The sequence below is a fragment of the Gymnogyps californianus genome, chromosome 2, assembly GCF_018139145.2.
Source record: "Gymnogyps californianus isolate 813 chromosome 2, ASM1813914v2, whole genome shotgun sequence".
Classification (NCBI taxonomy): Eukaryota; Metazoa; Chordata; class Aves; order Accipitriformes; family Cathartidae; genus Gymnogyps; species Gymnogyps californianus.
This window is the reverse complement of record NC_059472.1, coordinates 159191266-159252516: the sequence shown is the minus strand read 5'-3', so window position 1 is coordinate 159252516 and position 61251 is coordinate 159191266. Positions and strand designations below refer to the sequence as shown.

Here is a 61251-nt window from a genome sequence, read left to right as displayed (position 1 = left end):
TAAAGCTGCACAACCTTCCTAAACACATCCATTCTAGTGCTTATCTGCTCCACTCTCAGATGTTTTACACATCTTGAACTGCGCAGTTGATTTTTTATTCAGGAGTAGCTCAGCCTGAGTTGAAACTAGCAAGAGATGTGAAAGGCAGCAAGAAAAGCATCTGTAAATACATCAGCGGCAAAAAGGAAAGGAAAAGAAAGAAAAAGGAAAGTCTGCTGCTCAACGTGGCACGGGACCTAGTGATGAAAGACATGACAAAGGCCAAGGTACCCAGTACCTTTTTTCTCTTTTCAGTTTGGGCTCCCTCATACAGTAAGACAATGACCTACTGGAGCAAGTCCAGCAGAAGACCATCAAGATGATTAGGGGGTGTAAGTATGCAATGCACAAGGAAAGGCTGAGAGCTGAGTGTGCTCAGCCTTAAGAACAGAAGTCTTCCTGCTGTTTACGACTACCTACTAGGAGGGTAGAAAGAAGACAAGAGCTAGACGCTTCTTGGAGGTGCATGGGGATGAAATAAGAGTCAACAGCCACTTGTGGAACAATAGACATTCTGATTAGATATAAGGATGGTTTATTTACTACCTTGAGGGTAGCAAAATACAGAAACAGGATGCCCACAGAGGTTGTACTATCTCCATCCTTCAAGATACTGAAAACTTGACTGGACCTCCAGAGGTCTCTTCCAGCTGTACTTCCACAATTCTGTTCTACAATTCTACTTTATGACTTATGCCAAAGAAAGCTGCAGGGTAACGAGCGGAGACCATGTCTCCCTGACTTCCAGCAGATCCCTAACTGATGGAATGTCTTTGCTATTATAGACACATTCTATATTTATCTTTAAATAACTGCTATATCAGGACAGATTTTCTACAAAGAACACAACCTTATGTTATGGACCTAATGCTTCTGCAAGCAACTAAACAACAACATGGAAGGTACTTATTTCTTCCTGAGTACAGGAGATGGGATCAAATAGACACTTAAGTATTATAACCTTCCACTGAAGGAAAAACACCTTCATAACAGCAATCTAGTATCAGAATACTTCATCAAACCCTTTATCACTAATCACAGGCACAGTAACATCTCTGCACTCCAGTTGGCTCTGGACAGCTCCTGTGGTTCTTGAAAGACTATTTCTTGGCAGGTTCTGTTTTTAACTCTAATTGAAAGGTTAATCAAATCAGTCATACTTGTATGTTGGCTAAATAAACACTCTGTCTCCACTGATGATGAAACAGATGCATTACTACTCACATTTTCCCACGGGGTTCATTTGTTCCATGACTGCATTTGGTTTTCTGCAAGCTTCTCCACGCAGTATCTGACAGCATTTTGGATAGTTCTCATAAGGAAATTTACCTTTCAGATGCTATTGCATTCACATGTCTCTTAACTCTAGTAGTCTTTGGCAAAGGTATTATATATCCTCAACACCACTTCGTTGTGGAAAACGTGGAAGAAGTTAATCCTAAAAAAGGTGAGAACTCTTATTGAGGCATAAATGCATTATTGAGTCTAGCAGTTTATGTTGCTGACGCAGAAACTGTTAACACATTCAAACCTGGATTCTCTCTGCCTCTCCTCCCTCAGTGCCAAGTCTCATTTTGCAGAAAGCTGTTTTAGCACATCTTGTTAGCTTCTAGAACCCAGTCCTGCAAATTCATATGCCTTATGTTTGATTTCATGCAGTTACACAGTGCTGCTGACTCATTACACATGTGTATCTCTTTTTGAAACCAGCATTTACATTTGATATGGCAATTCATCATTTGTAAGGCATACAGAAGATATGCTGAATGCATGACAGGTAGAAAGTATTTATTCAAGTTAAGAAGTTTTGTGTATCACAACATTTTCAAAAGTCCAAAATCTACAACAGCTGACATCTGCTTTAAAGGAAAAGGCATCCAAAAACTTTCTGCAACCTGGTAACTAGTACAAACGTGCTGGTTTTGGCTGGGATAGAGTTAGTTTTCTTCATAGCAGCTAGTATGGAGCTATGTTTTGGATTTGTGCTGAAAACAGTGTTGATAATACACAGATTTTTTAGGTATTGCTGAGCAGTGCTTACACAGCATCAAGGCCTTTTCTGCTTCTCACACCATCTTCTTCTTCTTCCCCCAGGATTGTATGCTGAGCATGACGTCCTATGGTCTGGAATATCCCTTTGGTCAGTTGGGGTCAGCTGTCCCAGCTGTGTCCCCTCCCAGCTTCTTGTGCACCCCCAGCCTCCTCGCTGGTGGGGTGGGGTGAGGAGCAGAAAAGGCCTTGACTCTGTGTAAGCACTGCTCAGCAATAACAAAAACATCCACATATTATCAACACTGTTTTCAGCACAAATCCAAAAATATAGCTCCATACTAGCTACTATGAAGAAAACTAACTCTATCCCAGTCAAAACCAGCACAATAATGAAGAAAGTCTCAAGCCATACAGAGATTAACACAGATTTAGATAATTTTAATACGACACATTCTGAAGTGTATTTGAAGGGGGGGGGGGGGGAAGGTACCCTTTTTTCTCCATTAAAAAAATTGTATTTATGCAATGCATTACTGAAGTTCTTCAGGGTGGGATTCTTCTCACCTATTTTCTGCATTCTAGAAGATGTAGATAACTGAACTAGTTTGCTAAACTGTTAGGAGATGTGCTCTCTGCAGGGGTCTTTAACTAAGTCAGGTTTTAGAGATGTTCTCTCCCTCCATTGACAGTAAAGGGAGACCAGACTTGCCAGGTCTACATGTCTGAACAATTTAAGTCATTTGCTCAACAACTCATCAGCCAACAATTAACTCCCACTGCAGTCCCTCCTTTTTTCACTATTTTTAAAAATTAAAAGCATAAAATCACATCATCAACTTCCAACCTTAGGTCTCAATGTTAAGGACTTTTTCTTAATCTATCTTGTAATGAAGAGGAAACTGTATTACGGAGAGCTGAACATCACACTAAGAAAAAGCACATAACTCTGCCGTTAGAAGTAAACGGCATTGGGGAAAAAGTACCGTTTTCTCCCACCCTGTACCATACCTTTTGAACTTCCAATTCACCTAAAACCATCCTGAGCCAAAGTATAACATTCTTCTTCACTACATTTTGTCACCTTACCGAAAGTCATGCTGATAGAAATTTTACCATTCTTGTTATCATCACGTAGCCCCTTACTGCTTACAATAGAAACGCCAAATACAGGAGTAAATCAACACAGCTGAGGAACCCAGAGCCAGCAATAACAGGCAACAGGCACAGTACTGACCTCCGTGGGGCTTCACTCATCTTGAAATTTACTCCCACTGTGTTCTTACAGCTCGAATTTGTCATTCACTTAGGCACTTTGTAGAACTGAGGTATGGGAAGAAAGGCAACAACTAGTGGTCAAGTATCAGGTGGATTTATATTTTAAGCCATAGCACAAAAGAGAGATTTGAAATTAGTAATTTCTCTGTAGACAGCTTTGCATAAGCTAAAAATAGCAGCTTACCTCAGTTTAATGATACTGTATTTGTAAAAGCTTCTCTATAAAATGGTTCTGCATAAAAATACAAGATGTTTGAAAAAAAATAGCACGAGAAGCTATTGTTTAAAGTATTTTTTTATCTTGTATTTTGAATTGTTCTGTGAATGGTTCACAAGGTGCTATAATACACTTGATGCTGTACACGTAAGTGAATCTCTCCAATCCCCAACCAGAGTTTAATCGCTTGCTGATCAAAGAACAAATGCTTTTAGGATGACTTTTTCATCTACTAGCATCTAAACTGATAAAAATGGTAAAGTCAGATTATTAGAACCGTGTGTGTATTAGGAAATACAACTGAATATAGATTCGGGAGACTGGTTTTTAATATTTATTTAGTAAAACTCACTATACAAACAAAAGTTATCACAACAGCGTAATATGCAGGGTTAGAGTTTCTCCTTCCTTCAAGCTGCTTCTTTGTTTCAGTAAAAACACATATATACATTTACAACGATTTCCCTTTAAAGCACTGGGACTTCATATATTAAAACATACCTGGTAAAATAAGCTTAAAATAATTTTACATTGCTTGGAAAAAGATTTGAGTAATTTACTCTTACCAGAGTGCCATTGTTGCACAGTATTCAAAAAAATGAACCACCACTAAAATATAGAGTAAAACATTTAAAAGTACATTTATTTAAAATGTGGGCAAAATATCAATATAAAAGAAAATAGAGTATAAGAAATAAAAATAAAGTACAAAACATTTTCATCTTCAACATCCATAATTTAATAGATAGCAAGCCCTTTTATTTTTACATCCAAATTACACTTTTGGCTGAAGTATCATCATTTACTTTAAAATGTTTAAAAACGGGCTAATCATGATACCTAAAGTGGGCTCTTTTAAAATGGTAGTATAATACAAAACATAGTAAATTATGTTTCAGCATAATAAAATTACACATCCTAAAAAAGATGCAGTTTATTTTTGCTTTCCTGCTTTAAACTGCTCATCATCCCTAGGAAAACAGCTGGAAAACAGCATCCACAGGAAGTTTTAGTTGCTTTGTACAATGGCTGAACAGCTAGATTTAATGCTCCAAGGATTCCGAAGCAGTAAGGCATTTTACTATCCATCAAGTAAATTTATATGTATGTTCGTTAAGAAAGAACAACTTTAAGAAATGACTGCAAAATAGAACTTATATAAAAAACATGCATAAAGACATAGAACCCTTACTGGTCCCTCCACTGCATTTATCAAACAGGGTTTATAATCTTCTTCAGTAAAAAGCTATTTCCCTCATCTGCAAGTAACTTGTGACAAGTATTTTCCTTAGTGACAAGTTTTTTTCCTGTTGCTTAATATTCTACTACTATTACTTTCTAACAACCCTGCCTCCCACCTCCACTGAAGTATTTCCTATCAAAAACTAATTCCACTTTGAATTTAGGCTAGGTTTCTGGGTCTTAAACTACCCTCCTATCAAGCAAACATTACACATCCTAAGAAATTATAAATAATTAGTTCCTAATTCAGAAAAAACTTTTAGTACCACACTTCCCTAAGCAGCGGACAGCCTTTACACAAAAAGGATATGATTCATAATCCAGTGTTTGAGTAAGTACTCCAGTCAGGACAAACTCAGCATTGTGGACATCTGGAAATATCGAAAACATGCATACAATTTACACCCTACAAAGACATTCTTCCTCATTCTGCATGTGCGTCAGGAGGGGCCGTTCTGTACCTTTCTGCTCTTCACACAAAGGCGTAAGGGAGTATCGCCCCACCGCTACCAGGGCCCTACTGTTAGCCATCACACACTTCACACCACAAAAACTAGACCTCCCTCTGCACACCTTTGTTAATAAATACAGCATGTCTTGGGGTTCTATGCTGAATTAAAAATAGCTAAAGTGAAAAACTCCAAATCTTTAACTAACTTGATGAATACTAAGACAGTCATCTTGCCTCACGCAGGACTGAAGCCCCAAGTTCGAGCCTACCTTTCCAGAGATTCATGGTGACCTGGCTATAAAATACCTCTATTAGAAATACCTAGCAAACAGCTGGCTCAGATTTCTCCATGGTTTGCAGGACAGACCATGTATTCCTCTATTATTATCTGAAAGCTTCAAAAGATGTCTGTACTTGTAAAATAATAATAATTTAAAAAAAAAAAGCAAAATAACAGCTACACTGTTCAAATTACATTGATAGCTTATACATACCTATGCCTCTTGCGAAATATTCTCGACATAAATGAAGGTCATTTTCACAGGAAATCAAGATTATCTCTGGCAAACTCTAAACAAAAGAAACTAATCATAAGCTCAGAATAACACAGTAAGATACTACAAGTAAATTTTAGAAAGCAACACTCTACCCACTTTATTCTGCTTATGCTCCATGAGTTTTCGAAAAGAAGGTTGTTTTGATAATACTTTTCCTCCTGCGCATTCCACAATAGCTTTCATGGTGGAAAGACTGGGACAAATTCCAGGTGTAATGTAAAAATATTTTCCCTAAAAAGAGAAAAGAAAGAATAAGAAAAATCATTATTTTGTTAACTGATTTCTGCAACGCATTAAGTTTTATTATCACGTGACTCTTCTCTTGTACAACCACGGGGCAGGCTTTGTAAGCTGGTGTTAGATATCACAGCTTATGGCAACAAATCCATCAGCTGATGAGTTGTCCTTAATTACCACTGACGTTTTCCCTGGAGGGACAAACCCACAGTTCTGATAAATTTGAACAGCTTAGGTGTGCCTATTTCAACACCTGTAAAATAACAACCAGGAAACCTTCAAATGACCACTGGTTAAACTATCTTTAGGGGGGGAAGTAACTGCAGCTTGGTAAGACATGTAAGAACAACAATGCTCCTTGCTTCTTCAAGCACAGGGACGTCTCAAATGCTGCAAAAGAACTTTCAGCTTTTAATTAATAGCCAATGTATTACTTTCTGACAAAAATTATCCTACTACTTGACTGAGACTGATACAGGTGATCAGATCACAAAGTAGATTATCTTTGTTTACCAGCTAGGAATAAAAAATAACCTTGCTATTTAGACTGCAAAATTGCGTGAAATGTAGTATTTAGACTTAATAAAAGACATAGATTCTTATTCATTACAAGTTGTAAAAATACCCTTTTTAGGTGGTTTGCCTCAAGAAAAAGTCTCACATTCAGTTACACTGAAGAATCTCTAGCAACTTGATCTTCAACAAGATCTTCAGATACCTCTCTGCACTGTAACGTAATTTTAACCAGAGGCATGAAAACCATCTTGCACCATCCTCGCAAACAACCTGGTGGTAAGTGCAGTCTTCAAGGAGAATCAGACTAGAACTCCCTTAAGCTGAAGTGCAAACTCACTCTCAGACCCTCATTTTTATGGGTAAGTGCTTTGACTACCAGGCTGGGGTTAAAAAAAAAGTCCCTTCCGTAAGTGGCATTTTACAAATAATGGAGCAATGTTCTAAATTTTGTAAGGGAACAAATACTGTTAAGTATACTGAGCACGTTTTGTTCATATCTACAGGATCCAGTCACTCAGAGGGCTTAGATCCATCCCAACAACGCTTAGGCAGGAAATAGGCATAAAGTAAAAAATAAAACTTGAAACAAATGCTTCACATTATATGCTAGTCTGTTTTATTGCCCTTGGCTACAAAAGCTGTGGTCCCAATGCTGAAAAAATTAGGTTGAAAAGCTCAAAGTATTTAAATGTCCTTTTAAACTGCATACCTTGAACAGTGGAGCTACTTGTGCTCTCTTTAGAGACTCCTCTAAACTAAAGCAGAATAGCACCTCAGCTTCAGCATCTCTGAGCACAAAGTTCTGCTCATCTGAAAAAGAAAGACTGATGATGTAATGCACAAAAGACAAAAACATCCATGTAACCCAGGATCTAATCTGATCAGAAAATGTTGGTGGGAGGGTGACTCTAAATGGTAAACACTCACAAATTGTAACATGATTATAATACTGCCTTTTGTTAGGCGTCTTACAAGGATGACCCACAATTACTTGGAGAATAAAACTGTGTGTGTATTTTACACCTGTGTATCTAGCAACAACCACTGTCCTATAAAGTCCCTTCTTCTAACTTATTGGAGGAACTTGCAAACTTTTATTTGTTAATTCTCTACAAACAAAGGAGCAGAATGATTAGGTGCAAATCACTGTGACAACCTATGTGAGCCCAGAAACTGTCTTCAACTCACGCAGCCTTAACAGAGCAAACTTTCCATCTGTTTCCCTTGTCATGTTATTCAGCTGATTTTTCATTTTTTTTTATTAGGGATGGAATTTCAGTCTTAGCTTCATCTTTCCACAAAAAGCTATGTCACATTTCTAAATCACATTTAATTCAAAACACCTAAGTTTAAAGAAAAAAAGAATTTTATATGGAGAACAAATTGGTCTTTCCAAAGACAATTCTGATAACCTGCAAGAGATGGTGTTAATACTCTTCCATAAGACAAAGAAAACCAGTAGGACAATTTTTCTAAACAATTGCCATATTTTCCATCATTGTGCTACATACAAAAGTGAAGGCAGCCCATTAGCTACAAATCGACTACATTTCAGTAGACAAGTAAAGTACTTCAAGTACTAAATCAAAACAGTCATCCTTCTAAATCCCCAGACTTTCTTTATCTTCTAATAGCTTTCAAATGGATTGATTTCTCAGTTCACTGATGCTGAACCAAGCAAGTTGCCTTCTCCAGATTTATAAAACTGTTTGCTGGTTTATTGGTTAATTATCCATAGATTTAAGTCTTTGTGACGGTTAGGCAGCAATGTTATATATTTGCTCCTTACAAACAAATTATATAAAAAGCATAAAACAATCATAAAACAAATAATCAGCCTTTAAGAAGATTTCATTCAGATCCAACATCCTTCTCAAACAGACCAAAACCTACTTTGTTCTTTCCAGTTGTCAACAGAAAAGCAGTGTAAACACAAAGTTGGTACCGTCCAACACCGTTACGGTACTAGACTAATAAACTTTAATAATTTAAATGCATTTTCATATGTATTTCCAACAGTGGCTTAGTTCCTTACAACTTATATTTTAGAAAAATTATTGAAACCAAAAGTATTTGGGGCTTAAAAAGTAATGTAACCATAGGTAAAAATCTGCAAATGGCTATATGAGACAGAAATACAATGCTTAACAACATCCAACTACTTAATCACTCTAAAGCAAACTTTTTAAGTATTTTTTTTACTTCATTTAACGGAAAGAAACTGTATTAAATCAAATGAAAACTAAATGAAACAAAATGTTCTGTTGTAAGAGAACTTAATAAAAAAATAAATAATTTCTTCTTATGACAGCTTTAATGATTCCAACATAACCTTCTACCTCAAGTGAAATACAAACTAGTTGCTAGTATAATTGTTTAAACATAACATCAGTTATGACCTATGCTAGTCTGATCTGTTGTAGACTTAAAATCTCTGCTTTCAAAACTGAACTCTTCAGAAAACTGGCAAGAGACACTAAAGTCAGAAGTCAGAAGTCAAAACAACGAAGTGTATTTAAATATGCATGCCATCTTCGCATCCTTAAATCAACGAACCTTAAGTTTACTATAGAAGTTGATACTAGTTTAACTTACCAACAAACTTCTGGCATTTGAAACACTCTTCTAACCACTCTGGAGTGACTATGTGCTTGACTACAGAAATTGCTGTCAGGAACTTGACGGTTCGGGTCACTTTACTGGCAATTAGATGGGTACATTTCTGGGCAGATTCTGCTACTTCACCTCCAAGGATATACAGTTTCTGAAAGTTGTACAAAACACAAATCAGAATGGAATAGTCCTTTAAAAATTGGAGGAAAAAATGAAGAATCATAACATCACCATCAAATAGAACTAAGCTCCTAATGAAACAGTAAATATAGGAGATTTCTGTATTACAGTCACTCCTTTACTAAAGCTGATTAAAGGACAGAATTTGCAGCCATTGAAAATCAAGGTATATCCAGACACAAATTTCACCTGACAAGACTGAAAGCTACATTCTGCTTCTGCAGTTTTTTAGGTTGTGGTTGTTTTGGTTTTTTTTAAGCAAGGAAATAAAAAAAGATTTTAATTTGTATCCTATAGTTAAGCGAAACATGCTATTAAATTTAAGTAAGCAGAAAATTTAATAATTTTACTCTTTTCTATGGAAGGTGTAATACACACTGTAGCTACGGTAAACTTAATTTTGACAGTCTTCTCTTTGAAGAGAAAAGCATCTCATGAAAAACAGGTATTCTTTAAATACACTAGTTCCACATGTATTTTTTATGATACTGAGTAACTATCCTTTTTTCCTTTTGGCATTACAGATAGCAACTACACTAGAAGAATCTTAGGTCTTATCCAGTACAACCATCACTACTTTTCTCACCTAAATTTGGTCATGAAGTTTGCTGATTTAAAAACAAATGTGGAAGAGGCCTTCTTGCTTTTTAAAGCTATCATATGGAAAGAAAAAACAAGTACCACAGAAGCATAAAGTAGTTAACTGAAGCAGAACAGTTACCAAATAAAACTCATTTCATATAAATCTACACTCTATAAGTTTCAATGTAGTTCACAAGAGATAAGCGTGAAAGTCACCTTAATGTACTGTTGAACTTGCATAGGCTCAAATCCTGTGAAGAGCACCATTGGTGTCAATTCTGGGGTGAGTTTTTTAGTAGGTGGTGGTAGGTCTTCAATCCTACAAAATACATGAAATACAGCAGAACGTGAAGTTTGGGCCCAAAGTTGTATTACTATTATTTTAAAACTAGACAAGCACACTCTTGCAACTTCTACCAATGGAAGTACTCAGATGAATGAGAATTAGGCATGATCAACCTTCTTCTGAAGAAAAAATTGCTATGCTGAGAACAGGACATTTTCTCCTGTTTCTGTTCTCTCCCAATTCTCTTACTATTTCACTCTCTAGTTATTATTTTATTCCTGCCAGTTGAGTAGCTGGCAATATGCAAAAAATGTTGATAGTTATTTCAATTAGCAGGGCAAAGGATGGAACCAGACTGGTGGCCAGCTGACACTTCTGTGGAAAAGTAAATTAAGGACTACTGGCACTGATTGATTGCTATTCTTACCTTGCTCTTTTGGAAGATGGCTGAAGACTGGATTCATTTTGCTTTGGTTTCAAAGGCAACCTCACACCCTGAAATTAGATAATCTACATGTTTATATCTGAACTGAACAGGAAATAAACTTCTGTTCTGAAAGAGGAAAACTATACACCAATATTCTGAGACTACATTAAAGAAAATCAAACACAAATGAAAAAGACACACTACTGAATGCGTACTGGTGCACCTACTGCTTACACAACTGACTCAAGGCAAAGCTGAGCATTAACCAAAGCTTCTCCACAAAGTTATGTAACCATTTAAGTGTACACCAAATAAAATATTGTGGGACTTTTCTTCCTTTAAATAAAGCTGGTAATCATGAATGGAAATCCCAAATAATTAAATGAGAAAGAGACTGAAAAAACTGTCCATTTGTTAAATACATGAAGACTACAGTATTCTTCCAGGGGCTTAAATATCAACAGAAAATACTGGCACCTGCATTTTAAACACTCAAGTTCCCTAACTACACAAACAGAAGCTCCAGTGGATGCTCAGGTACTCACTGGATAGACACTCCTGCCTCCCCAGTACTAGATCAGCCACTAAAGCATTTGCCTAGGGGTAGAGAAACGTAGCTTTTAGGCTCTCTCTGGCCTGAGTAACTTGAAACCACAGCTCTCAGTTGCAGAAGCATGTGACATCTATTCCTTTTTAACCTTCAAATCTACACCTGAAATGTAATGAGGAATGCTAGAGGCACATGACCAGAAAGACAGGCAGCATTATTCCAGCCTCGCTGTGAGGACAGTCCTTTGGGAGGAACAGGCCACAGGGGTTTGTTCCCTACTCTCAGGGACATGCGCTTTCATGCTAGACAATCACTAGTAAGAACAGCTGGAAAGAAAACCAAAAACGCTCACTTTTTGATAGACGTTTCAACTATGCAAATGCAAAAGGTAGATGGCATCACCACCGTCTGACAGACGGCTGTCCTCAAAAGAGGACCCCATACTTTAAATCCCAAGACAAACAGAAATGCGTACTGTGAAGGCAGTGGAGTACCCTGTCTGACACTTCCATATGCCCAGCATTTTGTACTACCAAATCATATTCTTCATACGTGGGCATCCTGAGGGGAGCTGGACAAGATTACCTCCAGAAGTCTCTTTTAATCTAAGTTACAAGATTAGGGAGGTACTACATTAGGCTTCTGAACCCCAAGTTCTCTCCATTTGCTACATAACACAAAACATGGACCACCACCTGGTGTGACTGAATCACACAAAGAAGGCACATGCTCAATTTTAATATGAGCTCAACTGCAGCGTGGATGCAAAGGTGGTGGTAACAAATCCAAAACTGAGTTAGTTAAAAGCTATTTTAAATACTAATAGTGCATACTGAATCTCCTCAAGGATTTTTTCATTTTGCCACTAGTAGAATGCATCCTTCTTCAGGAAAATATGAAGTACACAAATTTTTAAAAGCATTTAATTTACTAAAAATCAGTTTCCTACAGGCCCACAAAACAATTCCACAGGGGCCTGTAAGAAGAAGGTTTCAAACTTATAGCCAGGGATACAGTAGTGGCTATTTCTAAAGCTGAAAGGTATTAAAACAACAAACAGTGCCGAGACCCCATTTAAAGTATCAGTACAAATTAAGTTATGACGGTTACTAAGCTGCTCTTTTCTGAAAAGTATACAAAACGACTGAGATAACAAGTGATCCAGAACACAAGAGGTATGGCAAAACGTTTTTGTGCAATATAAAATGTTATCTGACAGTCATCTGTTCTACAAATGAACTGAAAGCTCACTAGCTCAAACTGGGATTTACCTACATCCAGACAGACACTGTGAAAACAGTTATCAAGTATAAATCTGAAATGGGATGAGAATTTACAATACAAAAACTGAAATAGTTTTCCACATATTCAGAACAATGGAACAGTTCAGAAGATAAGTTGCAGTTTTCACCTCAGCTCTTACACCTGTCTCACGTTTTGCATGTTTCACAGAATATACTACATGACAAAAATTAAATGTTTTGTATCTTTTTTAAGGTACATTCTTCGTTGTTCACTTACACTGCTGTTATTTCCAGGGTTATCAACTACACTTTTTAAAGTATAATATATTTTTAAATTATAAAATATATAGTATATATGCCCATGGTTTTAGTTCTTAGAATATTTCAAAGAGATGATACAAAGTAGTGTGATTTTGTGTATCACACTGCAGTTTCTTAGTTCTGCAAAAGATTATTTCTCAGATTTCTCGAAATAAAATAGAGAGAACACTAGCAAGAAATACAGCCAGGAGGTTCAGTACGGGTCTGTGTAATTCCCTCTGGCATGTTGCTCACACCATATACACATGTGCTCACACATTAAAAACACTAAAGAGTAATCTTATAAAAATAGCTGTATATATACAATAATTCAACATACCATGAGAAGTTCTGGTGATACCTTTAATGGGACTCTCCAAGCATCTAGCCAATGAAGAACAAAACAAAAATGAAACCATTGCAAAGTTATTCATAGCAGAAGACACATGCTTCTATTGATGAAATGGGTACATATATAAATGCTACAGAACACAGGATTTTGGGACTGAAACTCTTACCCAGAAGGTTTAAAACTAGATGTTGACTAGGAGAAAGTGGATCTTGAAGACTGAATACTGTATACCGACTGTGCTGTATCTGCCGTAAAGCTTCAAAATTTCCTAGCAGTATGTCACAGAGCCATTGCGCATTTACACATGGTATTCTCCACTCTTTAGCTTTCTCATACTTCAAGCCACTGGGTCTTATTGTTCAGAGATGAAGAAAAAAAAAAATTTGTATTTCAATGAAATAGGTAAGATAGCAATTTCTAATAATAAACCTAAAATACCAGTAATTCTTTGTTGGCCTGTTATCTGTTGTAACTGTGATAGAGTAGATACTCTGAAAAAATACATTTGTTCTACATGCCAGAACAAGTCAATTACGGGAGAATTTCTGGCCCAAATGGAATCAAGTTAGACCTGGATTTAACTTAATTTTCCCTCCTCCAACATTTTAAAACAATTATTAAAAAAAACCCAATGGTATTTTACTTATAAATGATGTGACAGTCAGCATCACTCATAAAATATTGTAAAATAGCGAAATTAGAAATTACTTCTCTTTTGCCTGTCTTCAGAAGGCCAAATTTATCACCTAACAGTGTGCAGTAATTTAGTTCAAGAAACAACATCACTAAGTTTATTGCTATCAAATCACAGAATTGACTAAAATTAACGTTCTTATAATGAGACATAACTAGCACCTCACATTAAGAAAAGCACCAACTGGCAATAGGCTACTGAGAACATGAGTACTGCAGAGATAAACCACTTACTCTTTACAGATGAGAACTGTATTGCTGCGACACAGATAGCCTGTGTATTTGGCACCTGCTAGGTAGGCCATTAGTTTGAGGTCATCTCTGTCACTATCAACAAATCCTGTCACAGAGATTATCTACAGATAGGAAGAGACAGTTACAAATAACTGAACATAGATGGTACTTAAAAAAACACTCCTGTTTAAAATATTTTTCTGTTACTAACTTTTTTACATTACAATGAAATATACGGTATCATAACTACGGCATACAGGCACTTAATTAAAACACAGCTTGTAGGATACATAAAGCACAATTTAAAAGCAATTTGTTTATACATAAAAATTTCAGGTTTCTAGCACTAGTTCTGACTCAGGAAGAATCACTTTCATTCTGCTCATCAGCTTTTTCTCATTTACAAAGACTACAATTTTACTATGAAAGACCTCACAGCTAGTTTTCTTCTCACACGTCTCACCTCTTTCTTCTGCTGCTGCTTACATTCAGGGAGACAGAGAAACACTTATACTTACTTGCCCTACCCTACTTCTAAAAGTCTCCTGAATGCTCTGCTCTACTCTGCCATGAACACAAATAAACTGTGCCAGCTGATCATAGGTGGTGAACTGTAATTCCACTTCTTCCGTTCTTATCCTTAGTCTTGCCAAGTTTTCATTTTATCGCTCTCCTTTTATTTAGGAAAAGGCAACAGCAATTTTGTTGTTGATAATAAACTACATTTATTACTTTACATATTACATTTACTACTAACCACTGTGTTCACATGCATATTGTTATATTCTGATTTTCCCAAACCTGTATTTCTTTTTATGTCTTTTAGAACAGGCTAGTGGCAAGGCCATCATCTGCCTTGCCACTGGATGTCTGCATCCAGCACAAAGAAATCCAATGCCAAGACATACTTTGGCATCGTGTTTTATATTGCACAGTGTATTTCAAGACGCATCCGATTCAACTGCAAGTTTATCTTTCAGCTCCACAAAATTCAACTTCCCCAGTGCTCCTCATTGCACAGGCTACTGGAACTGTGACCTCCTATTCTCTAATTAACAGCACGGGCTTCCTTTTTTGATATTTGCTAGGTATTGACCCAGAAAAAGAAAAACCCTCAAACAATCCCCTCAAAATACTGGGTTATGGTAAAGGAAGCATATACTGTTAGACATGCTGTTAGTAAAAAACCACACAGCTTGGATTCCTGCCATCTTGCTATGTATAACTCATGTAATCTTTGCACTTCAGTTTCTAAGAGAATAATTCACAAACACAAGTGTTACTCCCCACCACTCAGAACTTGCAGAGCACTCTGAATCACCCAGTAGTATGCACCACATCAGCGCAGGACCTTAAGATTAATGGAAGCTTCTCTTTCGAGACAGAAGAAATGTGTATTTTGCTTTGAGTAAGCACTTTCTAGTTATATTTTAATGCTGCTCATGTGAGGAAGCAAGCATTTTTTAGAAGTAAGCTTTTTCTTCTTACATGTTGAGAGCATGGCTTTCCTCCTGGTGGAAATGCCACTGGAAAATGAAGGGCTCGATGAGGTGGTACCATTTTCTTCTTCTTCAAGATCGAGTTCAGCCAATGTGCTGTAATACATCTCTTCCTTTCTCTTAAAGCCTAGGAATACATGCATAAACAGCTTTTAAAAACCAAAATACATCTTTATTTTATTTTAAACTTTTTCTACAATACAAAGCTTTGATTTTAATCGTTTTTCTCTACTTTTTCAGGATCCTCCTCCTCATAGCATCTTTCTCAGTGTTCTCTGGAATAAATCTACTACATGCATTATGAAAGTTTGTTATACCATAAACCACAAATCATAAAAAAGCACATCATGAAAAACTTTAATTTTATACTTGCAATCTAAGCATGAAGTACATACTGAAAAGCCGCACCTTTCCAGTCATAAAATGAAAGCATGCATGAATACATGTTTCTAGTTTGCTTACCTGAGCATACATGTTACTGACTTGGCTTTCACAAAGAAGATGTGTACATCTGCTTGTAAGGGTAGGGTCCACTGTCCCACCATGTGCTTGAATGATCTGGTGAGAGAACAAACCCAGAACTTCTAATATATGTAACAATTTTAAAATTACCCTAAGAAACAAACAGTCTGAAATGAAAGCCTACTCTTTAGGACACTGCCACCATTAGCACCATTTCACTCAAGAGTTACCCCCCCAAGAAAGGTTTGTTATCTAGGCTTAAGAACATTTTTGAAAAAAAATGGAGGAAACAAAATTAAATATGCACCTTTTCACTGAGCTACAAAAAGTCTATTTTTTTAGAATCAATTAAAAAACCCAAATAAAGATATATAAACAAAAATAACCCTTCTCACGTTTTTTATTTTTGCAGTATAACTATTAAACAATTTTCATGAACTATTCAATTCTATCTCAGCAATAAACACAAGTGCTGTTAAAAATGTCAACAGCTTACTTGATTATGCAAAATTGTAGGGAAAATTCAACTATAAAATCCATCAGAAGTTTCTGAAGAACATCAAAGTCCTCTCATTTAGGAAAGGATACAATCAGATTTTTCTGAAAAATAGAAGTTGGCAAAAAACAGAAACACTCTATTCTTCCATCTTATTCACTCAGGTGGATACCTCATAGGCTACTAAATGCAAAAATTATATGCAAAAAAGTCTTTTTATACAATCAAGTTAAAGATAGATAGCAATGCTATATCACACTTGCTGCACTACAGCTGCCTGATTAAAAGCATAAATAGTTGGGAAATAGTTAAGGCTATAACTTACTTAGCTAATGTTCTGACTAAAGACCTAATTCAACCAGGCTGCACATCTAAAGCATTTTTATTACTTTTTCTGGTCAGCTGCAGTTGAACAATGGTTTTTAGGTTGTAACACAAACACTACACAAAAGGATGCCTAAAGAAAAGTGAACAGTGCTGAAATACCTCCAATGATTTCTTTTAGAATTTAGTTACTATGATATTAAGTTATCATAGTTTTTTAAAAATACAGCAGAATCTTACCCGTTTCCAGGTCGCTAACAGCTGTTTGTCAGACATCTGTTCTGGGTAATCAGCAATTGCAAAGACACAGCCCAGTAGGAAATACTCTTCTGGAACTGGAATAGTTTGGCACATAAAAGAACAAAAAATTAAATACTTACAAGTCTGAAGAGTTCATCTCAGAACATATTTGCTACACTAATCTTTCCTATTACCAGGTTATAAACTTCATTCAATTTTGAAGTAAATCTTTCTTGGAAAAAGTAGGATCCAAAATTTCAAAGCTGACAGCCACATCTAAAGGCACAGTTCAGCCCAGGGCTTGTTTTTGTTCTGGGTGTTTTTTTTCCTGGAGGAAGGGGGGCTAAAGGGGCAGAAGGACAGGCACCAAAAGGAAAACATAAGATAACTTACTCTTTTATACAGATCAGTTATGAATAGTCAAAACAATCAAAAAGCTTTCAGTTCTACTAGCATGGACAGAATTCAAAGCAAGGTATGACAACTTTCTATCTGATACTGAATACTCATTAATTTACTAGTATTTCCAAAATTTAAGCTGTCTTTCCAGTTGTTATGCTGTTCGAAAGCTTCCCCCTTCCTTTCTTCCAAAGGAGAGGAAAAAAAAAAATTATGGTATGCATTGACTAACACTGTTCTCATAGTATAATTTATATGCTAGTGGCATGAAGTATATATTTGAAAAGAGAATATTCTCAGTGCTCTCATGCTTTTCAGATTTCTGGATCATCCTTACTTATAATTTAAATCTGTTTGCCTAAAAATTAGTAAAAGAGATCCTGAGCCATGAATGGCGTTTCTAAGTCTTACAATACCATACTGTAAACACAGCTTTATTTTTTTGATATTCTAACCCACATTATGTCATGTCATTAGCCACTTTATTCCAGGATCAGAAGGCAATAATTACTAACTCTCTGCTGCTGGATCATGTCCAAAGAGCGGCTGCTGTTGCAGTTGTTGCTGTTGCTGCTGGTGGTGGTGTGGCTGCTGGGCTGCAACTTGATGCTGTAGTGTTTGAGATGTCTGAGTTAAGTGTTGTGTTGCCTGATTCTGCATTTGCTGTTGCTGATGCTGTTGGTGTAATCGCTGTAAGTGCTGCTGCTGCAATTGCTGCTGCTGTATTTGCTGCTGCTGATGTTGCAGCTGTTGTTGTTGCAGATTCTGTTGCTGTAGCTGCTGCAACTGTTGCTGCTGTAGCTGCTGCTGCTGCAACTGATGAAGTTGCTGTTGCAAAGCATGCTGCTGTTGGAATTGGAGCTGTTGCTGAGGACGGTGTAGCTGCTGTTGAGCATGTAACTGCTGCTGTGGAAACTGAAGCTGCTGTTGTGCGAACTGGTGCTGCTGATGAACTTGCTGTTGCTGTTGTGAAAACTGATGAGGCTGTTGCTGTTGGAAAGACTGCTGTGAAATCTGGGGTTGTTGCTGCTGCTGCTGTTGTAGCTGCATAAGTTGTTGAGGTTGAAGGTGTAAAAGAGGATGGTGCTGTTGCTGCTGTGCTTGGTGTGGCTGCTGTAATAAATGTGTCTCTGGTGTTAGTTTCACTTGACTAAACAGCACTGCATTTGGATGTCCCTGTTGGCTATGATTTACTTGTTGTTCTAAACTTTTTGTAGGTGCTGAAAGTGATTGTAATATCTAGAAAACAAAGATTAGTTTTGTGACCTTTTTGTTGTCATTCAGTTTTAAAAATATTTAAAGAACTACTGGGAAAATACAATTCTCGAAAGAAAAGAGCCCTATGCTTAAATACATTGTGAGCTAAACAAAAATCTTTAACTATTAATAGCAAAATGAAAAGACAGGACTTACACATAGAAAAGCATGGAGCTACACGTGGCTCCTAACATAAAGCAATGCACATTTTAGCAAAATTTAAGATTAAAACCCATCCCTGTATTATTGGTACCTCCAATAGCATTATAACTATTAACACTATATTAATAATTACATTGATCAACTCAATCAACTGTAATATTCATTTTACAATCCTGTTGGCCCATTAAGTTCAAAGTTTAGTTCCATAGTCTTATTTTCCTTAACTTAAACATTGCTAATAATGCCTCTACTAATTAGTGCTGTTTGAAACATGGGAACTTAATACAACCTTGCTTTCTTTTGAACCAATTCAGGAATATTTCACTCTATTTTTTAAACTGAATCCCAAAATACAAAGAAAAACATTGATCTGCTGACCACTAATAGTTTCTTGGGGAAAAAGCCCTAACCAACCCACACTTAAGAATAACAGATTTTAGGTTTATACAGAGTGCTGAAGTAATGTGGAGTTTAATCTCATTTTTAGATGTATAACTCACTGTTAAGGGAAAAATCATTTCACACTAAGCAGACACAAGCTAGCAAGTGAGTTTTTAAAGCATCAGAAAAGGGAAAATTAGGCAAATTCCTAATAGATTAGGATGAGTTCTACATATTTATTAAAATATTTTAATATAAACTACCTATTAAAAATTAGAAGGAGCAATAGGAAACTCTAGACTCGCCATTCATAGTCTTTTAAAGATGAAATCAGCTTTGGTGAATCCTGCAAAGCTTGTTTCCTTCACCCACACTATTTCATCACATACAGTGTAAACTTCAGTGATGTGTGTGTGCGAGAGAGAGGAATGAAAGCACATCACTAAAACACAAGCCAATTAACTGTAGCCTCTCAATGAGACGTCCATCAACTCTTCATCAGAGGTGGCTCAAGTATTTTTTACAATGCACTTCAAAACATCTCAGCTTTCATCTAAGTAATTCTGATGTTGTTGGTATAGCATACATTTACAACCATGATTATCAACGCATCACCCACCACTAATGTCTAGACAGCACCACAGTATAAACATTCAATAACTAAAAATAACATACTCAAAAAGAATGTTTCCGTGGCTCAGCATGAGGAGAGATCTTCACGCTGCTCTCCACAAAAAGTCCCAAAAGTCAAAATTACAGAAGCTTCAGGACACATATTTCAAAATAAAGGGATAAAACTTTCAAAAGTATCCTAGGGCTATAGTCAGAAAGTAACTTTGTACTTGGAAAATGCCTTATTATTGCAGATCTTGCCATTCAGCAGAAATCTGAGGTGCAAATTAAACATTAACTTTCAAAGACTGTGCACCAAGATGTGGAATCCACCCAATACTGGTACCCAAGCAGGATACAAAGTACACTTTAACCTAGCCAGAGGGAAGTTATAAGGAAAAAGGTAGAATTGGTATTCCTCCCTCTAGGAAGAAGATTCACAATTCTAAGATGCAAAGCTCTTCTCCACGTGCAGGAGCTAGCACGGCAACCTACACAGCAGCCTGATATGGTACCTGAGAACAGTCCTTGCACACCACAGTCAAGTCCCTAGTCTAACAGACTTTTGGAGAACAAAGTCTAGCCGAAAGACGATACCATCAACTGCCCTGTAGCTCTATAAATACTACTTACAGAAAAATACTTCCACAGGGATACCACTAAAGAGTATTTGATAGTACAATGACTGGATTGTAGAAGATGTGGTGTTCACACATGAAAGCATCAGCCAACTTACCAGCACTGGCCAACCGACCAGGACGTTGGCAGTTCTGCTCAGTCCTTACCCAGAAGTCTCAGTCCTTAAACAATTCAAGGCACTGAGAAGAGGAATCTAAGACTCAGTTTTAAAATGAACCCTGTATTTCCATTTCAGATTCAGAAGTCACATAGACAACAAAGAACCAACATTTCTGAGTGACTCCACTTTTTGTGTTTAAGTACTAGCTGCAAGCTTCTATATTATTCAGGCACCTTTGAAAGTTTTACCATCACATGAACATCCAAATAAATGCATCAGTGCAATTACTTAAGTAAAAGATATGTCTAACATTTACCAGCACCTACTTTTCTCATGTTCCCTTCCCATGAACATCTAAGAATTTCAATGCTGCAAGATATTTCAGTGCATGCTCACTCACTTTTTATTTTCTTCTAAAAATAAATTCAATATAAAAGCCACAATTATTTCAACTATACGAGTGGCATAAGAACTTGTAAGTTAGGACTTCTGCATCATAATCCTGACTATACTATAGAACAACTTCATGATGCCCAGCAGAACAACACAGTATAGAACTGAACCTACTGTGAGAAAAATCAATTTCACAGTTTTATGTGTTTATAGCACAAATAATTCCTTGCACTGAATGAAAAGCTCGAAGGGTATGAAATCAGGTTTCCTGAACTAGCCAAATAATTCTAAATTAATGATTTTTTTTTTTTTGCTCTTACCAAGAAATCAATACTGAAACTCTAAACCACACTATAGTTAAACACAGCTTTAGTCCTCCAAACATTTTTTCCAAATGCATTCTTACTTCAGTGAACCTGCAAGGAATGAAGTTACTTACTATGGGGAGGTTACTAATTTGGCCACAACTTCTAAGTAATAGGGGGAACTTTTAATCCTTCATACATATAAAGAACAATAAAAGGAAATTGAAGCTCTTGAATATGATAGTTCCTAAGAAAAAGTCCAATATCTTATAAATTAAAAATCCAACACTTACATGTGCTACATTTGATGGTCTATTAATCTGCTGAATATCAGCACTATTAGTAATATTCCTTAATGTCCGCACGGCTGGACTCCACGTAGCCATCATTTCCTGTCGATCAGAACTTTGGGCACCTTGTACTGAAGCCATTAGATTGCCTCTCATATCCGGAGGCAAAATATTACCTGGCACTGGTGGGACATTGGCACATAAATTAATTAACCCAGAGTCTTTCCCTTGAGGCAACCTACGCTTTGCTGCAGATGCCTGTGGGACTTCAGCTGGTGTCCAATTCAAATTCCTTTCTTGCTTTTCTGGAGAGGAATCTGAAGAATCATCAAACATCAGTTCCCCTTTTGCCTTATCAGCTGTAGTAGATTTTGGTGAAAAAACTTGATCACCCAAAGGTGATCCTTCTCGAGAAGATGCTGGGCTTGATAATTTTTCATCAGTACTAGCTTCATTTTGAGAATCTTGTTCTTCATTTTCTGCTTCTTCCTCCTCTTCCTCCTCCTCCTCCTCTTCCTCCTCATATATAATTAAACGAGGATGATACGGAGTCTCTTCTTTTTTAGTCTTATCAGCTATAGAATCCAGTACCCAGTCTGGTGTCACAATTTTAATGCTGTCCCGTTTACAAGCACATTCATATTTTTCCTGGAAAACAAAAAAAGATTTTATTTAAAGACAAAAAATCCCAAATAACTTTTTTGAGGGCAGGGCTAGAGCATGGAGAGGCAGATCACAAGAGGCTGTCCAATTACAGAAACTGATCTCTCCCAGAACCAACAGGACAAACTACACTACTGTGCATAACCACAAGTTCCAAGAGATTACAACAAAGACCTCCACATTACAACATAAAGGACTCAGAAGGCACAACTGCAGAAGATTAAGTCTTCACTTGCAAAAACACCACTACTCAAATTCTTCTCAAACCCAATCACGAAAGGATTCGAAAATCATTAAACTTGGTTCTGAAAAAGCCTTCAGAACTCCAGCAGCTAGGAACATCACAGTCAACACTAAGAAGCAGCTGATTTTTAGGTGGACATTAAGGTGAGTCTACATACAGTTTATACTTACATTTTCTCCACAAAAAAAACTAAAACAAAAAAACACCCAACCAAAAAAACCCACCATGAAAAAGCATTTAGGGAAAAATCAAAATTTCACAATACAGACAAATATTTACAAGGTGATCACTGAAAAAAATGCATTTCAGCAGGAATACAAATCAGAAACCGGTCGGATATTTCCCACACGCCTTTTCAGAAGCTGCAAACTGTAATGTTGCCCTCAACTTGAAAGTTACACTTCTGTCCAAATATTAGCTAAATGCATTTCAATGAGAGGTTACGATGTCGACAAAGTAGAAAACTTTATCCCTCCCTCCTTCCTTATAATTTCTTCATTTGAAGACATATACAAATAGTAAAACTTCACTGTTTCCTTTCCTTAGAAACAGACATAGAATCAGTGCTCTGTTTATTCAAACATCCTCTTTGATGGAAATCCCTTACAAATATCAAGACAGTGGGGGGGCTGGGGAGAGAACTTTCTTTAGAAGATTTGAAACTAATTTCAGGATCTAATATTTAAAAGTGATTGAACTGGGATCTTCTTTGTATGTCAAACAATATAAATTAACAACCAGCACATTCAGAGGAAATTAATTTAATTTAATGATTCTCTAGAGTTATTTCCTACAATGAAACTGCCATTCATACACAATAAAGAGATTACAGATGAAACCAAGTTTATTTGCAGATATGAGTTTTCATTCTTTCTTTGTGGTGAGATTTATTAAGAATCTTGTTTTATCATCTTGTGTCTAGTCAAAGCAACCATTTAAGTTTTCACTAGTGTCAAAACTGTTCTCATTACAAACTGCTGCAGATTCCCTTGTAGTAGTATGTCAGAGCAGCAGGACTAGAAGCATTTTAAGTAATCATCCTATAAAATTGTTCCCATTCAATGATTACATAAATTAAACAAGATATTTATTTTATCCTAGAGATATGAAATGCTAATGTGTTTTTTTTCAGTTTCTTGACTGGCAAGCTCAAGACTACATCCTTTGCTCTAAAAAGCTTACGATTTAAGGCAACACTCCTTAAATATATATCATTGCCTCTTAAAAACATCATTTTAGGTAGCAAAGCTCTTTATCCAAGCATGACATTTTGTTGTGATGGAGGAGACAACTAGGGTGGCGTTCAGTACATCCATCTAAATCTTCCACAGAAGAAAGATCATGCACTTTAAAAAAAAACCCAAAAAACAAAACACCAACACCCTCCCCCCAAAAAAACCTACAAAGGTTCTTAATAGTTTTAAATGAAACAGGGAAGAAAAAGCAAGCATTTCCCATGTCCACACTTTCTCTTCTCCCAATGCCAGCTCATGTTTTATTCTAAAGCACTTTCCTATGTATTGCATGCCTAAGTTTATTGTCATCCTACTAGTCACATGTTTTTCTCTTAGTATTAGATAGTTTACATCAACTCCAAAATATGAAAAGGGTCACTGGTGGGACAATAATATACTCAATTTTTATAAAACAACATTAGAAACGTGACAGTTTTACAGATTTATGTAAGGAGGTAGTGTATAGAACCTGATCTTAGAGTTACTCACATTCAAATAACTAACCTGTGCGATCCCTCCCACTGATTTGAGATGAAGAAAAAAAGGTGACGGAAATGTGCTCATGTTATTAAAGGACAAAAAAAATCCACAAAAAAACAAAAACAAAAACTTGCTCCATCCACCACGTTAACTAGAAGCATCCAAGCAATCATTTTTAAGTGAGCTTCTATTTGTTTTAAGTATTTTCAGTCTCTGAACAAACACACTAAATCAATTACAAATATATTTCTTCTTCAGGAAGAGGAGTACCTGAACACTTCACGAAGTTTCAGTGAACTATTATAACCAAAGCATTACTAGCATTATAGTAGAGGAGGCTATTCTGATGTGCTCAATGCTCCCTTTAGCCAGTTACCTGATCTTTCTGATTCAGTTTCTCCATTTGCATAAAGACAGCAACGTTTGACTTCCCACATGGGAGTAGGAAGGCAAATGATGATACTAGATTAGGAGGAGCTGTGGACCCCCTTGAGGGTAGAGAGGCCTTACAGAGAGATTTGGATAGACTAGAGAGCTGGGCAGTCACCAACCGTATGAAATTTAACACGAGCAAGTGCTGGATTCTGCACCTGGGACGGGGTAATCCTGGTTATATGTACAAACTGAGGGACGAGAGGCTGGAGAGCAGCCCTGCAGAAAGAGATCTGGGGGTTTGGGTTGATGCTAAGTTGAGTATGAGTCAACAGTGTGCCCTGGCAGCCAAAAGGGACAACCATGTCCTGGGGTGCATCAAGCAGAGCATATCTAGCCAGTCAAGGAAGGTGACTGTCCCACTCTACACTGCGCTGGTGCAGCCCCATCTCAAGTACTGTGTGCAGTTTTGGGCGCCTCAGTGTCTATAAGAAGGACATCAAACTATTAGAGTGCGTCCAGAGGAGGATGACCAAGATGGTGAAAGGTCTCGAGGGCAAGACTTATGAGGAGCAGCTGAGGTCACTCGGTTTGTTCAGCTTGGAGGAGAGAATGCTGAGGGGCGACCTCACCGCAGTGTACAACTTGCTCAAGGGGGACAGCGGAGGGGGAGGTGCTGACCTCCTCTCTCTGGTGACCAGCGATAGGACACGAGGAAATGGAATGAGGCTGCGTCAGGGGAAGTTCAGATTGGACATTAGGAAAAGGTTCTTCACTGAGAGGGTGGTCGGTCACTGGAACAGGCTCCCCAAGGAAGTGGTCACGGCACCAAGCCTGTCAGAGTTCAAGGATTGTCTGGATGACGCTCTTAGTCATATGGTTTAGTTTTAGGTAGTCCTGCGAGGAGCACGGAGTTGGACTTGATGATCCTTATGGGTCCCTTCCAACTTGAGATATTCTATGATGCCATGATGGGAGTGATTTGAAGTATGACTACTTTATCAGCACTTGGACAGGAATGCTGTGTACTGTGTATCCTACCATCTCTCTTTAAGAGGAATGAGTTGAGGGATTTTGAGAGTTCTCTTTTCTTCAAGAAAAAAAACAACAACAAAAAAGAAAAAAACCCCTGTTCCTCCTTCTGCTCTCTTTATTCCTTTCTCCCTCATAACATCGAAGGACATTTTACACAATTTTTCAATTTTGTCCTTCATTTTTCTTCACTGATTCTGTATCTACAGATTTACAAATCACAATCACTAATGATTATGACATGTCAAAATTAGGTTAAGATAAACAGAATAAAGAATAAAATGCTTTATTCAACCAGAAATACAAATACCAATAGGACACTGGACATCTTTTGAATTAATCAGGCTTAAAGCCATGCAGAAAATAAATATGAACTGAATAGCTGCAACGCATAATTGTGTTGAATTTAGCTGTTCAAGACTAACGAACAATCTTAAGAACCCTAACTTCAGGGAGATGGAAAATTTTTGATTATTCAAAAGCAAATGAGAGCTACAACAAGAAGAACTGTACATGTAATAAACTCTTACCCCCTTTGGCTCAGGCACAATCAAATGAGTACACTTATTATTGAGGCTCAGCTGGCAATTCCCTCCATAAAAAGTAATCAAAGCCCACAGCGTACTTCGGTCTTCAGATGAAACCTAAAAGGAAGGTAAATAAGCCTTTTAGTTCTATGCAACCAGCTGCCTTCTGCTTGAAGAATTTTAGTACAATCCATGACATACCATTTACAAGTCTGGCTAATGTATTACCTATCACTTTGAAATACCAAATTAGCATGAAAGTTACGGAGAAAAAATGGTGACAGAGACGCAACATGAAAAGACATTAAACAATCATTTTTAACCTGCACAGAGAAAGAGAAAACATTCTTCACTCCTGTAAAATTCAACACTAATATATCACCTTCCACAAGAGAAAAAAAGTTAGTGATCAAGCAAACAATAATTATTTATCTTAGACAACCTGTTTAAATTCATTAAACAGAATTTTAACAAGTGGACCAAATTAATAGCCTGTGTAAACACATGAAGTGTTTATTTCTAACAATTTATGTCACAGCAATGTCCGCCTCCCCTGCCAAGAAGCCACATTTAAGCCATACCATTCAGAGTGGGTGACAGTATTACAGGAGTAATTGGTTAAAAAGTCTAAAGCACATATACGCATATATTGCATTAGCACCTAGGATCTGATCCTGTCCGTCTGCACACACACACTGGTCACAGATCTACAGAGCTGGCTATGAACACAAGCCACTGAAGCACCACCTTTCCACTTACTTTACTCACTGGCACCCTCATTAAGGTTTCAATGCATAAGTAGGTAAAACATGTTGACTGAATATTGTGTTAATTCAGAAATAGAAGAATAGGAGCAAAGACTTTATAGTCTAGTGTACTCTGCATTTTAGAACCACCATACGGCTGAATACGAGATAAATTACTGATTGAATGCTCACAGTTTGAAATGTTCATGCCCTCATTTTCAGTGAAAAACTGTCTTAGGTGATAATTCACCTAACATACAGAAAAAAAGTCATAGTACAACACAAAAACTGGTATCTCTCCTCAAAAAACCAAAGCACTGCACACATATTGTACATTGGAGTAGATTGAAATATGGTTCGCTTCTTACCTGAGAAAGGCAGGCAGTGACTCCAAAAAAGATCTGACACGATTCTGGAGAAAAGCCATTTACACTGGAAAGCAGGTGTCAAGGATGCAAAATAATTTAAATGAGAGTTTCCCGAGGGACATTAGAAGGAAATTAAATAGCGTGCGTAGTACTTCTCAGATATTTTCAAGTATTTGACCATTCAAAACCTTTTATCTTTAAAAGCGTGTTGTCTGTTTCCAATTCAGATTGTATGCATTACAAAAAAAATGAGGTGCAAACTGGATCAGGACACCTCTAATATTGTGACCGATTTTGGTAACATTATAAACTTGCCTCTTCCCAGAACATCTCACTCAGCCCACCTCAGGATGCTTAGCTTACAGGAGTCAAGTTATTATCAAGAGCTTCCTTCCATTATCAAGTGCTTACCTTCCATGCTTAAAAATACAGGAGAATCTGAAGAAGAAAATTTCGCTACAGTCAGCAACAGACAATATAGAAGTATTATGATGCATAAGAAATTCAATAAAACGAGACAGGCCAACAAAAGTGTGGTTTTCTAAAATAAAAGCTAACAGCAGACACCTGTGAGAAAGTTCAAGTGCCTTTTTTGCATGCTTATTAAAAAAGATGGCAGTCTGGTGGATGACTTCATTTAAAACCAGCAAGAAATAAAAGCACAGCCTTAAAAAAAAAAAAAAAAAAAAAAAAAGAAAGAAAATGGGTTAGAATGCGATACAGACGCCAGAGGTTTCAGAAATGGCTAAGTTTGGTAACCAAATGGTAGAGTTTTTGGTTGAAGATACCTTCTGGAACCTAAACTGCCCTTTGCCATTTCTCAAAGACTGGAAAAGTAGAAACAGTTTCCTAGCATATAGCATGGTTATTAAGCCCACAAAAGGCACTGAACAACAAACATATCAAGAGGCAAGCTCATATATCAAGAAAAACAACAAACCAAACAAAGTGTTAGAGAGATTATCTGCAAACAGTAGTAGGCAAGTCAGTATAAGCAAGTATCAGATCTTCCACGGGTGTTTTTTTCCTACTGAGGTATAACTCTGCATTGGAAGTTGGCTGGGCAACAGTTGGGGGGGGGAGGTGGGGCGGGGAGGAAATGTAGGAGCTACTGTGAAACACAAACTGAGAAAACATCACACTGGGATCTAAAACCAGAAACACAGCCTGAAACGAACATGAAGTTTTCCATCATGCTTTCAAAATTCAACAAGGTCTGTGGTAGCAATGCGTATTTGTTTTCAGATGCATGAAAGAGATAGATAAATGAAACAGCACGTGAAAAAGAGCAGTGAGAATTTTTACAGACTTAGTAAATATGACTTAAAAGAGGAAACTGAAAGACCAGAATTGATGTGTTTAAGAAGCTAAGACGATGCATCTTCAAATCCTTTAAAGGTTGCCAAATGAAAAGAGAATTTGTTCTCCCTGTTCAGAGTGGCTCAGATAAATCAAAACAGGGTTAGACTGCAGCACAGTAATGGGGTTAAACTCTAACAAGACAATAGTGAGGCACTGTAAGTTGACTGGGGAGACTATGAAATCTCCACTACAGGAGGGTCCTTGTGAAACAGGACAGAGAATGGTTTGACAGAAGTGACCTAGGAAAGACAGACGGACCATCTGCCTTCTGTAACTTCCCTCCCTTTTCTACACTTTCGTATGATTTTGTGTTTAAGATACATGCACATCTTGTTGGAAAAAATGACTACAGAAACAGATGTGCATTGTGTTACAAGTACACAATGAGATTTTTAAAATGAAACAAAATTATTTTCCCCGTGCTGTTGACAGATGCACCAGCAATACTTAATTTTGAGACCCAGAAGAGACAACACTCAGCAAGCTGACAACAAAGCCCAGAGCACTTTAAAACTTAACAATAGATTACTGCCATTATCCAGAATACTCCAAGAAGTTCAAGTCTGATGAACATCCTAAATTTCACTGTGTTGCTCAGTATCTCATCTAAGGTAGAGATTCAGTACTGGATCTTTCAAAAGTGTGCAGTTGTCTACTCCCTGCCTTAACATCTGCTCCTAGCACATAAAAAGCAGCAACAGCTCAGTATTTAACTTTTAAGAGGTCCATCAGTTTGACTGGAGCTTGCACTCTGTAAAGAATAGGAGTGAAATAGACCCTCTTAAAACAGTTACAAGCAGCACAACAATAATGTTCCAAGTGGGTCTGGAAAACAAAAGAGGGAATGCAACAAAACTCACGTTTTTTTCTCCCAGCAACAAAAATTCGGAAGTGCTCTGACCCTCTTTCATCTGTACAAGACCCTGGAAAAATAAACCTTCCTCATTCTTGCTTTTGCTGCTATCAAGAGAATTAAGAAAGAAATCACCAGCCCTCTTTATAGCATTGTAACTGAGGTTTTCACACACAAAACTGTCTTTCCTTCTTCACGAAGGCTGCTTCCAGATTCATTTTTCTATTACTTGCCTTCAGCTGCAGGTTAGTCAGATTTTGCGAACATCAGTTAGCAGGGAACAGGAGAACATTCTGCCTTCTGAAGTTCCCCCTGGTGAAAACAACTTTCACAGTGGAATGTTAAAAAGTATTTAAAAGAAACAGGCAAAATTATTATGCTTTTATATTGTATTAAATGTTTCTACATTAAACTTCACCTTTAACAACTGACAAGCAAATGCCCATCACAAGTACCGGAATTGGTAAGCCAACATAGAATCTTTAAGGCTCTTACTAGATCCGTACATCTAACTGACAAACAATGTTTCTAGGACTTGTTTCTTCAGAAATTCAAGGACCACTTTGAGCATTACATCTCCAAATTAAAACATAAACAAAAGACAAAAATGTAGCATCTCAAACCTCTACCTAAACAGGGTCCAAAACCAGTCAACTGGAAAAAGTAAGCTATTCCTATTAACTACTATATTTTTTTCATTAATGAAAGGCCAGATGCCACTGCACTAGAAGTCATAAAGAGACTGACACAGAACAAAGTTAAGACTTAACAACCCATTTTAGTGAGCACTATGAGGCTCAGAATAAAATCTAAAAACACCAGGTTCTAAGGACATGAAGTGCTAGAAAGAAAGGTCCAAGGACACATTTATTGCTGACAGGTGTACAAAACTTCCTTCTTCCATGCAATTCAAGAATATGATACTGCCAAGACCCGGTCTTTTCATTTGGCCGTTCCCATATACCCACAATAAAGACTTCCTGAGCAATAGCCATTGAGGGCTCCATTCACGCATTTATTGCTACAACTTAGTTATGGACTGCATCATTCAATGGTTTTATCTGTTGATTTCTCTTCTGGGTATGTAATAACGTCAGCTCTTAGAGTACTCTTTTAAAAACCCCTGGTTTCAGAGGAAGACCAATTTTCTAATAGTGCAACTTCTCCATGGGAAAGAACAACACTAATAATACAATGCTAGATTACTTAAGCCTGAAAATGTAGCTAATTCCAAGCTATTTTATTATTTTTTCAACCAGTGCTCGGGAACAGTGAGAAAGCTTACAGACATGTGACATAAGCAACTGTACACTTCCATCCTGATGATGAAAGGATGATAAACACATTTATTATTTCCAGATGCAAAAGACAAAAATCACGAGCCTAGCTCACATCACAATAATCAAATTCTTTTTAATACAGGAATAGCTCTGCTAATTTGGGTTTTGCCATGTAATGTTTGGTGCATTTTTTCCATTTGGAAGCCAAGTCATTCATGGAAAACTTTCTTCTGCTTCAGTCAGAAGACTATCCATGACTATGGCAAGCGTTCACACTAACAGCTGAATCCTATCTGGCATGTTGATTATTGTGATCAAAACAGCTGCAAAGACCTCACTCACTATATCATTTTATCTGATGAGTTCAATGCTTTCTCCTCCTACAGTTCACTCCCTGAGCTGAATTCTCTTGGGGAAGTAGAGAATATACAGGCTAGTTCCAAAATAGTCGAAACACAGCGAGATGCAAAGGCACATACCTTGAAATACTGGGTATAAAACATGAATTCTGAATCACTGAAGCACATTAAGACCTGAATTCCTAATACTAACACCTGCATTCTTGCGTCTACCACCTCTTGTTTTCCATTATAGACACGACCACCTGCTAACCTCATTCCAAAATGAGATCTCATGCCTGACAGCATACCTCCCTAGTCCTGGCATTGTTTGTTGCAATCATCTGCTCGTATCTGTACTTAAATGTATTGCTCTGCTTCAGCTTTTCCATATACTGAATCTTTATTGTGAATCTTTATTGTGAATGGCCTGCGAAAAAGACACATGAATTTTTTTCTATGATAATAGCCATTGTCACCATTCCTATGATCCAAAGAAAAAAACTGAGGGGAACATAAATAAAGATGAAACAGTAATAACTGACAAGAAGAGGAAGGAATATGCCATTCCTATGCAAGAATATATGCTCCAAACAAGTTAAGAAACATCGATCTAGCCAAACACGAACAACAAGGGTCTAGCAAAGGCAAGGACAGACTAACCCAAAAATGGGAATACTAACTCTATCTTTTTATAAAGTGTTATATGAATTATTGCATATTTATCCCTTACTTAATTCTGCTTCTAGAAAAGGCAGAATAGGCCATCCCACTCTGAACCATCATTTGTCCCCTTACTGCACTCCAGTGTTTTTCCTGGATCCACACAGTTAATTATCAACTTCCAGCTAAAATGTTTGGAGTCCATTTGATGACAGTTTTCTTGCAAATGCCTATTAAGCATCCAAAATAGCCAGAGGGACAGGAAAAATGAAGTAAGACAAAGAAGCTCCAAGCATGCTGCAATCTTGGCAGGCAAAACACATCCTATCATTTTAAAAATTTAAGCTGTACATACTCGAAACAGTCTTTAAACCCTCGATGGTATCTATTTTAACATGTTTCCTATAGGATTGATTCAAATTTGAACCTAAAGGATACGGCAGAAGAGCTCCACAGCGAACAGACAAGATGACCCAGGAAGGCTGAAAAATAAAAAACACAAGACATTAAAAACCTTGGTCTGCATGTATGAAATATGAATTACCTTCCAAGTTCATACTATAGCTAGTTTCAATATACCTCTCCCAGCTTTGAAAGTCTAAGCGTTTCACAGACATTGTACTTAGGCCTTTACAAAAAAGGCTGTTCTGATTCATTTGCAAGAGTTAATATAAAGACTGCCCAAAGGTTGTGCAGCAATATGGGAGCAAGACCCTTTCTCTTGTCCTTTTATTGTGCCAGGAAAACCATTTACAGTATTTATTCATCCTCTCCCTTTTTTCAGTTCTCCCTGCTCTAAAAAAACAAAAACACCATACAAAAAACTCTACCTTACGCTCATCACCAAGGAGTCAGGAACCATAACCTTACATAGAAAGAAGTTTCTAAACACACAGCAATGCTGGCTGCTAAGCACACAGGTGATGGCCCCTAACTGACGTATTCTGGGACAGAAGGGCTCCAAGGGAGAGAGGGAGGTGGTGGAGAATGGAGGAGATGTAGGACAGTGGTCCCAATACAGCATATAAGGAAGAAGGGGGAAAGAGTGGCATCGTATTCAGTATGAAATCACTTTTCCTCAAAAAACAAACAAAAAAAATATATTATGGTAACTATGTTTATGGTGTCCCAATTCTTGCTATTCTCTTTCCCTTAGAAGGCGGCATGCAAAAAAAAGAAGTAAAACATGTCATTTGTAACTCCTCAATCCTCTGCAAAAAAAAAAGGGAGATTTTCCTCCCTCAAGTTTTCCTCTTCCTTACTCTCTATAACAAACTACCTTTGCCTCTGACTTCCATTCCCTTAATACTTAGTCTAATCTTCTTGATTACAGATCATGCTGTGATGTTTTCAGGTCAAACTAAGTGACATTACTGAAAGACTTGCTCTCGTTTGGCAAATAAAAAAGTTTAGCTAGTAGCAGTTATAAAGAAAATTAAATTATTTAAGTAAATGGCATTAGAAAGCAGAAAGCACTGCTACGATGCTGATGTCGGTCCTTCACATGAGAACGGCAGCAGTCTTCTTGTTTATAAGATTAAAATTATGCCACAGAACACCTCAGGAAAAAGAACTAAAAATTAATCAGCACACTCACTATAACCATAAGGTCTCTAGCTATGCACTTTTTATTTTTTGGAATCAATTCATACTTCTACACTGTCAGGTGAACTCTCATGACATAAGCTATCAAAATTCTCTACTGCCACCTGCAACCATATGGAAAAAATAACCCAAAATCATGTACCCAAAGGTATTGGCAGTGAAATACTAGTGTTTTTTCTTCTAATCACTCTCATGACCTGCAGAGTGACAAGCTCACATTTTCAAACATGAAGCCCAGAATCTTTCACTGGAAAAATAACCCAGTATTGCAAGATAGTAACAAAATATTGGTAACTCCAGTATGAGTAAGGAAAAAAACAAACGACTTGAAAAACTAAAATCGAGAAGAAAAAAAATCTGTTTTTCTGCAAGTTCCTATTGTTTAAAATTAGCGTAGTACACATATGCAGAATCAACAACATCATTTTGCACCTTGCCCATCACATGTGTTTAAAAAAAACCCTCAGCAGTCTACTACTTATTCTAAATTGAGGTTTTCCATTGCCAGAAGCTTGTAAGAACCTTCCCATCACAAACATTTCTAAAGTATAGCTAATAGGACACCATCTCACAGATGACTGAAGGAAGAACCTGGGAAAAAACAGAACAGAACAGAAAACAAAAAAAAAAAAACACCAAACCACTGATAGATACAGAGCAACAAGAGAAAGGAAAGAAAAGAATTGTAATACAAGTCTATCAGTCAGGATAAGTTTGTGTAACAAGAATAAAAGATTTTTAAAGATACGTTTCATTTGGTCATCATCCAAACATGAGTATTTTCTGTTATAATAATGCAGTATCCATGTCAGTACTTTGCCAATATCATGGATGAGTCATTCACCTTTACCACAGGGAGATCAAAAACTTCACGAGATTCTCCAACTTCTGGATTGTCCCCATCTTCTGAAATAATATGTGAAGCCAGTGCATTGTAAGAAACTTCCTTTGCTTTCCCAGCTTTCAGAAGTTGAATAACCTAAACCCAAAAGAGAACAGGGAGAAGTCAACAATTTTTAGCACCTTCTGAGAAAAACATTAATGCAGGAACGCGCTAACACATGAGAGGAATGAATATGACCTTCTCTCTTGGTTGCCCTCCTGTAAGTGGCTAGCGCTTTTTTTGAAGTCGCCAAGTGCATCCCATTTAAAACCTGACTGCCAATGGTTTAAGCCTCTGCCGTATTTTAATCATGCAAGTTGAAGATTTACTTTCCAAAATAATTCAGGCTGGGGCAGAAATCTGGAAAATGTCAAAATTTTTCCAAAACATATATTCCTTAAAAAACATCTCAAAACAATTTTTTCTCAGGCAGGATAAGAAAACTCTTCTTCTCAGTGTTTGTTTTTGCATATGGTAGCTTTGGAAGCGTTTGAATATACTTTAAAAGAAGAGCTTGAAGTTTAAAAAAGGTAACCCAATGGTTACCTTAGAAAAGGTAACATCGTAACTGTACATTGCAGTCTTCATACGAATTCTTCCAGATTTGGGCAGTTATTTACTTGGATAGAGGGAAAAAAAAAAAAACGTTCATGCATTTTCTGTAAATGTTCATTTAACAGCTAAGAAAAGAATTCCACCTTCACCAAATGCATTCGGTTCCAATATTTCTAGATCCAATCAATACCTCATCCCAGAGAATATGAGTAAGTTTGAAGAAGCCATCCAGCTGCTCCAAAACAGTGCAGCCAGACAGAAGAACCAAGAAGAGAACGTGTCTAATAACCCCTTGGTATTAGAAGGATCTGCAAGCAAAAAAAAGTTGTAAGCGCTGCCTTGAGAAGGGAAAACATTCTAATAAAGAGTTGATGCATTGGGAAAAGAAGTGATGGAGGACTAAGTGATTCAGAGAAATAAGAAAGAAAAAAAAAGAAGGACACGTCCCCTAAGTTACTACCTTAAAGAGCTGGAATTGAAATGTCTCACTCCATTGCTCTGTCCTCAGAAAATGCAAAACACCTCAAAACTCACAAAGCACATCTTACTCCTATTTCTGCAAGGCCCATATAGAAGATGTTGGTTTAAGACTTCAGCATTCTCTCAGCTCAGTTGTAGAGATCTGTGTGATGAATCCAGTCCTGCCCCCCAAAAACGGGACTCACTTTTATTTGAATAAAAGTAACAGAGAAGGCAGTGGGGTGCAGAAAGGAGGAAGAAAAAATGTTTTAAAACATTAAGGTCTATAGTTCAAATATTAAAAATGCTAATTAAGATTATTCTTTCCTTTTTCCTTTTATTATTCAGAAACAAATAGTGTCTCACTGTGTAATGATTTTGCAGAACCAAACTGGTATGATATCCATCCTCCAACACCTGCTAGGGACAGATGTCTATCTCTCAAAACCTGCTGGGGACACTCCCTTCGTAACAGGATGCTCTCCCCACAACAGTGAACAGTGGAGAGCAAGGCACTGCATTCATCAAACAAAATATTAAGTCATTGGTCCTTAAGCAGTTACTACCTACCCTGTATACTAAACAGGACACAGAAGGCACTGAAAAAGAGACTCTTTCAAAACGTGGGGTTGGGCTGTTATAAAGCATCTATGCTAAGCAGAAAAACAAGGATGGAAAAATCCCCACTCAATTTTGGCATTTCCTGACTGAATTACTTGACTTTAAAACTCCATTTTTTTTTAAAAATCAGCTTTTTTCTGCAGTGGATGAACATGTGATATTATCAAATTACAAAAGAATTACTCTAAAATAACCAATAAAATTGATCACAAGCTTGCTGTTCTTGCCACCACACAGTCAGGAACAGGAGAGAATGTTTCCATTTTACACATCAATCTCCTAAATCACGGGATACCTTCCTGCATGAAATCCAGTTAACTGCAAGGTAACACAAGATGCTATAATTCCAATGGGAAAAGCTAAATCAAAATAAAGCACTTCTGAAAACAGTAGATATTTAGGAACAGCCCCACCACACAAGCTCCTTGTCTCGCACAGCTCTCCCTGAGTTACAAGCCCTATTCAACTGTTTGTTTAAGGGAAGGCTGAAAACAGGAGTGAATGTAAGGAAAACCGAGCACCCAAATCTGACAGATAGTATGAGAAGGAAGTTACAACTAATGAGCTAGAAGTATGACTTTTTTAATATCGAAACAATGCTGCATTAAAGAGTTTGTGCAGAGAGTCTGCTCATGCAGAAAGTTACACTAGTTTCAGGTAGTAAATTTAAATGCTATAAATGATAGATAATAACTTCATATGATTATTTAGAGTGGTATGAAAAAGACTTTTCCTAATTTAGTTCGTGTCAACTTCAAAACTCCTCTCAGAATACATGACTTCTTCAGTTTAAGTAGTGCCTGGACTGAAAAGTTGTATTGGTACAATTAAAGAACTTCACCTAAACTAGTATCAACCATATACCTGTAACTAGAAATTAAAATGCTGAAAAGCCCTAATATGATCATTGTAAAAATCCTGCACTTTAGGTGTTAGCTTATATGCATTAAATGAAATTTCATTTTTTGGGGCATATAAATTTTATCTTTGTCCTCTCCCACTAAAATCTGTGTTGGAAGAAACAATAGAAATAGTTCAAAACTAAGAAGACAATGGGCATTAAAAAAAAATTAAAATAATAATAAAACAAGACATAACCAGAAACCAAATATCCTTCTTAAAGTCCTTATGCTGCATTGCATTACTTTTTCATAGAATCATAGAATGGTTTGGGTTGGAAGGGACCTTAAAGATCATCTGGTTCCAACCCCCCTGCCATGGGCAGGGACACCTTCCACTAGACCAGGTTGCTCAAAGCCCCATCCAACCTGGCCTTGAACACTTCCAGGGATGGGGCATCCACAACCTCTCTGGGCAACCCGCTCCAGTGCCACACCACCCTCACAGTAAAGAACTTCTTCCTTGCATCTAATCTAAATCTACCCTCTTTCAGTTTAAAGCCATTACCCCTTGTCCTATCACTACCTACCCTTGTAAAAAGTCCCGCTCCGGGACTTTCTCTTCTGTATGAAATACCAATTGTAGTGATGCTGATACTCTCTCTTTCTGTATGAAATGCTGATTTTAACTGGTGTTACCAAAGCATGATGGCTTGGGTTTACATCTTTTAGGAAAGCAGGAAAAACATTTATTAAAAAAAAATAGCAGCTGACATCCGCTCCTCACCCCCTGTAAGGTGTGAGCAGCCAGGTGCACATCCCAATGGAATGGATTTAAAGTTGAGAGCCAGCAGCCGAATTCTCCCTCATTTGCCAAAGAACATCTAAGCACAATTCTAGACTTTTCCCTTCTAGTTTATTCTGCATATGTTTTAATAGGTAGTGGGTATGCAGTTATTCACTTGAATAACTTTTTAAAAAAAGTATTTAAAAAAAATACTTTTTTGTTTCCTTACTCTTGGATTTGTTTTGATTAAAGTGCTCACTTGTGCTAGGCCTGTTTTAATATTTATTAAGGCAGCTGGTTTTCCATGAAACCATTTGGAAATTTAAGCTGATCAAAGTGCGCTCCTCCCCAAAAGAGGAAAAAGGAAACTTCTTTTCAAAATCAAGCTAGCATCCATTTGTATATGAAGAAGGAAAAAGCGCCAAATATATTTGTAATTTTTATATTAGTAATGGAACAACATTTCACTATAAGAACTGTTTTTAAAAGCTATTTGTGGAGTTCAATTTAGAATTTCTGCTTTCTGTCTCGGTTCAAACCGTAGCCGGTAAATACTCCTCTTGTTCAGGTTGTTCCCCGGGTACCACAGAGGGCACCTGCAGAAGGGAGGCCAAAGGCACCCACCAAGAGCTGACCCCAAGCTCAGCACAACACACTTCCTCGCTCTGACTCGGCTCTGCAACCCAACCCGGGCAGGACTCTGCCCTCCCCGGTGCCTCGTGCTCCCAAGGGCTCACCAGCGCAGGCACCAGAGCGGACAGGAGCCAGCCCCGGCCTCCGTATCACACGGTGCCACGCCAGCAAGCCATTTCAGAAACCAGAGCACCGGAGGGAACAGTGTTTAAACAGGCCAGCCGGCCGCAGAAACAACTCAGATCCACAGGACTTCTCAATTCGGGCATCGCTCATGATGAGAAAGTGTCTGAACAGCTCCCAGCACGACCTGATCTTGGAAGCAGTGTAGCCAGTTCTGTGCAGTGCTGTGCCTGCCCTTATCACCTCCACCAGAGCCACCTTTGGTGTCTGCCTGCAGCCCAGAGAAACCACCCACAAATAGAAAAGAATTTAGTGTGCCTAACTTAGAGCAAATCAAAGCCTTCAGACAATGACACTAACTGCTAAGAAGAATAAAACTTAACATAAGAAAGAAAACTAGCTTAAGAGAATGCTTGTTTACTCACTCTATGGGAATACCGCTGATTGTCTTGCTATGTCAACACAGAACTAACTACATGCCTTTCGGGACACTACTTATATGATAAATGATATACAAGAGTCCTATTGTTTTTCTGCACTAATCTTCATACACATAATAATATTGCTGCTATAGGTTTTTTTTAAATACAGGAATTGTTATTCAAGCTCTAACACGTTGTCAAAAATTTTATGTCTAAAGACCTTGGGTTTTTTCCTGCTCTTAACTATATTCCCAGACCGTATTTCTTTTAGCATGCAATCCTATTCCTATGAATAAAAACCATCTCAACAGGTCAGTGCCTACGTCTCAAGTTCACTTGAAGGCCTACAAGGCTCAGTGAATGCCAGGACATGAGACTAAAGGAACCCAATGCTGAACTAAGATTCGACTGCAGCAACTACCAAAGAAGCATAGACTTTAATTTCAGTGTGAAACATGTAGTAATGTGTTTGCACGAAGGTGCTGTCCTAAAGCTAGATATGGTACACTTCAAACACTTGTCTAATTGGACACACCACAGAAACTTTTTTTTTTAACCACCTTCACCCAACGTGACTGGGTGTTATTAACTATAAGGCCAACTTCATCATCTAGGGTACTGCCCTAGGCCAGAGGAGGCCAACCTTGTCATCCAGGGTATTGCCCTAGGCCAGAGGGCTGGATGGTCATTTGTCAGCGCCTTCTGCTCCCTGCCTCCTCTGGATCCGGGCAGGCGAAATACGGAGATGACACCTCCAACCACATCAGCACCTCCGTGCACCCAACGGGTCTGAAAGGTCCTGGGGCGGGCACCAGAGCCACGGGGGTGCTGGCATGCGCCCAGCCCGTGGGGCTCGCACCGAGGCGGGCGGGGAGCGGGCTGGCAGGCACGCCCGTGCGGGGAGGGGAGGTGAGGGGAGCGCCAGCCGAGCCTTCCTTCGCGAAGCCTCCCCGCGCCGAGAGCGGCCTGTCACTGTCCCCGTCCTGAATCCGGACGCAGCGGCGGGGCGGGGACGGGAGGGGCTGGGGCCGGCACAGCGGGACGCTGAGGGCGGGCCGGCGGGGGCCGAGCGCGGCCCTGCGCGGCGCCCGGCCGCCGGGGCGGAGGAGCGGCAGGCGGAGCCGCTGCCCCGCGCCTCGGCCGGCTGCCCGCCCGGCCCGGGCTGTAACAGGAAGTCCCTTCGCCCGCCCCTCCTCCGCTCAGGCGGCGACGGGGCCTGCGCGCCGGGGCCGCTGGCTCCCATGGCGGGTGGCGGCGCGCTGGCCGCGGGCACGGCCGTTACCGTCCGCTACGGCCGTCCCGTCCGTGTTGTCCCCCCCCCCGCCCCCAACACCCCCAGAGGCGCGCGCTCCCCCTCCCCCCGCGCCTTCCCCCCGCGCCTTCCCCGGGAGGCGGCAGGGCGCGTGCTGCGAAGCGGCGCGTGAGCCTCGAGCCCGCGCGGGGAAGTGTCCGGGGGGGGGGGGGGGGAGAGGAGCCGGACGATCCCACAGTACCCCCCCCGGGGGGGGGGGAAGCAGGAAGGAGCTGAGGGAAGGGGCGAGGGGGAGGGTGAGCCGGTACCTTGGGGTCGATATCTCCCACCACGAAGAACTTGACATCTTTGAACATCTCCTCCGGGACTTTCAGCTCCTCCTCGTCCGCCGACATGGTCCCGGCCGCCAGCACCGCGTCCCCCCCCGCGCCCCCTCCCCGATATCCCCCGCGCTCACTGTGGAGAGCCTCCGGGGCCCGGGTCTCCCGTCCCCTCCCCCCGCCGAGCCGCCGAACCGCGCGAGCAAGGCGCGCGCTGCGGGACACACCATCCCCCGCCGGGACGCAGGGGGAGTGGAAGGGGGAGGGGAGAGCCGCCCGGACAAAGCGGCTCCCCCCGCCCGATCAGCCACCCCCGCTGCCGCAGGACAGCGCCCGCTCCTGATCCACGGGCGCTATCTCTGCTCCTCCCTCTCTCTCCGAACCGGACCAGGAGCTAGCATCCGGGTCGGAAGCTCCCCCCGTGCGGAACGCAATGGACTCGCCCCGAACGACAGAGGCGGGCAGCGGGGATACCCGGACCCGCCCATTGGCAAACAGGCGAGGGAAGGGGGGAGGGGAGCTCACCGCCCTCCAGCCCCGCCTCTCAGGGCCGCCCCGGGCCCCGCCCCGCCGCTCCAGGCCCCGCCCCCCGTTCCCGCCGTGTGGGCGACAACGACGACGGTGGTGACGGGTCCCCTCAGCCGTCGGCCCGGCTGCGCCTCGTCCCCCGTTCCCCCCCCCCCCGCACCCCGCACCCCGCAGGCGGACACCCCGGCCGGCGAAGGGGCCCTCACAGGGCCGAGGGGAGCAGTGGATGACGGCCAACGGCCCTCTCAGATGGCAGGTCGCGGAGCTGGGCCTTGCATGGCTCTGAGGGCCTGAGCGAGGCTGGAGCCTCGCTCTTCATGCTCAAAACCATGCTGAAAGCGAGGAGTCAAAGCCCGTGGTACCCCCATTTTCTTCACTATTCCAGGCTTTCGTCTCTATTCATCGGGGAAAATCAAGCAACAGCCAGCAACTTAACCACTGCAAGCAGTGACAGACAATATACTATATCCTATATACGCTGTACACAAGCTACAACATTTTGCACTTTCCAGTTTCAAACCATTTTTTCAATTCATCAAGAACCTTTCAAAATCCAATCCTCTGCCAAAAAAACACGTTAGCCTTCCACCTGGAAGTGTCTGCAAATCCAACAGGCGTAATATGTATTCCAGCATCCAACTCATTAATGAACATACTGACTACTACCAAAATCAGGCATCTTCCCTCAAAAGCCTACTCAAAGCATCCTTCTATGTTGATAGTAAACCGTTCAAACCTAGAGGGGGATGCATCTTACATCCCTTTAGATAACTGATCAGAAAACTGAAATCATCGCTTTAGATGACCTTTATAGTCAAAAGAGAGAAACGAGCACTTCCAGAGCCTGATTCACCTGGCGTATTTTAAACATCCATGTATTGTCAGATAAATCTTGCCTCCACACTATGCTTTCCAAAGGAATTTTGGACCCCTCATAATACTTTTACATGGATAATATTGCCCTCCCATACTTAAGAGCGATGTTACAAGATGGCATCAAAAGGCTTATTGAAATAAAAATACAGGACACCTATTGTTTGCCTCCTGCCTACAAGGCCTGTCATACTTTCCCAGGAAAAAAAATCAGGTTTATTTAACCTGGCTTATTCTTGAAACAGACCTGGTAGAAACTATTAATCTGTTTACAAGAAATTTATTATTTATCCTGTATTTTGGGGGGAGTTAAAGTGAAATATGTAGTATCCAAGTTCCTAACTTCCTTTTCCTCCTTTTTCAAGGAAGGTGCTTCATCTGCCTTTCTTCTGGTCTCCTGGATCTCCACGTGATATCTACCCCTTTCTACTCCAGCTACCTAAGAAATACTCAACCTATATCACCTCTTCTTTTCCTACTCCAGAAAGAGATCTTACTCTTTGGTTGCAGGTCTTACGGTATTGCCCCTGCCAATTACAATTTACTTTTTTAGTTAAAACCGAGGTAAAAAGCCATTAAAGTTTTTTATTACACCTTTTTTTCATAGTACAGAAAAAAAAGTAGAAATAATCACCTGCTTTTAAATCTCAGTTTATCCCCTTCATCCAATAATTCATATTCTCATCTCACTTTCTATCTTTTCTAGTAACTCACTCTTGTTTAAGGTCATTTTCTTCTGCCCCAAGTACTTCAGGACTCTCTTTGAAAAACAGTTTGCTGAGCCTTGCATTCCTTTATAGCCGCTGTCCAGGCCCCCAAGTTCAGCCCTTGCTTTCTTTGTTATATAATTTCCACTCTTTCCAACTCCATTTTTGATCCATTTTGACTTCTTCCCACTAAATTAGAACTACTTTGACCAAAATCTTCATTCACCTGGAGCAAAATACTTTTCTTATTCTTCTTGATCTATCAGATATCATTAACACTATTGCTTCCTGAGTTTCCTTTCCTTTTGGATTTCAGTGCCTCTGTAATCATCTGCATCTTCCAGCACTGGTAATTCTCACCTCTTTTCTTTCACAAATATCACTGTCTCTCAGGTTTCTGTTCCACAATTTTCTCTGAGTTCTTTTCTCTTCATGATGTCATTCATTACTTGGCTTCATCTTCTTTCTCAGTGTGATTGCTAAATTGCCCCTTCTCACAAGAGTACTTTCCTTATATCTAATCTCATATGCTATTGCATATTCCCACTTCACACAAAGAAAACCAAAGTGATTTGTCCTCTTGATTTCCCCCCTCAGCCTATTTTCTTTGTTACTCTAATGAGTTCCCCTGGCCTTCCTATCCTTTGGATTTACCATAGCCACATTATTTTTAGTTCTTCGTACAATTCCAAGATTACAAGTATTTCACATCAGGCACTATGCTAATACCGACAAAGAAGCATAATGCAAACAACCAGAACACTTTGAATGGGATTTTTAATAATAATGCCCCTTCCCAAACCTTCAGCTCAAATTGTGCTATTGCAGCATCAAGTGGGGCCGCTTTGGATCTTCTGTTTGCTCAGCGAGTCCAATCAGAAGAATATGAGATGAATTTGGGATTTTAAATCCCAACAATTTGAAAAATCTCTACAATATATCATATATTAGCAATACAAGGCCAGAGTACTGCGTTAAATCACTGAAATTCATTGCAAAAGCAGGTTTTTTTTCCAAAAAACCATACGCACTAGTAAGGTGTCAACCTTAACCAGAATTGTTCTTTTTGACTAATTATGACAAAAATCCAAGAATAAAGTTTAATTCCATCCACAGTATGGAAGTGTAATGCAATATGAAAAAAAAGAGAGGTTAAGAATTAACTAAAATAGCTTTACCAAAAGAAATTTGTTTTATAAATTCAGTCCTGGAAAGCAAAGATAAAGTTGTTGGAGCCCTGACCAGGGATGTGGGACATGGACATTGGGCTCTGTCCTTCTCTTCCTGAATGGAGTAAAAGCAACTTCACTGAGGCACAAGGCAGGTCTGGCCACTGGATGCCTACATCGTCTGTATGTTCTTTAACAACAGAGCTTTTGGTAAAAATGGGAAGAATGAGACCATCACGTCCCCCTTCCACCAAAAGAATAAGCCCTGAAAGCAGCTCCTGTGGACAGAGCCCCGTAGCTGTGCTTGGTGAAAGAAGAAGGACTTGGAAAATCTTGCCTGAGCTCGAGTAGATGTCAGGTAGGCAACCAGCTGTGCAGCACAGCCAAAGCAAAGGCATTTCTGTATGCGCCATGAAACAGTGCGCAGCAACAGGTCTACAGAAAACTTGCCTGGTAGAAGTTTAGACACCTAACAGTTTTAGTGGCCCCTGAGAAGTAATTTTGTAAATCTCGGTATTGGATCTTGGGTCACATTGAGTGGCTGTTGTATTATCAGCAGTGATACTCATCTTCTCACACAGAAGTATCTTTTTTTTTATCCACAGTTTTGTTGGCTTCAAGATGACCACTCCTAGGAGAGAAGACTACTCACGAGTCACAAATTCTTCCCCTTCATTATCTTCTAAAGAAGCAGTAGAATTAAATTAATGAACGTATTTTTTACTTCTTTGTGTATTTCATGAGTCACTGCATTGGGTCTGGCTGAGATGGAGTTAATTTTGTAGATAAGACACCAGTGTTGTGGCTACTGCTGAGCAGTGCTCCCACAGCATCAAGGCTGTCTCTCCAACATTCCCTCACCAGCAGGCTGGGGGTGGGCAAGATCTTGGGAGGGGACACAGCCAGGACAGTTAACCCAAACTGGCCAAAGGGATATTCCATACCATATGACACCTGCTCAGCAATAAAAGCTAGGAGAAGGGGGGGGGGGGGGGGGGGGGGGCATTCGTTATTTACTTTTGTCTTCCAGAGCAACCACTACGCGTACTGAAGCCCTGCTTCCCGGGAAGTGGCCGGACATCGCCTGCTGATGGGAAGTAGAGAATAAAATCTTTTGTTTTCATTTGCTTTCACGCGTGACCTTTGCTTTTGCTTTATTAAACTGTCCTTACCTCAACCCACGAGCCTTTCGTTATATTTTCTCTCCCCTGTCTATCTGAGAGGGTGGAGTGATAGAGCGGCTTTGGTGGGCACCTGGCGTCCAGCCAGGGTCAACCCACCACAGTCACTTGTCAACAAGTTATTTAAATTCTAGTAATTAGACTATTTCTAACAAAAATGAATAGCTCTAATTTCTGCATCGTGTGTGTGATCTAGTTTACGAACCATAAGAACAGAAGACTAGATTGAAAAAGTATGTTATTGAACAAGAAAAATATCCCCTGTATTTGCCAGAAATAAATCCTGGGTTCTGCTCACAGGTCAGCACACAGAACTAAGTCAAATCAGTGGGCTGGTCCCACTGCTTAGTCATAGCAAGGTATAGAACAAAGCGCTCACCTATATCTAGCCTCAATACAGATTTGTTAGGTTATGAGATAAAGCTCATCTGCACGAGCTCAGGGTGACAATGGCAGGAGGGGGAGCCCAAATAATACCCTGCCAGGCTGCTCCCAGGCCCATCCCCGGGACGATCAGCCCATCAAAGGCCCATCTGCACAAGCCAGAGGAGCACAGGGCCACACTGGCAGGTGGGAACCCAAACCAAGGTACCACCACCTTGTCCCAGCCCCTCCCAGGGCTGTCCCAGCAGAGCCATCAGCCCCAGATCAAGCTGGACCAGGCAGTGAAGTGGCCTGGGAGCACAGGGGGTGAGTGGGTCTCTAAGGGCCAGCTCTGGGTGCAAGACCACCTCTGTATCTCTAGGGGTGAGAGCACAGGGGAGTCACCTATGGGACCTGAGAAGTCCTGGCCAACTGTGTGTGTCTGACGCTCGGTACCACCAACTGGAGTAGGGCTGCAGCCTCAAGGCTCATATGTCCAGATGCCAGCAACTGGGGAGACTGGGATTGAGGGGCCAGCTACTGGGCAGACTGAGTGTCTGAGAGCAGCTGTTGGAGGGACCTATGTTGTATGTGTGCATATGTATATATATTCTCACTATTGGACTTCCATACTGTCCAGCCAGAGGGGGAGCAGGATAAGGCCATTGGTGCTGTCCATGTTGGTGTGAGTGCTCTGAGTGTGTCTGTGATGTGTGTGGCTGGCCATGTATATATGCATGTCTGTAAGTGTATATGTGTGCTTCTGTGTGTGTGCTGGCTGGGAATGCACGTTCAGCCTCACTACTGGTTGGACCTGTAGACACGGAGCAGCAGCAGCAGCCTCGTCTCTCTTGGGCTGTAGGATCCGGAATGATACGTTTTCTCCTAACACTATTCATTCTCCCCATTCATTTCGTCCCCTTTCAGAAGGGTTTGCAGTCTTTCCCTGTCACAGCACTGGACTTGTGCCCATCACCTAAGATGGGATGCTCAGTCACATGGTGGCATGCTTGTGCGTCAAGCCAAGCGACTGCTGGTAGGTCTGATCACAACACACAGAGATGAGACTAGTTCAAAGGAGCTTAGCTCTTGCAGAGGTGCTGAGCACATGGCAGAACCTTAATCTGCCCAAGAAACATTCAAGATTGGACTCTTACTTTAAGTACAGTCTCTGCTCTGATGCAGCCACAACGGTGTAATTGCATGGGAGCAACCACTCGCAGAGATCAATTGTGCCTTAATACGAGTTTATTTCTGGGCTTAGTTACTCCAGTGAATAGACTGAACAGAGATTGTGCACATCACCATAGCCGCAATGATCTGAACAGCACATTATCTGTACTATAAACACACCAAGCACAGTGTCTAATAGGTCTTAACTATGAGAGTTCAGTACATAGAAGTTTCTGACCACGTTTCCAGAAAAGCTGTAAAGCGATCTTTATTTTGCAACAGGCGTTGCTTGCACATAGTGAAAGCCCACTGAGATGACAAGATTTGTGCAGACAATTAGTCTTTGCTTACATAAATGCCTTATTCGTGTGCACAATGATTATATGAAAAATTCATATGCACCTACAATATTGTATTTAGGCATAATTGCTTGTGAAAAAACAACAGTTTGATTTTTTCTTGCAGTTAATTAAATTCAGAGCTTAGATTAAATTGTATATTTGTTTTAGTCCAGTGAGCAGAAGGCTTTCCGAGTCCTTTGTTAATAATACATACTCATTTGGCAGCAGCTGGCTCTCTAGATGTTACTTTTCCAATAAAATATATCTTCACAAAGTACCCAACTTTTACAGACAGCTGATGTGAGTTTCAATGTGTCTGGAAAGTTGTTGGGAAGTCACAGAAGGCATGCTTCCTGCATCACCACCATACCGATTTCTTAACGTGAGTAAGAATCTGGTTTTATAATCTGAACCAAAATATGCAAAACAGGTACACAGAGGGCTCTGCTTTGGCTTGAACTGTCTATGCATTTTTCCTCTTTCGTTCAGTGGGACTACTTGTAACGGCAAATATGATTTATAATTAAAAACATTCTTTTTATCTGTACAGCAGCACTGAATCCTAAAAGGCTCTCTTGGAACTGATCGTTTCATTTTCGATTCTCTTCCAGTTCCAGAACTGCACTGAGAATGCCTTGTCATTTGCTTGACAGTTTTCTTTTTTAATATAATAGTTACAAAATGTTTTGCAAGTGCCAAGTAACAAGGTGTACTTTTACTATAACTATGCATAAATGAGCAGGGGAGGAGAATGCTCTCATTAGTACATCAAACGTAAGGGCATTTTTTATCAGAAGTGAGACATAGTATTAAAGGAGGAGATATACTCCTTTCTATTACCTGCTAAGGAATGTGTCTGACATATTAGCCCAGAGGGCAAGGTGAATGAGATGCTGTGTGTTACATTGCAAGGATAAAAAAACAGCCCTAAGCTGCGGCTGGGTATGTCTTTATCAAAATATAGCTAGCGGGACGGTACACAGTGTAATTGCACTACTTACATTTGTCTAAAGCCACTCCGGCTCCAAGATCTTCTCCAAGAAGTGTAACATAGCACCACATCGTTACAGGGCTTGCTTGAAGTAGGTCTACTGGGAGGGCTGCACAGTAGTTTTTAGCTAATGAAGGAATTAATTATGCAGACTGATGCAGGGCTCTTCAAAACTGCAGACTCTCCACACGTACAGCTGAAAGGAGCTGCCAGCACGGATGGGGGGAGAGCAGGAGGAACCCGTAGTTAATCCCTCTCCTTTAAAACTTCCAGTGATAACATCTACACAACCTTCCTGATACCTTGTTCTAGTGTTGTAAAGATTCCTTAGGGTTAGAAAGTCTTCCCTAATATCTGATCTGAATCTTCTGTTCTGTAAATGAGGCTGATTCTTTCTTTCTGTCTTTCCCTCAGACTACCAATAACCCTCTCTCTATAAATTTTCTAGATACATACATACATACTTTTTTATATATATAAAAAAATGTATATATATATAAGAATGTATATATAACATTATAATACTTTCTTAATGAGTTCTGGACCTGATTGTAATGCACCAGGAAAGAAGAATGCAAGTCCTCCCAGTGCTCTGGGCAAGAACAAATAATCTGCCACAAATAAAACGTGATACTATAATTTATAGGCTCCCTTCTTTGCATCTCAGAAGAAGTCTTTGCCTCTGCTCCTACTAAGGAACCTACCAATAACATGGCGGGTAATTATCCCTATAGCCCTTCTTTGTAGCTTGTCAAGATTTCCTTCATTTACAGGCTTTTCATTTGGGTAAATTAGTATCAGCCAAACAATGGAGAATGGAAATTTTCCTTTAAGCCTGGGCTTCCATTCATGCAGGCTTGGAAAAAAAGTTAATGAAACCTGGAGTTACTAAAATGAGGTTTTCTAGAAAGGAACAAACTCGGCATTATTTGTGCCAAATCTTTATTATGTGATTCAAAGGATGCTAACACTTGTATTTATTTTTACATTATTAATGCATAAATGCAGAAAAAGGCAACTGAAGTTGGTGGCATTCCAGAGCATGTTACAGAACAGTGTGAAGCGTGAGCCTGCGTACTTCTCTGAGATGATCTCCATTATTCATTGATGGCTTTGTGTTTATGAGTAGAGTAAAAGCCCTAAATTTGTGCTGATAAAACCTTTACATCACATCACTCTCTTTCTGTATGTTGTCCAGAAAGTTAAATGTTTGTTTTACTTATCCGGAAAGAGGAATGGACAGAAGACGCTTGCCTGAGGACGTGGCATCACATCACAGCTGTGCTATTCTGCTGGCTCACTGCTGCTGCTAAGAGGGGCAGGTTTCCTCCCTCCTCTCCATGGCAGCCTGGTTGGTTGGTTGGGTTTTGCCATACTTCTGTTGCTCCTCTCGAACGGGTTGTGACTCTTATCTGACCAACATGGAGCCAAACTCACTGAAAGCTAATCATCTGGTCTAGTTCCTTAAGCCTATATTTATGGAAGGCCTGAAGCAGCATAAAAGAGCGCTCCATGCTGCTGAGACAGGAGGCGTTGTCCGCTGCTAACTTACATCCTCCAACCTGCGATCTCACTTAAGTTGACTTAAACCACCCCAAAACCTCCCCTGGTTCTGGTCGCTCATTTCTGCCTCTGCACTTTTTTCAGCACTATGCTCACACAAACATTTCAGTGCCTCGAGGGTGACCCACGCTGATCTTGCTCAGTGTATTCGGTTTGCGTGGCAAGGTTTTCATAGCGGGGGGGGCTACAGGGGTGGCTTCTGTGAGAAGATGCCAGAAGCTTCCCCTGTGTCCAGCAGAGCCAATGCCAGCCGGTTCCAAGATGGACCCGCCGCTGGCCAAAGCCGAGCCCATCAGCAACAGTGGTAGCGCCTCTGGGATAACAGATTTAAGAAGGGGGAAAAAAACCCTGCATGGCAGCAGCCAGAAGAGAGGATGTGAGAGACACAACTCTGCAGACACCAAGGTCAGTGAAGAAGGAGGGGGAGGAGGTGCTCCAGGCGCCGGAGCAGAGATTCCCCTGCAGCCCGTGCTGAAGACCGTGGTGAGGCAGGCTGTGCCCCTGCAGCCCATGGAGGTCCACGGGGGAGCAGATATCCACCTGCAGCCCGTGGAGGACCCCACACCAGAGCAGAAGGATGTATCCAAAGGAGGCTGTGACCCTGTGGGAAGCCCGCACTGGAGCAGGCTCCTGGCAGGACCTGTGGCCCCATGGAGAGAGGAGCCCAGGCTGGAGCAGGTTTGCTGGCAGGGCTTGTGACCCCGTGGGGGACCCACGCTGGAGCAGTCTGCTCCTGAAGGACTGCACCCCGTGGAAGGGACCCACGCTGGAGCAGTTCGTGAAGAACTGCAGCCCGTGGGAAGGACTCACGTTGGAGAATTTTGTGGAGGACTGTCTCCCGTGGGAGGGAACCCACGCTGGAGCAGGGGAAGAGCGTGAGGAGTCCCCCCCCTAAGGAGGAAGGAGCGGCAGACATAACGTGTGATGAACTGACCGCAACCCACATTCCCCATCCCCCTGTGCTGCTGGGGGGGAGGAGGTAGAGAAAGTCGGGAGTAAAGTTAAGCCCAGGAACAAAGGAGGGGTGTTTTTAAGATTTGGTTTTATTTCTTATTATCCTACTCTGATTTGACTGGTAATAAATTAAATTAATTTTTTTCTAAGTCGAGTCTGTTTTGCCTGTTACGGTAATTACTGAGTGATCTCCCTGTCCTTGTCTCGACCCACGAGCCTTTCATTGTATTTTCTCTCCCCTGGCCAGCTGAGGAGGAGTGACAGAGCGGCTTTGGTGGGCACCTGGCATCCAGCCAGGGTCAACCCGCCACACTGAGAACAGCCTATTAAAAATGGTCGGTTTTTCCGCAGCTCATTTTCCTGACTCAGTTAACCCGGTGCTGGCTCGGTGCGGGCAGTGACTCGGGGTTCGCGGAGCGGGAGATGGAGGAGAGCAGCTACACAAGCCCATCTGGCCGCCTGTGCCACCGGAGAAATCCATATGTAGCCATGAGGTCTTAGTGCTAAAACCAATGAAAAATATTTCTGCCAGGAAACTTTCCCTGGCTGACGTAAATTCGCAGCAACTCCATCATCTTCAGAGCGGTTCCGCCAGCTTACAGACTGTAAGGCCAGAAGGTCACTTAGATTAATCTTTCACATGGAGCACAGGGAGCAGAATTGATCACTCCATTGTTTTTCTCTAAAAACAGCCCCAGTCTGGGAGCACATTTCTGCTTTATGGCCTTCCCAAATGCTGAAGCTTAGAGCAGCATTTTCAGGGTAGCTGAAAGACATGTGCCTGCACATCCTTGAACATAGACACAGAGGTATATATACTTATCTGCCTATGATATGGTACAGAGAAGCTGATTGTATTTGCCACACATTTGTGGCTTCAGCTTTGAGGCTCCCAGTACTTACACGTGGATGTTACTGTACTATGCAGACAAGTAGTTATAGTTGCCGGGCTGGACTACCACTTTCTTTTTCTGTGGAAGGAACCTGATTTCTATTTCTCACATATTTTCAAATGAAACGAAGAACTTACACCAACGTTCTTGAAAAATATGTTCTGACAGCATTCTGGCAACAGCCTTGAGGCCAGAAGAAACCAGTAGGTCTTCTGGTCAGCCTTTCTTATAATTTGCCCTTAATTTTCATCCAAAATACTCTTGCTCTGGGCTGAGTATCTTGAGTGACTGGTTAGTCAAAGTGGAACTTCCTGAAAGATACTGAATCTTGATCTGAAGACATCAAGAGATGAAGAATCCACTGCTGCTCTTCGTTGATCAATAATTTTAACATGACCTTGGAGCCAGCTTAATTAATTAGAGATTGATATCTAGAACTCTCTGCCTCTTTAGTATGCCAAGCAGAAAACATTATGAAGTAACACATTTGTTACTTAAGTCCCTAATTGTGTGCCACTCTTGGATGCAAAAAAAATTAGAATTATTGATTGGGTATCTAGAGTAAGTCTGTTTTAATGATCTCAACTACTCAGTACTAACCAGGAGTTGGGATTCAAAGAAACAGGTCTCACTGTCAAGACTTCTCTCATTAGAGCTAAGCTCAGGATGAATGCAGGCATACTGCTTACACTCTCAGGCCAGTCCTGGCTCTAACTCTCTTTTTTTGCTTCCAGGAGGCTTTCAGGGAAATAAAGGCTCTGTAAGTCCCTAAATGTTCTGGTAACTTGAAAGATGTGCTCTGTGATATGCTGAAGCTCCCTCAATATGAACAAATACTTCTCTGAACCAAGAAAGCCTACAATCTTTTTATGTCTCAAGGTCTAACTTCTCTGTGAACTGGCTGAGGCCAAATAAGGTTTAAGTTCACAATGTGGCTCCTTCAGGGTCTAGTAAGGTCTTTCACCCCTACCATATCCCTGATGCCTCTACAGCCCAGTCAGATATGGTTGAAACTGCTCACAAATTGGGGAAAAGGGACAACTACCATACCACACACAAGAAAATGTGATCACGTTGAACCTCTCCAAGACACCAGGCTATGAAGAAGCTGTTTCTTTTGATTTTGGCATACTACAGCCTAAACTTGTGAGCTCTCCTATGTGCTTAAAGGACCATCCTCCTCCTTAAAGGACTGTCCTCCTTCTTCGTCACTGAGGCTTCTGCCATATGCATGTCAATGATGTTGGTCATTTTTAATCTATGACACTGCGGTAGACACTCACAGATACAGGTTTAACCTTCAAAGAAGCCACTGAAAACTTCTCTGGGCTTATTTAGAGCTTGCTGAGTTCTCTATATAAATTAGAGCAGCCTCAGGGTCCCAGGACTTGCCAAGTCTGAATTCTCAGTGTTGCAAATGGAAGAAATCGTGGCACGAAGCAGCAAGCACCAAAGCTGTAATGATCTTCCTTCAGGGAGTCAATTACATTTGCTGTTTGCCTTATGGCACACGTAGGTGATTACAGTGTGAAGGCCAGGATACATTTGTTTAATGTATCCTTGAACTCTATTACATTTTCCACTCATCCTGCTAGAGCCTTATCTTCAATTACACTCCTTTCCATATGCCCCAAGCTGTTATTTGTTACAAGACCAACCTGACCCTCTTGTATACAAAACGTCAGTGAATTAAATCAAATTTTTATACTTTTCAACTTGAACAGTTATCTCACAATGCACATAACAAACAGATAATGAGATCTGCATTTTATTTGACCCAGTGGCGCTTACTGATGTTTAACTATTAGGCAGAAGCATTTTACTGCTCGCAGTTACAATTACATTATTTTTCTCTGTGGCTGGATAGCCGCCAATTGATTTAACTCATTCTAAATGTGTAGTACAGTATTTTCCTTACTGTTGCTTGCACTCAGAGAACTGGATACATTTCTATTCTTTTTTCCTAAAAGGGAAGGAACATTTCCATAGTTACATTTCTCTGTGTCCTGGTTTTGGCTGGGATAGAGTTAATTTTCTGCTTAGTAGCTGGTACAGTGCTGTGTTTTGGATTTAGTGTGAGAATAAGGTTGATAACACGCTGATGTTTTAGTTGTTGCTAAGTAGCGCTTATCTTAAGCCAAGGACTTTTCAGTTTCCCATGCTCTGCCAGCAAGCAGGTGTGCAAGAAGCTGGGAGGGAGCAGAGCCGGGGCAGCTGACCCAAACTAGCCGAAGGGGTATTCCATACCATGGAACGTCATGCCCAGTATATAAACGGGGGGGGAGTTGGCTGGGAGGCATAGATAGCTGCTGGGGCATCGCTCAGCAGGTGGTGAGCAATTGCATTGTGCATCACTGGTTTTTTTCCTTGGGTTTTATTTCTTTTTTTTTCCTTGTTTTTTGTTATATTCCTTTTCATTACTATTATTATTATTATTATTATATTTTTATTTTTATTATTGTTAGTATATTTTATTTTACTTTAGTTATTAAACTGCTCTTATTTCAACCCATGAGTTTTACTTTTTTTTTCCGATCCTCCTCCCCATCCCACTGGGACCGGGGAGGAGTGAGCAGCTGTGTGGTGCTTAGTTGCTGGCTGGGGTTAAACCATGACACTCCACAGTCGAAGCTTTTTGCCTCTTATATTTTGTGACAATTTTCCCAAGCTTTGTCTCTGAGTCAGGGATGCTCCAAAATCACATCCTTAGCTTTAAGCATATCCTCAAACCCTGCTGAGTTTTATAGGACTAAAGCACATACTTGAAATTAAACAGTCGTGAATGAGGATGCGTTCCTGAAGTAAGTCCATGTAAAAAATGACCCACTGGGCACGTTCCAAAGGCTAACATATACACCAGCTAGTTGTAGCGCTCTACACATTTTATGCTTTATATGTACATGCTTATAATTTATGATTCATACAGTGCTCATAACGATTAAATGATGAAAGCACCAAACTGGGATCTAATCAATGCAAATATTTAGGTCCATCACAGGATACACGAAGATCCACCCTCCCCAGAAAAGCCTAGCTACCACATGGCTCTCCTACACACCGGGAGTCGACTCATACACTCATAAATAATCCAGCTGGTAAATATCACAAGGTTACATACCCTCACTGGTTTTGTGGGCATACTCCTGTTCTGGCTCAGGGCAAGCGAAGGAAGAGAGCAATGCAGGGAGGTGAATCTGACTCTCTTTACATTAAGCCGACAAGAACAGAAGCATACATGTCATCATTTACTGTATCTTAATTTGCGGAGGGCAATTTCTCGTAATTGGCTGACTTGATTGCTTACTGAACATACCTTGGAGACTGTTTGGCCTTGCTTTTGTACAGCAAAAGCTCACCCATGTCTCTCTTCACTCTGAAGGATAAAGGATATAAAAGCTACCGTAGGAGTATTATTATTCAGATAAAGAAAAGAAAGCTTCATTCAGATAGGGACGTCTTTTTGAGATTTACTAAGCAGTCCAGAGGATTAAGATATCTACATTTTAGACATTTCAGTTTTATAAAAAAATCTTACTACATTTTAAAATAATAATAATCCTTGAAATGAATGGAAAAGATATACCCAGAGCCATAGATTGCTTAAAAAAATCTGTTTCCTCCCCTATTTCACTGATGCTCACAGAAAACAGCTGCCATACATTTTTATAATAAACGCTCGGCATATCGATGGCTAACTCTGTTTACACAACCCAAGCCCTTGCACTAAACCTCACCTGTGTCAAATAGTCCAGCTGGGTGTTTATCAGTAATTGTTTGCAAGATGCACCCTAATGAACCCGCTGTGGTTCTCCAGGACCCCTGGTGCTCTTCTGTAACACTTGGCATTAACCTGAGGCTGTAATGTGGTGTTTAATGGGGCATGTCTCTCGCTGGGCAGGAGGGATTATCTGGGGCAAGGACTTCGGGATTTATGGTTCCTTACAGTCACAGCTGTTACAAAAACAGAAAAGCTGCAAGAAGACCTCCTCGAAACGGAGAACGTGCGCTGTGGCAGAGACCATTTGTCTTTGTGTGTCTTCCTCACAACGTATCAAGCCCCGGACTCCACTTACAGACTCCCATTGAGGTGTGGCCGTGCTGCAGAAGGGATGATGGCAGGAGAAGGACAGAGCACCGGCAGCCAGACTGGCTGGAGTGCGACCAAAACAGGAGGGATGGGGAGTACACATGTGTGTGGGCAGCTCTGCAAGACTGAGAATAGGGCTAGGAGCCAAAGCTAAGGGACAGGAGATGTCGTATCTGTGAATGTTGGATGAAAGGCTTTAAAACATGGAAATGTTAAGTGGTTTTTTTCTCATTTTTCTATTGAATTATTGGTCACGGTTACAAAATTGCATTTATAACCCTACTGCCGAGTCAGTTGCTAGCGGTGATGTTTTAAAAGCTGACCATGTTAACTGTTCTAGTGCTCAATAAAGCATAGAAGAAAGGAGAGGCATTAGCATACAGTGAAGATGGTGAAATGTGTGGAGGAGGAAGGACACTGACAGTCTGCCCAGAAAGCTCTGAAGATGTATCAGGTCAGATGAGGAGTCCTTTTAAAAAACATAGTGATTTCTTTGTTTCCAAAATGAGATTCAGCTTTTAAAGTAATACATGAGCCATCTTCTGTGCAGATGGATAATACCTTCTTTAATGAAGACAGCCCATGAAGTATGCTCATATGAGACCCTGAATAACTCAGTGGTATCAAAATGGAAGATTTTTACTAAATTTATGCTGAAATTCTGATAGGGAAGTCACCTCTTTGGTTTCTTTAGCAGCTGTGTTCGGACCCACTGTGATATAGTTGAAACCTGAAAGTAGAAGGTAACCACAGAAGAGGTAGAAAAAGGAATTGCAGAAAATGAACTTACAGAAGCCACCTGCTTAACAAGGCCAGCCAGGTCCCTTGCCTTTCAGGTCACATACTAAAATCTCCGCAGGGACAAGAATTACATGATACATTGCATCTACCTGGAGGCACCTGAAGAAAGGTGGAAGGGAAGGCTCCGAAATGAAAGGAGAAACTCACTGGCAGCAAATGCCAGCAGCTCCCTCTGAGCCTGGTGACTTCAGTGCGGGACAAGGCAAGGGTGGGCACACAGCAGTACCCCAGGGGAACTCAGAGATTCTGGCCTCAGCCGCTCTGGCTGGGTTGGTTTTCCCACCACCAGCTCTTGCATGAGCCTGTTCCCACAGTCACACATCATGTCCCCAGTGTGGGAGCCGAACATGAACCACTGGTGAGCTGCTGCAGCTCACAAACCCCTCTGAGTTACAGTCTACCAACCTTGACTCACAGACCGGCAGACAGAAAAAAAATCAGCTGTTTTATAATAAAATGCATTGCTAGACAATTAAGAAAGGTCTGGCAACATTTTGCTGTCAAAGTAGTGAACACTGGTTGTCAAAAATAATGATGCTACTAATAAAAATCCTTGTGAAAAATAGAGAGACATTTAGACACATTTATACAACTGCTTTCATCCCGTGGGTTCAGAGAATTTTATAGCAGTAGCAAGAAGACACTGCTTGATCAGGTGCCTGCTGCGGTAGAAGGGACCAAAATAAAATATTTGTAACATGATACTGCCAAATTCTATGAGAGAAATGATGTTTGGGGTCCTTTAAAAACGGCTGTCTCTGTTCAAATAGCTGGAAAAGTTTGCTGTCTTGCCTGCGATCAAGAGGCAAGCTTTTTGTCAGCATACAGGAGATGTCTGCAAACACTTATCTTGCACAGGCATGGGAGCAGACTCATTTTAGTTGCAGAAAGAAAACATGTGGTCATATCCTACCATTTGACTTTTTCCAACTTGTAAATAATTCCTCTCATTTGTAGGAGCCTCTCACTTGCTTACATAGCAACACGGATATGAAATATATATAAGTAAAATTCCACAGCTTTCCCATTTTCTCTAATGACCTGCCATGTTGCATGGCCTGAAAATACTGGGAATTTACCTTACTTAAATTAAGAGCAGTTTTGCTGATCTGTGTGACCCGGGCAGGCAGGGGCAGGGAAACATACAGGTACACCGAATAATCAGGGGGAGGAAAATAGTCCAGAGCTGGAAGGAAGCAGCATGTGACTATGAATCTGAGACACTCATCAGCGATACCCAAGCTGAGAAAGCTGTACAACTATGCCAATGCTTCCTTTGGCAGGTAGAGATGTGGCTGTGGCTGTTCAGAAATCTCCAGGGAAGAAGGCAGCAACCAAAGGCCTAGAAAGAAATTAGGCTGTTGGAGTGGAAGAAGAGAAAAGACATCCCTTGATGATGGACATCAGTGGTTTCATTTTTGCACATATTGCCAATCAGTTACAGTAACAAAACCAGTCTTGAATGCTAAAGTTAATGGAGGTTTGGGAATAAGGTACTCCAACCAAGGAAGCCATGGGCATGGGAATGCACTGCTGAGGGGTCAAAGGGAGCAGAATGGGGATAGAAGGAGGTATAAGAAAAAAAGTTGAAGAACTGCTGCCCAGGAAAACTGTTTAGAGTGATTTCTGTTCTTATGATGGTAAATGGATCTTAAAATGTTTTGCCTCTGGAGTTCTGAAAGAACATTTCCAGACTACGGATGGATTTATGTAAATAAAGGTTCAGAAACCTACCACCTGCAAGGAAGCAGAAAGGTAACGTGGAAAACAACACACAGCAGAAAAACCCATGTTCAGCCTAACGCTATCACAGCCTTCCCTATAGCTTCACACCTATGCAAATTATCTGCCAAAATGCATAAAGCTCAAGATAAACAAATCTCTTCCACAACTTGGCATACGGAAAAAGGGTCTGAACTGAAATGGTAATTGAGTTTTAGAGACCCATCCATTTGCTGTCATCGTGCCATCTGTCTCCCTGGCAGAGTCCTGATAGTTTGCATTGGCAGCTTTGATTGCCAAAGCTCATGTATTAAGTTAGAGCTACCTAGTCTTCCCACACACAGTTTCTTATTATTTTTCTATAGGCCTGCTATTCTAGATGATTGACAGAACTGCAGGATACCATGTACTCCCAGAAGCATAATATATTTTGATATTTTAAAACTTTTTTTTTTTTAAATCAGAAATATGGATAATTTTCCATTGTGCTTTGTAAGCAACCTGCAGAGACCAAGTCCATCAGAGTCCAGAGAAAGGCTTACTTCTCAGGGGCTGACCACAGGTAAAGATCACAGGTGCTGGTGTATATATGTGTTAAGTATTCGCTATCACCAGAGTAATAAATGAAAACTGTGGATGCCTTATGAGGGCAGTAACCCCTGAGGCTGGTTCCAAGTTATTGCATTACCGTCACAACTACTCACTGCAAAGCACCTTTGACTAAAAGCTAATATGACACCTAGTATAGCTCTGCTGACTCCCCTGGAATTACACAGGTGATTAATGTTGTCCCTTAAGGTATGAAAGAAGGGATAAAATTATTTACATTTCATTTATTTACACAGAGTGCAACTTTAACTGCGGCAGTGAATGATGCGGGAGCTGCCCTAAGACTTTATTAAGTTACGTTCCATCTGGTCCTTTGACCATGAACGTGTTTTTGGCTATGCAAGAACGAAGGGTTTAATTCCGGGAGGAGTTAATTCACGTTGGGCAGAAGACAGATAAACACTCCCAGCAGTCCATTTACTGAGACAGAGACAGTAATGCGAGGTACCAGAGCCCATCCTCCCTTTAGGCTGGCTGTGTAATAGATTGTGGCCGAATTCAAGAGGCACAAGGACTGAGACACTTGCCACGGAGTTTACATAAGAGAGGACTATGCTCTAGGCAGGAGGGGTACGCAAAGAGGCTGCTGTTGAACAGCTTTTGTTCTTGTTCTGCTTTGTTCCTATTGCAGAATTAAACAATACTTTAGTTATGTCACTGAAGCCACACAGTTGGTGACAATTCCCAAAGGAAAGCTTGCATGCCCTAAACCGAATGAGACCTGCCATTAGAGGCTGGGTGAGGAATAGTTTTCCAGCCATACAAATAAAAAGCCAACAGGATTTCAACTCGTTTTAATTTCTGCCCAAAGACAGAGAGACTTTTCAAAGTTCCTCATAAGCATCTGGAGCAAGAGAACCCAGTCTGGCAAACAGGTCAGTCACTGGGGCACTCTGGGGATGTGGGGCACTCGGGTCCTCCTTGTTCCTGCTCCGACGTGCTCCCACAGTCCTGCTGAGTGTCCTGCTAACACACGGCAGGGTTAATCTCTGCTTCTCAGTCAGCAGGAATTGCTCCACTTTGCAGTAAGTAATCACATGTTACTGGGAGAGAAAGGCTGACTCCATCTTTCAGTTGCTGTGGCACTTGGCTGGGATGTTTGAAAACCTCAGGTAAGGCCATGCTGCAGTAAATATGCAATTATTAACCAGCTTCAACAGAAGAAACCTGAGAGATAGCTACCCAGAATAGCCAGCTGCTTGGCAATTAAAATGCTTACATGAGCTACGAAGTATCATGATTCAAGCCCGTAGCCTCAGCTGCGATGCTTTGAACCTTGATTGCCTATGCCCCAAATAGATGCTCTGATGGACCACTGGAGAGGGAGGGAATCACCCGGTCTTCCCCCCAGCTAGAGCTACTACCCTGCACCTGAGACAGCTTTTATGGGATGAATCAGACAGAGAGATGAGTCTCATAAAAGCTGGTGCATGTCCATGAAGAGCTCTGGTTCGGCATTCCCCCTCTCCGCTCCCAAAACGACATTCCTAACACCACAGGACGCTTGAGCCAGAGGTGGGGCATCATGAGAGTCTATCATGGTGCTGATATTGGCCATCTCTGAAGATCTCGGGTTTGGAAGACTGGAGTGAGATCAGGAGTGTGGATGGGCTCTGAGGGTATGAGAACATCCTCACAGTCTGTGCATTTTAACTGTGTTTGTGTTTGAACGTTTTGTTGTTATAGCAGAGGTCTGCAAGTGTGTTCAAAAGCATGTCTGGATGTAGTAAGTGTGAGCTGGAGTTGATGAATGTTAAATGAAATTTAGGTTATGATTACCTGAGTTTTAGAAATTGCCTTGACAGGACGCACACTTACTGAGCAGTCTGGCTGGCAACTGAGCAGGGCTTTCAGTGTTGGTGTATATATACAGCGAGTATATGTGTTCCTTTAATCCTTGTTTAACCTAGCAGCTCCACCTACCCTGTAGACTGAAATTCTCATTCATTCATTAAGTATGCCCAGCAAAAACACCTCCTGAGCCATCTCCTCTCCCTTTTCTGCCAGTTATAAGTGCAGAGGTTCAAAAGATCTGCATGCAGATTCACAATATAAGTCCATTCACCCTGTCCCCAAGAGCAGATACTACTTGGATGTGCACGTAGGCAGTGGCAGTGATTATGTTGAGAATTCCCTCTTAACCTCCAACCATCAGCTACATGTTTTAAATTGGAAGGTACCTCCAGTAAATGATATTTAGTGGCAAGCAGCATTTAATGTCTCTACTGGAGGGAACCCTGCTAAATCTAGGGAAGTCCTGTCACTTTTAATTCCTCTGGCTCCATCAATGAGGATGTGAGATAACCCCGACTTTGTAGTGTAGATCCTTTTCTCAGAGACTGTCATAGATGTGATCATTGCACAAACATTATCCACTCGCTACAGATCCTAGCCTTCCACTCACTTTATAAATATCAACAATTCTGAGGAAATCAATGGGCTTACTAATCTGTGTAAAGTAAACAGCATTTTGTCCTGAAAAATAACAACATTCAGTCACCTCCAGAATCTGTGGCATTCAGCCAATGTGCTTAAAGATTGCAGAATCAGAATCGTGGAATGATCTAGGTTGGGAGGGACCTCTGGAGATCACCTAGTCCAACCCCCATTAAAGAAGGGCCAACTTCAAAGTTAGATCAGGTCACTCACAGTGCTGTCCAGCTGAATTTTGAACATCACCAAGGATGGAGATTTCACAGCCTCTTTGGACCCATTTCAGTGTTTGACCATTCTCCAGGTGAATATTTATTTCCTAATTTCTGATTGGAATATCTGATGTTGTGACTTGCATTCATTGCATCTTGTCCTGTCGCTGTGCACCTCTAAGAAGAGTTTGCCTGCACCCTCTCTACACCCTCCCCTGAGGTAGCTGGAGCCAGCAGTAAGACTTTCCCCTTAACCTTCTCTTTTTAAGATTGATAAACTCAGTTCTCCCTCTCTATATACATCATATGCCAGCCTGCTCCTCATCTTGATGACCTTCCACTGGACTTCCCCCAGTACATCAGTGTCTTGTACTGAGGAACCCCAAACTGGACATGAAATTCCAAGGTTTGCTGGACAGAGGGAAATAGTTACCTCCCGCGAC

General features: G+C 40.5%; 1 protein-coding gene across 1 annotated transcript; it reads right to left on the bottom strand.

Annotated features, from left to right (window-relative positions):
* Nucleotides 1-5011: 5011 nt before the first annotated feature.
* Nucleotides 5012-40283, bottom strand: PAXIP1 (PAX interacting protein 1). Its single transcript, XM_050890936.1, has 20 exons — nt 40197-40283; nt 34159-34293; nt 32148-32191; nt 27214-27277; nt 26103-26216; nt 21550-22194; nt 17923-18646; nt 17009-17103; nt 15949-16044; nt 15476-15613; nt 13988-14109; nt 13227-13411; nt 13049-13092; nt 10615-10682; nt 10118-10220; nt 9122-9290; nt 7236-7336; nt 5870-6004; nt 5711-5786; nt 5012-5136 (listed from the first exon to the last, which is right to left on the bottom strand). Exons 1-20 carry the CDS (start codon nt 40281-40283, stop codon nt 5012-5014), a joined length of 3270 nt encoding a protein of 1089 aa, XP_050746893.1.
* Between the last annotated feature and the right edge of the window lie 20968 nt (nt 40284-61251).

What these genes read in the sequence shown, in the direction of transcription:
- PAXIP1 (XM_050890936.1), bottom strand. Translation starts at nt 40,283, where the DNA reads ATGTCGGCGGACGAGGAGGAGCTGAAAGTCCCGGAGGAGATGTTCAAA. An exon ending in TTGTGCCTGAGCCAAAGGGG is followed by an intron (nt 22,195 to 26,102) that starts GTAAGAGTTTAT and finishes TTTGTTTTCCAG; the next exon opens with GAAAAATATGAATGTGCTTG. An exon ending in AAGTAGCTCCACTGTTCAAG is followed by an intron (nt 6,005 to 7,235) that starts GTATGCAGTTTA and finishes TTCTCTTTTTAG; the next exon opens with GGAAAATATTTTTACATTAC.